Below are 72,089 nucleotides of genomic sequence, written 5' to 3'. Positions count from 1 at the left end.
GGCATAGTTCAGGGCAATGGGAGGATGTGAGTACAGTAGCTAGATTGTGTGTGAACTGGCAAAGGTGGAGTAGACAACAAGCTGGTTAGGGTGGCAGCTAGGCACAGCGCACGTGTACAGTGGTCAGTGAGTGACCATAGGGCACAATACAATTGCACAGTGGTCAGTGAGTGCACAACACAATTGCACAGTGGTCTCTGGCGACCCTTGTGTACAGCGCAATTACATTAGGCGCAGGGCACATCATACTAGGCAATGCAGAAACGCACATAGGCAAGGTGCAATTTTGGCACGGGGGACTTAAGGCTAGGCAATAAAAAAACACACATAGGCAAGGTGCAAATTTGGCATGGGGCACTTAAGGGCTAGGCAGTGCAGAAACACACATAGGCAAGGTGCCATTATGGCATGGGGCACTTAAAGGCTAGGCATTGCAAAAAACACACATAGGCAAGGTGCAATTTTGGCATAGGGCACTTAGGAGCTAGGCAATGCAAAACACACATAGGCAAGGTGCAATTTTGGCACGGGGGACTTAAGGCTAGGCAATACAAAAACACACATAGGCAAGGTGCAAATTTGGCATGGGGCACTTAAGGGCTAGGCAGTGCAGAAACACACATAGGCAAGGTGCAAATTTGGCATGGGGCACTTAAGGGCTAGGCAGTGCAGAAACACACATAGGCAAGGTGCAATTAGGGTAAGGGGCACTTAAAGGCTAGGCATTGCAAAAAACACATAGGCAAGGTGCAATTTTGGCAAGGTGCACTTAAAGGCTAGGCAGTGCAAAAACACACATAGGCAAGGTGCAATTTAGGCATGGGTCACTTAAAGGCTAGGCAAACGTGAAAGTGGCAGCAATTTCACAAAGTTCAAGTAGGCAGTAACTTCAGCAATAGTTAGATGGTTGTGATCCTGGTGGATGCTGCATATGCCTTGACAGCGTGATGGTGCATCGGGTGGTGGTGCCTCAGGGTTCCAAATGCGTGATTTGGGCAGACAATAGTCTTAGGTGGTAGAGGCAGAGTGTTATGCCATGGGTCAGTGCAGTTGGGTGCAGGAAGGGTGGCAGTAATGTTAAATGCATCACGCTTGCCAGAGCCCTTATACTGTCCAAACTGGACTACTGTAATGGTCTCTACATTGGGGCTAACAAACAGACTATCCAAAAAATCCAGGTCCTACAGAATAATGCCCTGAGAGCCGCGCTCAAGATCAATAGGAAAGAGCATATCTCCTCTATAAGAAGTGAATATAAATGGCTAACCACTCAGGACAAAATCCAACTCAAAATTGCCTCCCTTACTCACAAGTGCCTCAATAACATGGCACCACCCTACCTCATGGACAGGCTACACTTAAGAACCTCACCTAGACCAACAAGAACGGTCAATGCGAATTGCCTCTATGTCCCTCGCTTTAAACGTGCCACTATTGGAGGACATAGCTTCGCAGTCAAAGCAGCACAGCTTTGGAACTCCCTACCACATGACATAAGAGAACCCAAGCCCTTCGCGAAATTCAGGCAGAATTTGACCAAGTGGCTGAGAGCCAATGACATCTAACTAATCCGACCTGCTTTACCTGACTGTCCCTACTGGCGATCCACCTGCATGCCCCAGCTCTGATACCTCAGTCTGTATTTTACACCATTGTATATTACTGTACGTATTCCACTATTTTACACCATTGTATATTACTGTATATCACCTCCACATTGTTAAGTATTCCTGTACCCTTATCACCTCTTGTCTGGACCTAGCTCCAGCCCTGCTCATTCTTTCTTATTGTATACTGTATTATGACCATGCACATGTACCTGTACATATTTTATTTATTGTAGAATGTGCTATGATTATGTAGATGTACCTGTAACAAAGTTGAGCATATTCTTGTCTTGTGCGCCCTGATGCTCCAGGGCATGGCGCGCCCTACAAATAATAAACTAAACTAAACTAAACTAAAGCAAGGCAGGCATGAATTCACAGATCGAAGGGCAGGGTAGGCAAGATAAAGCAATTGTGACTTACCAGCATTGGGTTCCCGGAGCCCATACGGCCCCAGACCTGCTCACGACAGGCTGTGGTTCCACAGGCAGAGTGGCCGGCCGACGGCTGGGAAGGCGTGGACAGTCAGGGACAGGTCAGAGGCCTTAGTGCAGGCCTTGGTGCTGGAGGCCGGCTACGCCTCCCGGCTCGGCGATAGGCTGTATTAAGCCGTGGATGGGCCAATGGGTAGGACAGTAGCTGTGATGTGCTTCTTGCAGGATGTGGGCAGATCGAGACAAAAGCGGTCGGCCATCTTGGAATGGCGACCGAGGATCCTCGTAGTATGCAGAAATCACTTGCACAATTGTTGCGCTCGATCACGGGCGTTGAAAAACAGCTGATTGCTGTATATTGCGCGAAAGGGTGCTCATACGTGCTAGCGTAGGCACTTGCAGATAATAATCTGAAGATTGCAGGGCGAGTGGGGGAGAGCTCGGGCCCTACCTCAGATGTGGGAGAAGCTCCTGCTTCGCTCCCGTGCAACGGCACACTGCTCCAGCAGTGGGTGGGGGGGCTCCTGCTTCCTCGGTGCCTGCTGGTCAGTGATCCACAGGCAGGGACAGGTCAGAGGCCTTAGTGCAGGCCTTGGTGCTGGAGGCCGGCTACGCCTCCCGGCTCGGCGATAGGCTATATTAAGCCGTGGATGGGCCAATGGGTAGGACAGTAGCTGTGATGTGCTTCTTGCAGGATGTGGGCAGATCGAGACAAAAGCGGTCGGCCATCTTGGAATGGCGGCCGAGGATCCTCGTAGTATGCAGAAATCACGGGCACAATTGTTGCGCTCGATCACAGGCGTTGAAAAACAGCTGATTGCTGTATATTGCGCGAAAGGGTGCTCATACGTGCTAGCGTAGGCACTTGCAGATAATAATCTGCAGATTGCAGGGCGAGTGGGGGAGAGCTCGGGCCCTACCTCAGATGTGGGAGAAGCTCCTGCTTCGCTCCCGTGCGACGGCACACTGCTCCAGCAGTGGGTGGGGGGGCTCCTGCTCCCTCGGTGCCTGCTGGTCAGTGATCCACAGGCAGGGACAGGTCAGAGGCCTTAGTGCAGGCCTTGGTGCTGGAGGCCGGCTACGCCTCCCGGCTCGGCGATAGGCTGTATTAAGCTGTGGATGGGCCAATGGGTAGGACAGTAGCTGTGATGTGCTTCTTGCAAGATGTGGGCAGATCGAGACAAAAGCGGTCGGCCATCTTGGAATGGTGACCGAGAATCCTCGTAGTATGCAGAAATCACGGGCACAATTGTTGCGCTCGATCACGGGCGTTGAAAAACAGCTGAATGCTGTATATTGCGCGAAAGGGTGCTCATACGTGCTAGCGTAGGCACTTGCAGATAATAATCCGCAGATTGCAGGGCGAGTGGGGGAGAGCTCGGGCCCTACCTCAGATGTGGGAGAAGCTCCTGCTTCACTCCCGTGCGACGGCACACTGCTCCAGCAGTGGGTGGGGGGGCTCCTGCTCCCTCGGTGCCTGCATGTTCACCCACAGCTCACCACTGCGAAGCCCGGGCCGACCTACATATGGCCCCACACTCCGTTCTCCCTCGTGAGGGAGCTAGAGCCGTCAGGGGCTTCAGCCCGGCACTTGCCTGATGCTCCATGCAGGGTCATCAGTGCTGGCAGGAGTCAGACTGTGCTCCTCCCCCTCTGCTTCTCTGGTCCAGGCATACTAGTGGCCAGATAACCGTCTTCTTTGGTGCGAGTGCCCCTGCTGCTCGCCTCAGCCACCACGTCCTCTGCCGTCCTGCCTCTGCTCAACGGGTATGTCGCGAGCTCCATGCGGCCTCCAAGTCTTAGTCTCGCCTCCCCCGCCCTGTCTTTCTCGTGGGAGCCACAGTGGTCCTACACTGTCACGCACCGCAGCACTCCTCCGTTCCCAGCTCTGTTCACTGCCTTGCATCTGGGCTTTCCAGCGGTGTTCCCCCACGTCCTCACCAGTAGTTTTCAGCAAAGTTCCTGTTATGCCACTTGCTATTCTCACAGATCCTTCCGGATCGGACGGGAGCAGTCTGCAGAGGCAACCTACTCCATTGGCTGCAAGCCACACCCCCTCCCACACAAACAGTACACAGTGAGTATATTGCAATAAGCAAACTGCAACTGCAAACTGCTTATTGAACCTAAACAGATTAGAAATCCATTTTCATGTGATAGCACTGGGTCAACATTGCGAGCATAGTGAGAGTATGATCACTGTTTAATAATGATGGAAATATGCATCTTGACCAGCGAAGAAGCAAACTCATCAAATTCTTCAAGTCCATCCAACCACCACTGGCATGACAAAGCAGCAGCCCAAACAGCAAATACACAATTCCAACAATAGCAATAGCTAGTGAGATAGCTCAGCGGGTTGAGCGCTCGCTGCTGTGATCTATGTGTGATTGCAGGTCGCAAGTTTGAATTCTGGCTAGGCCATCTCAGCCTTTCATCCTTCCGAGGTCGATAAATGAGTACCAACTTCGGTTGAGATGATAAATCTATGTAAATATGTTCTCTGTAAAGTGCTTTGGTTTAAGGCTCTATATAAATAACAAATCATTATCATTAATACTCCACATAAAATAACCTTATATGTTGCAGTTGTTGATGGCATGGTAGAGGTTCAGACTTTGGATAAGTCAAAAGTCATTCAGACATGTAAAGATCAGGCTGAAATATTTCTCCTCCCACCCAAAACAAAGCAAAAGAAATATTGGGATTATTAGGAAAAATACTTAAAGCCGCATTGCAACCCTTAAAAGTGGCGCTAACGGAATTAGCGCAGACAATACCGCTCCACCGGACCATGAACCGGCACAAATACCGCAGACTGCAAAAGCAGCTGGCGCTATTACTGCCAGCCACGCGAGGGGCAAACACAGCTGCATCACAAGTCCATGTCTGGCGCAATTAGTGACGGAAAACCGGCTCCAATACCACTGAAAACACAGTGCAGTTACCTCCAGCTTGCAGTTGGAGGTAAATGAACACAGGTGCCTGAAATTAAGCCACAGGTGATCCCAATCCACCCTGGAGGGCTACATAAATCACACCCCTATGCCAAACACTGTTTCTAACTCCATGCTGCCACTAGCCAGTGTGTGTTGGGACAGGCAGCTGCTCATGCTGCGCCTGGATGTAGAGAGGCAGGACAACCAGGCCAGGGGGGTGGGGAGGAGGAGGACAGCCTGAGCAAGGCGTGCACCGATCGCCAGGGTTAGGCCCTCACCCTGGACCCTCTCCGACATCCAGTTTGGCTATAAAGTTTGAAATGGTACGGAGCACTGCATGCAGCAATTTAACATCAGCTACATTGCAAGCTTGACTGACAGAGTTAACTGTCAATGAATTGATCATTCCAGGCTATTATGCTGGATATGATTTTTGAATTCAGCATTCAGCAATCTTTTCACTTCGAATGTTGGTTGGTTATACTTATTTATAACCTATTGATTGTCTTATGTACACATTGATTCGACAATTTGATTGTGTATACATTCATATGCTAGGGGGATTGTTGGTATTTAGTTAGGGACTTACCTTACAGGTAGACCCTTCCTTCTTCTTTCTTCCCCTTCTTTTTTGAACAGCAGTACATCATAATTTGTATGCTGATTTTTACCCCTAACTGCAGTAGGGGCTACTGTGAGGCATGCACTTTAATTTCTTGTCTCTAATATGAACTGTGTATTTACATGTATTTTTATTATGCATTATGTGCTAATTTTTCTAATGTTTTTTGATATGTGACTAATAAAATATGCTATTTTTATACTTTCCTTGACCTGGTCTATCCCCTCCTTGGTGCTTACGATTTTAAATCGAGTTTATCCCTTTCTTGAGTTAGGTTTTTGTCCCGTGTGACCCATCCCTTTCTGGTCTGTTTACTTGGTTCACCATGTACCGCCTCAACTTGGAGACCATAGCAGAGCTGCTCCCCACAATACAGGATGACATAGGGAGCAGGATCAACATCTGGACAGCTGTGCCTCCACTGCTGAAGCTAGTGTCTGTCCTACAATATCTTGGAACTGGCATCTTTCAGTTCTCTGTGGCCATGATGCACGAAATGGCACAGCCCACATTCTGCACACTGTTGGGCCAGGTGCTTGAAGCCCTCATGCGGCAAGTGCAGTGCCACAACTCACTGCCTACCACCCCAGTCCAGGTCAATGCCATGAAGGCATTATGGTTCTATGCCATTGCCCAAATGCCAAATGTGATTGCTACCCTAAACTGTACCCATGTTGCGCTGGTGTCTCCCCGGGCCCAAGAAGCAGTGTACCGAAACCGCAAGCTCTACCACTCGCTGAATGTGCAGGTGACCTGCAACCCCAACCTGTACATCACCCACTGCTGTGCCCTCTGCCTGGTTAAACCCATGATGCCATGGTCCTACGGACCAGCACACTTCCAGGATACATGGAGAGGCACAGAGGACAACAGAGCTGGATAGTGGGTGTAGAGAAAAGCCAGCACATGCGCCACGAAGCACATGCCCAAATGGGGGAGAGGGATGCAAATGACTACACAAAAGATGGCATAACAAGCGAATATGAAATCTGTACTTCGCTGCCTCCCGCACATCATCACAGTACAGGCCGGAGAGCATGCACATGTCAGACTTGCCTCCATGGAGAAGCAGTTATACACATACAGTAGTAACCATATACACCAACATGACTACAGGTACCACAATGCAACATGCACTTACCAAATCAATGCTGACAAATGGCCACATTGCCTAACACAAGATCAACCCTGCCAGTACCACAGCCAGGCACCCATGTGTGGCCAGCTGACAATGCCCACCCATTGGCACCCGATGCCCTGGGAGGGCCCATGGGGAACCCAGCATGCTGCATGCATGGTGGAAATACACTGCACATGACAGCCACCATGTCTGCTGCACATGTCACTGACAGACAGCTTACGTAACATATGCTGCAAGGAAACAGGGTGCATGTGATGCACAAACAATGCATGACATGAGTGACAATGTATGCACAGACATAGAATAGACACATGCCGTGAGATGAATGTCCATGTGCATGCACATATAGTCCATTGGCCTGATATTGTGTAAGTCCACCCCCACACCTTACACTGTGTCTAATGCCTGTGCCTCCCCCCATGCAGGTGACTCCGGATACCCACAGCTGCCCTGGCTAATGACCTGTGTGCATGTTCCAAAATACTGCAGGAGACTGTCCACAACCACGCTCACAGCAAGACCCATGTGTGCATCGAGCGTACCTTTGGCCTCCTGAAGACATGTTTCCACTGCCTTGATTGTACCGGTGGAGCCAAGATGTATGCTCCAGAGAAAGTGGGTAGAATTGTGCTTGTGTGTGCCATGCTGCACAATATCTACCTGAAGAGAAATGTTCCACTACCCCCTGACATGGATTTTCCACACCCAGAGGATGAGAATGCAGTGCCTGTGGCTGAGGCAAATGCATGCATTGCCAGTGATGACATGAGGTGATGGGAGATTGGCACTCCAGGAACTGATAGACAATTTCCTTTGACACTTTTGGCTTTTGCATGGCACAAGCCATGTTCGACTTTGTGACACCACCTGAGTCAATAAACACTCACGAATGTCCTCACATTGATGACGGTCAATGGTTTTTATGTAGTGAAGTGCCCCAACAATCCCCCCTACCACCACCAACCCCCATCACACTACCCCTCCTTACACCACCAACTCCCCATCACACTATCCCCCCTCCCACCAGCAATTCCCCAGCATGGTCACTCATGGCAATAAGAGTCCTTCACAACCTTGGCCTCTTTCACCCCTGCCGGCCCGTGGTGATTTTGGACGCAGAAGGTGCTGTGACTGACACCTTAGCGTGCTCTTCTGTGACCCCTCTGTGGGTGTGGTTGAAGTTGAAGGGACGGAGCCTGTCCCCAGGCTTTATTGGCGATACACCTCCATGCTCTACCGGATGGCCTCTGCATGGAGGGCTCTCTGGGGAGTGTGGACGCTGGCAGCGTAGAGGGCTCTCCGGGGTCTGTGGCCCTTAGGCAGGCGGTTACACCGGGCTGGTGTCCCCCTGTGACTCCTTAATCGCCCAGCCAGCAGGTGTTGCCTTGGTGTCTACGGGTGTGAGTGCAGTGTGCTTTGCACTGCTCCTGGTGGCTAGTGGTGTGGCCGTTGCCTTGGCCCTGCTGTGTTGCTGTGTTACACGATGGGACATCTCCCTCTGTGTCGCCTGAGTGGGCCTTTGCGGGGGAGGGTGGTGGTGGTAGCAGACCTGGAGGGCCTGGATGCACCGCTCCTAGATGGACCTACAACCTTCTCCTCCTCTGAGGCCTCTGGTGATGCGTGAGTGCCTGTAGGGGACATAGGAAATGTCGTTGTCCCCCATGGGTGTTGGCATGCAAGACACATTTGCTATGGTACAGAATGGGACCCCGCACATATGGGCAAATGGGCATCGTTGTTCAGGAGAGAATGCATGTTAACCCAGCATCATGGGGTTGCTTGTCCAGTTGGTCTTTGGCCTGTGTGTGGGGAGGGCAGGGTGTCCATGCTGGGGCAGCTGATGTCTGGCATGCATGCTTGTGGTCCTTCATGCCCCCACATTCCCTCCCAGGGTGGCACTCACATGGAAGGGGTGGGGGTGGTGGCTTAGTCCATGGCACTGTCATAGCTCTATGGGGCACTGCTGTGTAGTCAGCAAGGCTGCACTGTGGTGCACAGTGATTGGCAGGTTGAACACATGTCAGTGTGGGGGACGAGTGCTTCCCTGTGGCATGTCTGCCATGCCAACATGGCACAGGCCACCTGGGCCCACAACATGCTCGTGTGACTGCTGCACGGTGTTGTGGCCGCTCACTTACCTCCATCCCCCTGGTATAGGGAGCGCCAGTAGGGGTGTGGCACACATGGCATTTGTTTGGGTCACTTACCACCCCTTCCTGCTGCTGTGACATTCAGGGTGCCTTTGATGCCCTGTCCCATGGCTGCTGTTGAAGGCAGCTGATTTGCCACTCAGGAACACCGCCCTGTTGGAATTGCCAGCTTCTGAGTCTGCTGACTTGTGACCCTGTCCACTGGGGCATCTTATGCAGGGCTGTCATTTGTGCATGCACTTGTGTTGGGGCGGTTGACTCACCTCCTGCCTCCTCTATCCCTTCGATGTCCAGCACCATACTGCATTTCTCCTCCTAGGCGGTGAGAACCAGTGGCTCCACAATGCCTCCTCCAGTCGCCAGGGAGTTCTGGCAGTGTTGGGACAGCAGTCCCCGCACTCTGACTCTAAGGTTGTTCCCCCACTTGCGGCGGTCCTCTCCATCGGGGGGTGCCTCTGCCACTGCTGTTGCCTTCTGGCAGATAGCATTCCAGGTGGCTGTCCTGCCCTGCCCAGTGGTCTTCCGTTGCTGACTGCCATAATGTTTCTCACAGAGGGCAATGACCTAATTTGTCAGGACCACCAGCTCCCCCTCACTAAATTTGGGTCTTTGCAGGCAATGTTCTGCCACCTTGCCTCTAATCCTCTCTTGGGACATTCTTGCTTCTTTCCAGTACCGGATGGCAGCAGGAAGTGGAGATATTTAATGGATTGTGGTTTTCAAAATGGCCACCGCAATGCTTCCCATTCTGGCGATGATGCAATTTCAAGTCAGCGTTAATAGCACCAGGATCGCCGGCGGTAGCCCTGGGTTCTCAGCAGAAACCCTTATTTTGCTGCAGTTTCTGCCGGGCACTAATAGCATTACCACCGGAGTCGGGGGCACGTTCACATCAGGTTGTGATGCCCGACCCGGCGGTAACATTATTTCTGCTCGGTGGAAATTGCGCTGGATTTCCGCCAAACTTGTGATGAGGCCCATAGTATTTAAGACATTTAAAAACTAATTTTATGGCATAAAACAGAAGAGGCTCAAGAGAATTGTGACAACCGACTACAAAATCATGAACAACCCAACTGCCATAGATGTATTTACAACAAGGCCCACTAGTGAGGCAGATTGCCACAGGAGCAGAATTTTATTGCAGTTTATTTTAAATTTACTGGTTGTTATTTTTTAAATATAAAGCAAATTTGGTTTCTCTGAGTGTGCCTGAACCACAACACCGCAAGTCATTTTTAGCTGTTGATAGTGATTTTACTCTGAAAGCTGAAGCCTTTGAGGGCCAAACTTGTATAAATGCTTGATATTTGCAAAGGCTTTATTGTTAGGATGATTTTTTTTTTTAAAAGGAAGCACATACCAAATGCAGTGTGCTGTAGGTATTTAGTGATTCAGTCATACAGCTCTCACAGACACATATGACAAGTATAGCTCTTTGGTAATTCTTATCTTCCAAAAATGCTCTTTAGTATGCAAAACAGCCAAAACCTCATTGGTTTTATTGGTGCCACTTCACATTATCTTTGGAGTTCTTTCTAATTAATACACCCATACACTCTGTTAAGCAATCACTTTGAAATTCAAATACACGGCATGCATTTTTTAAACCGTGGCATAAATGAGGGTTTTCCCCTTCAGAAAAATAAAGGTTCAAAAATATGCATCATTTTATATGCATGCCTATGCTTAAGTCAAGCACAGAGTTTCCACGGGTGGCACTAAAATGATATTCAGACGCGGTAAATAATTTCCCTACCCGGATCTACATTTAGAGGTCTGCGGCTGCTCAAAAGGTGCAAGCATGAAATAGATCATAGAGAAGTTAAGATGGTGAAGCGTAAATCTGAATGCGCAAGTGCATCAAGAAACCTTTAAAAGCATACCCAAAGCCATAGAAGGGTGAGAACAAAAACTGTGTGCCAAAGGTATACGCTGTTTTACAGCTGTAAAGGTGTCCCGTAAAGATATCCATTCAGCCATATGTACAGAAGCTGCTCAATGCTAAGCAGTCAAATGGCATCCCTGCTGGGTTTATCATGTGTCTTTGATGACATTCTGCTGCACTCTCAGTACTACCAGGTGAGCTAACTGCAAAGTATGCAACACAATGCAATAACTGTGATGCTTATAAGTAATCTTTACATTAATTATATTTTAAATACAAGGTATGACTTTTACTGTGAAACAGTACTTCAAAAGTCAGCAGGACTTCTACATCTATACCCACGCATCTCAAAATGTTCCTATGTATTGTCTAGTCCAACCAACCCTACAGAGTTAACAAACATTTTTCATTAACTTCAACGCAAGCTGGCAAGACCCATCACACCCACAATGGTAATATTGTTTAGGAACGCCTGATCCATTGCTCAATTTTACTCTTGGAGTCTTGGGTATTTTGAACAATTGCACAAACAGCAAAGATGCAAACAGTATGTACCACTTCATTTGTTATAAAAGGTACCTGCATTATGCAACTACAAGGAATGCTGTTGCTTCCTACAAATGAATGTTCAGGGTCACCCTTATCTATTACTCCACCGTGAGAATACATAGCCAATTATTCTAAGAGCCTTCTCCAACTGTCTTTATTCTACTGATGTGTTTATACCCAGGAATAGTTTACAAATTTTAATTGTGATTTTGCCATATTTTAATGGTGCTCCAGCCCAAGGGATTGGAGGTACATCAGCAGGTAACTTGCCTTATTTCCATTTTGCCCCCTGCTAACACCAAAGCTGGGACCATGAGAAGCAGGTTGTGTTCTTTTTATTCAACATTTTTATAAGATGTGCCTGTATCACTTGCATATATTTCATATGTAACCTTTACCATTTGACAAGACCGGATAAAGATATGTAGTTATGGTGCATTGATATCACAGACCAGTCTAGGTGCCTCTCATAGAGTGACAGCAGGCAATTTGTGAGAGAAACTAGATATTAGCATTGAAACCATAATTCCTCTTTCCAGCCTCCAGTTGGCAAACAGCTTATGTTCTTATCATTTCCTCTAAAATATTGTTTTCGGACTTAACCGAAAGTAGACAATTAGCCATCACAAATACCTCTAGTGCAGGCTCGGACTGGCCTATAGGGAAATAGGGCAATGCCCGAACCAATAACACGTAATGTTAGTGTGGGACAGTTTTTGTGGTCAAAGTGGGCCACATGTCTGGCCAATGTAGGCCAGTTTAATAAGTTACTTCAGCATGCTGCCAGTAGTTTTGACCAGTGTTACTGAATACATAGGGCCTCATTACGACCCAGGCGGTCCGGAAATAACGGTGGCGGTAAACCCGCCGCCACCGCTGTTTCCGGACCGCCTGAGTCCGACCCCTGCAGGCGGGAGGTGATGTTCCCGCCAGGTCTGACCTGGCGGGTTTAACACCTCCCGCATGCAGGCGGACGAGGAAAAACCGGCAGCATTACGAGATGCTGCCGGTGTTTCCATGATCCCCATTTCCATCGAGTCCCATAGGACTCAATGGGAATGGGGATTTACACCATTCCGCCTGCGTGATTCCTGGAAAACCGGGGTTGTAATGCCCCGGTAATTCCGGGAATCACAGAGGCGGAATGGTAATACGAGTCCGGCGTTAATCAGGCGGTTTTACCGCCTCGGTTAACGCCGGACTAGTAATGAGGCCCAAAGTCTTTAAAATGCACAATTTGCATCACATTTTATCAAAAAACTCTCCTTTGGGTACTACTCAAATGGTCTGTCACAAAAGGAATAAATTGCAATTTGCAACGGTGGGACGTTTTTCATTGTTGCCCGAGACAATTTTAGGCCTCACTCCAACCCTACTCTAGTGCCCTCAACTGTAGAACAAACTACCTTCTCCAAACCTTGGGCAGCAGAGATCTGAAAACAGTCCTTCAAATAACATAACATAGAAGATGACAGGCTTGAATTAATAGAAAGGAAGCAATAACTTTCTAATCCCTCCAACTGTAAAAAACGTCCTTAGAATGTTATGAAGTCAAAATGGAGCGAAGTAGCGTAGTTTGGAAAACCTGGACAGTGCTTGTTGAATGGCCGCAATCAGGTGTAGGTGCAGGGTCTGGCAGAGGTGGAGTAAGGTTGTGGGGTGCACATGCACTTTACTGCAGAAAGCCTAAATACCCCACTGCCAGAGGCCCAAACAAAGCTAATGTTAGTACGAGGAAGCTTCATCACAAATGAACAGCAAAGAAGGATGAGCTGCTTTCAGAGCTCAAAAATTCTTCAGCGGGCACAAATGACCTTGTAGAAATAATAATTTGTTATTTATATAGGGCTTTCACCAAAGCACTGTACAAAGAACATTTAGATACAATTATAACCCAACCAAAGTTGGTACTCGTTTATCGACCTTGGAAAGATGAAAGGCTGAGTTTGTCTTTGCAGGGATTCGAACCAGCAACCTGCAGATCTCACACAGATAGCTCAGCGGGATGAGTGCTCACTACTGCAATCTTACCAGCGTTAGTTCCATAGCATTCAGAGGTGGCCGCCTCACATTGTTTATTGGACTGTCTTACTAATTTACAAGAAAAGGGAGACACAAAGAGAATTCTTCATGTCATTATTGAAACAGAAATAGGAGCTGGAAAACGTATTTATTTTCAGAGCACACAGATGTGTCCATCCTTGCTATAAGTAGGTATCCAAATCTCCCCCAGAATCCTTATTTGCACCTATTTCAAAAACCATTATTCCAACTGGATAAATATTCAGGTGATTAGGCTCCTGGAAGGCTGCTGCCTTACCTGCATTTCATGTCGGGGTCTGATTGCACAGGTGCTTTTTGAGGGAAATTTAAAATATCATACAGGAACGAATTCACTACAGTGACTGAAGACACTTTTTTGGCACTTAATTTATTAGTAACACAAGAAAAACCTCTCCTGAACAGGTGCTGGATGAACTGGAGGCATTCGTTTGTGAACAGTATCAGCCCAGAACCAGTATAACTAAATGTGCACGATAGCGCTGGGCTGTGTCTGCTAAGAAACAGATGAGTTGTGAAAAATTACCACCTACAAGAATGCTTCTGTGCAATGAAGAGAGTCACCCACCAATCCATGCTCTGGAACCAAGTGAGCAATAAAAGCCAACAAATCCATCCCCTGTTGAATATGGAATGAACAGGAAGGACAGGGAAATAGCTTTCATTCTCTGTGAAATGCCATATGCTCCAGACTCCATCCTGCTAATGATAAGATGTTTGTGTGTGGAAAGAAAATGCTGTGCACTGTGTAATGGTTTAGCAATCTGCCTTGCATAGACATGTGTGAGTTTGGAGGAACAGATTAACTATGCAATAATGATTCTCATACTGTGCAGTACTTAGCAGACTTACAGTAAAGAGGATTTCAGCAAAGATTATATTGATCACAATTAGGGTTTTACTAAAGGACTATATATAATTATGTTATCAAAAGGTTAGCCATTTCAACAGTTAAGTCCTAGTATGTAATTATATTTCACAAGTTGAGAAAAGTAGCAATTGCTCAAACTTCATATTGTTAGGATTTATTTCCGGCGAAACATCCAATTAAAAGTACAAATGAAGTTTCATAACATACATGTGAATGATTTGAGACACAGTTGACATCAGTGTAAATGTTGTTACAACCTCTTATTAGGCCTGAAAATAGCATTCAAATCAGACCATAAAAATTGAAATCATCCATAACTAGCAGATGTCAAATATTGTGTTAACTTTGTTGGCAGCCATCTTGATGACATCATCATTGCTAAACACTAAGAACCATAATTGGACACCATAGAATCTATTAATCTATTGATACTTTCTGATAACATGCAACCAGTCCCAATGTCTCACTAATACTGCCTTGAACGTACAAATGCTCCCCTACTTTTTCCTTTTAACACAAACAGAAACTTCATCTATATCCAACACTTTGCCTCTGTAGTAGGCTGCATTGGAGTGATGAACTTTCAAGGGTAATGTATAGTGCCACGTCCTGTCCTCACTTTTACATCTGAGCAATAGGGGCATGTGAAGGCAGAAAAAGGGTACAAGACTCATCCAATTGAGGCATTGTCGTCATCCCTTTCAAGCATACCCTACACTGTCTCTAGTGTCACCTAGAAATTGCTCCTCTGTGCCTGACCCATGAATTTCTATTCTTTCTTTTACTCTGCATGTCTCTGCTTATTGGTGATTCATCCATGCATTTAGTGCCTAGGGTCCATTTTTTATAATTGTAGGCGGAGTGGCGGTGAGTGGCAGTCTTGCAGCAGCCAGTGTTTTTTCCAGCTCTATCCTTGAGAGGTGTGTCTCCCGCTTCACCTATTCTACAAAATCTCACTTACTCCACGGAGCGGACGCGGAGTGGCGGTGAGTGGCAGTCTTGCAGCAGCCAGTGTTTTTTCCAGCTCTATCCTTGAGAGGTGTGTCTCCCGCTTCACCTATTCTACAAAATCTCACTTACTCCGCAGAGCGGACGCGGAGTGGCGGTGAGTGGCAGTCTTGCAGCAGCCAGTGTTTTTTCCAGCTCTATCCTTGAGAGGTGTGTCTCCCGCTTCACCTATTCTACAAAATCTCACTTACTCCGCGGAGCGGACGCGGAGTGGCGGTGAGTGGCAGTCTTGCAGCAGCCAGTATTTTTTCCAGCTCTATCCTTGAGAGGTGTGTCTCCCGCTTCACCTATTCTACAAAATCTCACCTACTCCGTGGAGCGGACGCGGAGTGGCGGTGAGTGGCAGTCTTGCAGCAGCCAGTGTTTTTTCCAGCTCTATCCTTGAGAGGTGTGTCTCCCGCTTCACCTATTCTACAAAATCTCGCTTACTCCCCGGAGCGGACGCGGAGTGGCGGTGAGTGGCAGTCTTGCAGCAGCCAGTGTTTTTTCCAGCTCTATCCTTGAGAGGTGTGTCTCCCGCTTCACCTATTCTACAAACTCTCACTTACTCCGCGGAGCGGACGCGGAGTGGCGGTGAGTGGCAGTCTTGCAGCAGCCAGTGTTTTTTCCAGCTCTTTCCTTGAGAGGTGTGTCTCCCGCTTCACCTATTCTACAAAATCTCACTTACTCCGCGGAGCGGACGCGGAGTGGCGGTGAGTGGCAGTCTTGCAGTCATGCCAGGCAAGACGGGCCTGGCAGTCCCATCGGGCCTGGCAGTCCTATCACCTCCAAAGCCACAACGGTTGAACTCAGAAGATCTTACAAGCCGTTCTCTAAGAAGTAAAGTCAAGTTGCTAACTAAAACCACAACTACATCACCCACACAACACCAATTCCAAACTGGTCTCCCTTCGACTTCAATGGAAACAACAGATGATCGAGAAATCCTCGCAAACCCAAGCTCCAACATTCTAACAAATATAGGAAACAGAAACTGTGCTACTAACGCTCAAATTCCCTACCAAAAAGCTATCGAGAAAGGTTCTGGCATATTCAACAACAAACATTTACCATCTTGCAGCGAAGCTGGCTTACCTGAGGAGGAGGTCGCAGTCCCGGGAGTGGATGGTGCTGATTTTCCCCCGACCGCAGTATTGGAGCTGGCCGCTAGCAGCCCGCGGGCCGGGCCGGCACCCTCGGGGGTTTTGCCTCGCCCCGGTAGGGAGCCAGCGCCGCACGCTTCGGTGTCCACTTTGGTCGCGGCCACCTCTGGGACTCGGAGGCCCCCCGGAGGGGGGACCTCCTTGGGCCCTGCGCCGGAGCCCCCGAGGGCACTACTGGGGCTGAGCGCTTCAACCGCCGCCGCTGCTGCAGCCGCGGCTCCGCGGCCTCTCGAAGGGGAGGTGGCGTTGAGCGGGCAGGCAGCGAGTGCTGCGACGGAGTTCGAAGCAGACACGACGGGGTCCGGGGTGGACCCCAGAGAGGGCGCCCCCACGTCAACCAGTGGAAGGAAGGAGAGGTGCGGACACCTGGCGCCTCTGGGAAGCGGCGCCCATCGATGGCAGGACAGGAGTGCCTGAGTGGGTTGGGAGTCGAGAGTGACTCATCAACCTCGGCGAAAGAAAGTGAAATAACTGCAGCGCCACCTATGGTTGGCCTTTTGGTATCAGCAATCGTACATAGAGAAACTCACAGTAATTCACCAGCAAACAAGACAAATCCCGAAAATAATGTGTTGGCTTTAATAAGTCCAACTGTGCGTCAAGAAATTAAGTTACCACCGCAAGAGCCAAACAACATAATTAAAAAAAAGAGATCACGAACCAGCGACGCCACTACTAAGAAAAACTCAGTCCTAGAATTGCCGAATTACCAAGTGGAAACCACAAGATTGGTTAAATCCCTGCCTAAACAAACACATCCTACCAAAGTTCCCCGTGCGGGCCCTAAAACAACGAGAAAGCGCGGTAAAAAACCTCAACGCCCTTTGAAGCTATTATCAGACTTTTTCAGCAGGCACTCCAAAGCCATCCAAGAAAAATGTAAAGAGCTGACAGATGCAGAAATTCTCGAGGCAGCTGATGCAATTACACCACCTAGCAAATATCGTAGATTGATTCAAGCTAAACGAAGACTCTCCATCCTTCAAACAAAAGACGATACTTGGCCAGCTCCGGATATCGACCCAACAAAATGGCACTTCTCAGGCCAAGTGACTTCAAAAATACCACAAATCATGCAGGAAGAGCTGGGGTCTTCGCAGGCTCGAAACTTGGCAGTACTACCTATAACTAATCCTACGCCAGCTTTCGAAAGCATAACCCCTGCGAAACCTCCAACTTCAGTCCCCATTTTGTGTCCACAACAAACTCTTACCAATGATCAAGAAGCGCAGAGTTGCACTCAGACTTCCACACGAGAGCAAGTCGAAGTTGAGAGCTCTGTACCCCTCCCAACCATCTCGACACCATTAAAGCAAATTGGCTCGGCGGCAACAGGCTCCCCTCAACTCTTGATACATGACCAACCACTGATCAATGATTCAATATATCGACCAATCGACAGTACCAAGCGCAAAGACCAGGTACTGACGATTGTACCACAGTCACTAAGTGAGCACTTAAGCCTAATCCCACAAATTCAAGAGAAAGAAGGTGGAAGTCAACATTCTGTCAAATCTAAAAATAAGTTACAGTTTGAGAAAACTTTAGACTCTTTCTACTCAAACCTAGACAATTATACCAATCAAAGAAGATATTCTTCAGACTTCCCCCCCAGAAGATCATTAAACACCACCACACCACCTACACGACCATCAACTCCTGGGATAGTTAAATCAGCTGCTCATCGTGACAACTCTTCAACTGAGTCACATCCAAAAAAGCTCGACACTTGCACCTTGATGTCAGCACTATCGATAGCCCTCAATCCATTCATTAAACTATATGAAACAATAGGGGACACGCTGAAAGACCATACAGCCATTCAAACTTCAATGTTGAACAAAATAACTTTTTTGGAGGGTTACATCATGGCTCTAGAATCAAAGTCTTTCGTATCTAGGACCAAACCGAGCCAAGATCCGATTATGGCGCCATCCCAAAAACCGACTTCAACTACGTGCCTTATTTCCCAGGGCATTACGCAAACAAACGCAGAAAGTACTCGAAATCCTTCTTTCATTGACTTAACTGTTCCACCAACTTTTTTGATAGAAAAAAACAAGCTAACTAAAGGGGTGGAAAAAACTAACTCCCACCAACAAGAACCAGTATTAATAACACCTTCAATTTACCAATCAGACTCAACAAGCTCAAAAGCTATAGAGGCTCAAAGAGACCTTCTTACCCCACTAAAAATAAAGGGCAACGCACAGAAAACTGAGGAGGTAAACAGAGCTGAAAAAGAAACATCAAACGTTTCTCCTAGAGGAATAGAAGCATTCCTAAATAATGAAGACATGATGAACATTACTCAACATATTACTGATCAATCAACATTCTCAAACCAAAACTTGGAAGAAATACCTGATTCATCTACAACTTCTATACTTCTGACAGGGAATCCTAATAAAGAAATAAAGTCCAGAGAATCTCCATTTCTAACTTTAGAAGAACGAAGAACGCGACTGGCTAGGACTAATCATAAATCAATAGATCCTGTATTTGGAGAGTCCTTGATAGTTCTTAAAACTAACTATCCAAAACAAGAAATTGAAACACGAAAAAATGGTTCTAGCCGACAACCAACAAGACGATCTCATAGATCGCATAGTAATCCACAAACTCCGTGGCCTAAAGCGCAGCAAAAGAAATTTTCAACAAGAGCCCCCATCAAGGAAGCCCAGCGACCAACCTACAAATCAAAAACCACAAAACACCACATTAAACCTTTAATACGGTGGATATTGAAACTAGAACAGATCCCTGGAAACTATGATGAAGTAATATTAAATAGAAGATCGGTTATGGACTTATTCAACTACATCCCGAAACTACGACTAGTAAAGTCAGAAGACCTCCAAATTGTTGACCCGAGCCATCAGGGATCCAGGGCAATTTCACACCTATACATAGCGTCACAATCAACAAAAAACGCCCTGGAATCTGCCCTTGAAGAACTTTTAATAATGGGCTACGACCTTACTGAATCTTCGAGAGAAATCAAAACTTGCAATCACCAAGCAAATAAAGATTCCCAGGCATCAATAAAAGCAACTGAATACTCCCAGCCTTCACGCCAAAAACGTCGCCAATCACTAAAGAAAACGGCGACCGTTACAGTTTTGGACCAAAAACCAAACCAGACTGACTCAATCAACAAACCACAACCCAAGGGGTCAGCTAAAGATCTTGAAAAACTAAACCCAGCGTATAAGGAGCTGTCTGGTAGACGGACGCTCCCAAAAGAAGGTCAAAAACTTCAAAGGACAGTTCAGAACGAGCTCTATCCTGTGACAGCAAACCCATCTTCAAACTCATCTTTACATTCTCTTTGGTCATGGTTACCAAAGGCTTTAAAGCTAAACCAACAAAAATAGCCACCCGAGAATACGATCAACAGCAACACAATAGACTGTCTAAACTCAAACGTCCAAGACCAAATAAAATTGTGCTCGTGGAACACCCGAGGTTTCCTTCATTTAACATCAGGACCCTCAAACCTAATAAACTACGACATCATCAGTTTACAAGAGACATGGCTTCTACATCCTCCAGTACTCGAAGGCTATGAAACCCACACAGTGTTAGCCAAGAAAGGTTCTTTAGGCTGCCCAACGGCTGGTCTCCTGATCGCGATTCGTAGCGGACGAGGCCTTGTAAACTCACAAAAGCTAAAAGAAAATCATTTCATGCTGATGGTAAAGCTAAATTGGATTACTAAAAAAAGAGGATCGTCTAAAACCTTGACAAAGACACTCATAATTGTGACCATTTACTGGAACCCAGCCACTATTGAAAGTTCAAGATTTATCAACACAATAGAACAAGAGTTGGACTGGGCGCAAGTTTCACATAAGCCGGACCACGTAATTCTATGTGGCGACCTGAACATTAATAGCCAACCCTCGACAAACTCAAAGCGATATAGATCAAAAAAACCCTCAGCAGATCAGAGGCCAACAAAATGGCAAAATCTAATGAAGTATAGATCTTTTGACAACTTGGATCTAGCCTTTCCTGATCCTAATAGACTTCAAACTTGGGAAAGAGCAAATTCAACTTCCACAATTGACTATATCTTTGTATCTCGCTCCCTACTACTTCATATTAACTCCTTTAAAGTAATCAAAACAAAGGAAAGTGACCATAATCTCCTTGAAACTACTTGGTCCACAACCTCATCGATAAACAACACTATGACTTCAGATATAGAAGTCTCTATGCAAGGAACAAGACTCAGAATAACGGAAAAGGCTATAACCACTATTACAGCCCAATATAAAGACCACAACAACCAACTGCCTAGGATAGACGTGGATTATCTACCGTTATTAACCACCTTTAGAGTTCCTCAAAAAAAAAATAAGACATCAACACCAGATCAAAAACATACCTACGATAAAGTAGTAATGGAAAAAAAGAGAGAATTGAGGAGAATAAAAAGACAAGCAAAGAGATTCGAGCCCTCAGCCGCACCTGAGATCATCAAAGCGGCTATTAAAAATTACAAATCATGGTTAAAAAGTCACCGTCATAAGTTGTATCAACAAGACGCGGAAAACATTCTTACGGCCATCACCAGAAACAATGCCAGAGACTTTTGGACCCTACTCCATTCAACTGCACCAGGAGATCGGCCATGTCAAATAAACGGAATTGGCCAACTGGCCTGGGAAAACCACTTCCAAACTCTTTTTAAGAGTCCAATTACCAAATTTCCTCTGATGGAATCTAATGATACCCCCTGGATCAGCGTGGACAACATTGAGGACATTATAGCTTTAATTAAAAAGTTAAAACCATCACGTGCGCCCGGTCCTGATAGCATTACGAACTTTGACTTGAAATCCCACCCAGAGACCTGGGCTCCCCTCTTGAGCCAAATATTTAAACGCTGCACAGCCACAAAATCCATCCCGCCCTCATGGACATGTGCAAACGTGGTCCCTATCTATAAAAAAGGAGATAGGTTAGACGCAGCAAAACTATCGTCCGATCGCCCTCCTCGATCCAATAGGCAAGATGTTTGGGTCTCTGCTGTTAAAACATTTCACTACCTGGGCCAACGATGCCCCGTGTCATGACAAGCTCCAAACTGGCTTTAAAAAGAATTTGGGGACAAACGCCAACATTTTGATATTGAGTGCCCTTAAAAGCAAAATCTGGGAAGGTCGCCCACGTCTATACATTACCTTTGTCGATCTCACACAGGCTTTTGATAAAGTAGATCGAGAAAGACTGTGGAGAAAGCTTGCCTCATGGAAATGTCCATTAGACGTACTCAACCCAATCAAAGCTCTTTATTCAAACACCACCATGAGGGTCCGCCTAAATAAGCAAGGCACATTAACAGAAGCAATAGCAACTAACAGAGGTGTTAAACAGGGTTGTCCATTGGCTCCGGCTTTGTTTTGGTCCCATTTAGGCGACTTCCAAGAAACTGAAACAAAGATTCGAGCTTTCCCTCCTAAACTCGGAGGAGAACAAATTAGTCGCCTACTTTTCGCAGATGACCTAATCTTGCTGGACAACACCCCTATTGGTCTTCAACGCCAACTAGCAAATCTTAAACTTTACATGATGTCAAATAACTTGGAAATTAACGAATCCAAAACAAAAATGATGATAATAGAGAAATTCCCTAAAAAGAAATCCACACCGAACTTGAAACTAGACACAACTACCATCGAGAAAGTCACTAACTTTAAATACTTGGGAGTTATTGTAGACAGCTCGTACAAGGAAAAAGCAATGCAAGAGCACCTACGAGCAAAAACTATCAAGCTAGCCACACAAGGAAAGGCAATTGATATCAAATATGGCAGATTCTCAATCAGACCTGCAAGAGATTTTTATAAAGGGAAAGTTATTCCATCTTTGACATATGGCGCCGAAGCAATGCCGAATCTTCCAGACGACTTATGGCCAAAACTAGAAGCAAATTTCTGGCGCCCAATCTTGGGCCTCCCGAAAACAACTCTGATATCAGTAATCGGACGTGAACTAACCCTCTCCTCGTTAAAATCAATTGTGGATTGTAATAGTGTCATGCTCTATCGGAAATGCAGACAGAAAGATACGCCCCACGCCTATCAGTTGATAAGTGAAGAAATCCGACTGGGAACTTTTCATATGCTCACTCGATGGGAAACTAAAGTTTTGAACATCTTAGACTCAGTTGCCTGCAATACAGAAGATCTCATTGCCAATCCAGTTCGAGTTATCAGGAAAATCAAAGAACTTGACTGGATCAACACCAACGACCTTGCTTCCAAGTACAAACTCAGCAGCCACCTCCCTCCTTTCTCTAAGAAACTTGACTACATCCAACCATTCCTGAAACTATTTCCAAATAGAGCGGCCCGAAATTACTTCTTAAAAATTAGACTGAATCTCCTGGAAACTAACGAAATACTGGCGATTAGACAACAATCCTTGTCAAGCTGCTGCCGTCTCTGCAAGTCCACTAGGGACACGGAAACTATACGCCACCTACTTTTGAACTGTCCATCGACGACAGAAATTCGTGATAGATACTTGACAGATATTTTTACAAACTTTACTCCTCAAAAGGAAGAAACGTGTTGGAACAAACTGCTTGATGGAGATAAACAGGCATGGCAGTTGGCCACCATAAACATTATGAAATACATCCTCAACGTGCTTATTCCAACACAGATTGAATGAAAAAGATTGAATGAAAAAGTTTCACTGGTTCTACACCTTGTCTGGCAAAGCAATACAGAATAGCGAGATCTTTAAGAGTCAGCAATGACTTTATCTCTTCTCCACCTTCTTACTTTTGTATCCTCTTCAACTGCTTTTCGACATTTTGTTAAAAAATCTAAGATGATTATATACAAATAAAAAAAATAATAATAATTGTAGGATACAAAGTTTGTAGGTGGAAACCACAACTGGATGAGCTACAGACTATGCATGGATAACTTGTACTGCCAAAATAGTCCCAAACAGACATGTGTGAGGTGGTAACCCGCCCTTATTTTTTCTTGCTGGTTTCCCCACTTCATATGCACCCAACATTTCTTGTCTCTCCACACTACTACTTTATATTGTTTAATCACATTCTGGCCATCCTCTCCCTGTCTTTGTGCTCTTGAAGACCTCACCTTCCATCGTGTACTTCGCTGCAGGATTGAAGCCTGCCCGGAGCAACCCTACAAAGATGAAGCATGGTATCTTTGCAACATTTCATTATCATCTGCACACTAAAGTCAAGGGACTTGAGTTTAAAAGGGTGCGTGTAGAATTTTGCCCCTTGTAAGAGATGGATGAACAATTTACTTGAATACCTACCTTGAGTGCTGACCCTAACAGTGAATTACTGCTATTACTTCTACCACGTCTACTCTACAACTACCACCACAACTACACTTCTGCCATAACTTCTATCAATACACTTCTACTACTTCTACTTCCAAAACAACTACTAGTACTACCCTTCTTCAAATACTAATACTACACTGTAGTACTCTGGTACTCTTCTATTGCTACTGTTTCTCTACTACTACAACTCTACTACGCGGACAGCACCAAAACTAGAATTACAACTACAACTAATACCCTACCACTCTACTACTACTGCACTCCTCCTACTACACTGTTTACTACTACTATGATTGCTATTCCACTTCTTCTAATACTTCTCCACTACTAACACTGTGACCTCTATTACTATTGCTCTACTAAAACGCCTAATGCTACTACTCTATTTGTACACTGTGACTACCACCCTTCTACTACTATTGCTCCCACTACTCTACCTCTAACCACTATTGTTTCTGAAACATCTATATGAACCCAACAATAAACTCTCACAATATAGCACCAGTAAATAACTCTGGGCCCTCCCTTCCATGAAGTGCCAGAACACTAAGGGGAAAATGCAAAGTCATCCCCCAAGATTGGGTGAATTGCAGAAGCGTGCATGGTTACTATATATGAGTGGCCCACACCTGTCCATCGAGCAGTGGTTACACTAACCCATTCATTTTGTAAGAGGCCTCTAAGGGACTGGCCCAAACCGAGCTGCGAAGAATAGTATGGTTTGCTGTGCACTATAATTCATTTCTCCTCAGTTCCTTGACTCTCTTGTTAATCTGCACAGCAGTTAATAACATATGGAGTTCTTGCTGACGATTAGCCTAAGCTTTGCTTGGCTCCTCGAGTGGAAAGAAACACAAGCCATTGAATGGGGCTTAATACTTTATTTGAATCTTTACAATAATAATAAAGACATACTGTCCTGATTACTTCAAGCTTGTATAGAACCCAGGGCTGTGCACCTTCCCACACTTGTTCTGAGGTCTTGCTCTGCAATTGCAGTCCGTGAGGGTCTCCGAGGGCGGAACAGGAGCCCCAAACAGCTTTCCCCCTTTGTCTTTGGCAGTGACACCTTTAATTCAATAGCATATGGATACAACAAGACATTAAAAACATAAAACACACGGGCAGAAAAAACAAAGTGCTATAGTAACCGATCTGATGCGGCATATTTAAAGAAATACGAAAATGAAAATGTGCTGATTTTGTTTTACTGGATCTTTGGTTTATCACATGTTTACGTGCAATCCTTTTCATTTTTGTAAAGTATTCCATTTCCAATGTTTGTGAAAGAAATTTAATATAAAAGTACATTAAAAACCTTAATCGATTGTGATCGCAGTTTATTATTGTAAAGAGAAAAATCATGGCCTCCTCAGCTGTTCATACTGTTACCTAAATGCGACTAATGACATAACATTATAATCAGTTAAAGGCTGGGTGTTCTCTAGGCAAACTGTATTGTGAAGAACTCACCTATCCCTCACCCCAGAGATGTTCATATTCCAGAGCTGGCCACTTAAGAGGAGGCGTGTCGCCAGATTTTAGGAAATGACTTGCTTAATTTAAGCTCCGAGCTCGAATCTATTAACCCATCCCCTTTGAGATGGAACTAAAGTAAAATATAAAAAACAATAAATAATGCATCTATATTTCAGAAATTCTTTGGAACGTTCCAACTTGTTCGACAAATACACCCATGACTAAGCAGTTGCTACACTGCCATTGGCCTTTCTAGGACAGTGAGAACCTGGCACTCCCAAGCCTAGGCCTAGAAGAATAGCGTAGCTCTCATCTGTAGCAACCAGCAGCTATGAGTTACAATGTTGTTTGAGGTCAAGCAGTTTAGGAGCCTCCACCCTTACTCCCATTTGGCAGTAGGGCTCTAATTCCCACTGTTGCATTGTGTTGTTTTAACTCCTCAGTCTCCTGGGACTGATCCACAGTAGTGTAGTTCCACGGTAAAAAGGTGCAGCTTTTTTCCCATTGTCGGGCTAGCAATGACCAGACGACTAGCTGTTCCACTCATTGGGCCTCATTACGACCCTGGCATTAACCTAACGCCGGCAACTTACCGAATCTGCCATGGTGAAATGGGGAATTACCACCCCATTCCAAGGTTGGCGGGGCGGTAATTCCCCATTTACCATTGGCCCTTCCCCATTCCCATTTTTGCCCCATAGGGCTCAATGGGAATGGGGAAGGCGGTAATTACAGTACCGCAAATTGCGGTACCGTAATTACCTTCAAGGTCCCTTTGCGGGTCTCTACTTTAACGGCTTGTACAGACCAGCCGTTAAGGTCGGGAGCCGCAAAGGGACTTCGTAGTAAGGCGTTAAGGGGTTAACGGCGCTGCAGCCTTTTACGGCGCCATTAACCCCTTAACACCTGGGTCGTAATGATGCCCATTGTCCTGCTCACCTCTTGTGGTTGTGTTATAGAGAACCCACACCTGTTCCATTGCTATATGTGAATTGCACGTGGTTAATTATTTGGGTGTTACATTTAGGGGTGACCTACACATTATTATGGCAAACCTCAAAGATATGGGGGTTAAATATTTGCATTTTCAATAGTGGTAGCTTCGATGTTGGTCACCAGGGAGGATGTGGAGGAAACACACATCTTCACTTTAGGAAAAGTCACACTCCGGGGGATGGGTAAGTCCAGATGTGGGTCCCAAGCCTTCTGTGCCTACAGACCCAAGCTGTACCTCACTGATAACGCACACTGACAATTAGACATATCTGGGGTTGCTTGCAGGCCCATGCAGAAGCAATGCAACCTAGCAGTTTAGGCCGGAGTGCCCCTTTTGGGGTGGGACCAAGCCTGATGTGTATATGGTTTCCCCCCTTTTGTAATGGCACATCAAGCTAAAAACAAAGGTGTGGGTGGTTGCCCAGAGCAATGTGAGTGGCTATGAATGATTAAAAACCTTCAATCTATCACTCTTCAGTTTTGCTAAAGTCACTCTAAGTGGGAAGGGTGTGCCCAGATGTGGGTCCTAAGCTTGCTGTGCTTACAACCCAAAGGTAGTTCTCATTGATCATGCCCAGTAAGGCCTAAACATGTGTGGGTTGATTTTTGTCTTGGGCAGCAGGGATGTGTCCTAGCAGTTTGGACTAGACTTCCTCGTGAGGCATATAAGTCAATGGCTTTGCTTATGTCAGATGTTTCTTTCTAGACAATACTGTCCAAAGTCTATTGCTTATATATAAAAAAGAAAAAAGGTGCCTCACATGCACCATGTTGCTGGCTTTATTCACCATTGTATGTTTTAAAAGTCATTTTATTTTCCATGTTGCAATTGTCACTTTAAACAGCATGTCATAACATTTCTTTGCAATTACACTCCTATCAAAGGCATATCTTTAATATATGTGTATGTTTCTACATGCAAAGCTGATTTGCTTGTCATTCCAAATTGGGCTGTTGTTTTTTATTACAATAAAGGTTACCGGATACTTTCTGTTAACTGAAAGTATTTATCTCAGGCATTGTCAGCTACTTTGGACATATATTCTGATTATAGAATGGCTGCTAACAACGCACATTTCCTCGCACGTGTCATTTTTAAGATGTTGTGCTCAGGCTGCAGTTCACATATTGATTTTTAAAAGTAAAGTTTTGCTTTGCATCTATTCTGTCGCATAGATTTCCCTACAATCCAAATGCATCATCCAGTACTGCTAATGTCTCTCTAGTGTCTAGGATGCTGATTTGGCTTCTAGCAGGCTCTGGGCACTTTGTAGTGATGTGGTTTACAATAGAGTTGGTGCACAAGTGGTACAGGTGATTAAGTGTATGTTCATCTAATTCTTCAGGCTCCTGAAGGGGTGCACAAGGTTGTGAAGCCTTGATGCAGGAGAGTCATCCTAGGAAGAGACTGACCTACCAGGAATGGTAGATGTTTGGATCTGTAGAAATGTCTCTTACCATGTGATGGGAAAGCATGCTGTGAGCTACAATGGCTTAGTGGTGCAAGCCAATCCATAGATTGATGTGAACATTGCCGAATAGGAGTTTATGACAAGAGGAGAGATTAATGTGCATCAGTATATCTTTATTGGAGATAATACCTGTAGAAGTATAGGAGTTGATCTTTAAAGTAAACTTTCCTAGTAAAATGGCACTTGCTTGAGGTAACAATGCAACTTTTAATTACCTGCAAATTCATTGTTCATTACTCCATTCATGAAATAGATTGAACCATCACAAATGGCTCCTTACATGGTATTGCTTCTACACCCATCACTAATTGGACCATCAAGGACAATTGGAAAGAGATGAGAGTTTTCTAGATACAATCAATTTGTAAAGTGCATTGCAACCTTAGGAAAAAGAAAGTGGAGGTCAGGAAAGAAAACAAGGTTTTGGCTGGGGTTGGGGCGGTACTCTAGCAGTGTGAGAAGCAAAAGGAGTGGTAACTACAAAGGTTAGCGATGTAGGTGGTTGTGGCAAGTGGGTTGGAAATTGTTTGGGTACAGGAGGTGATAATGGGCAGATTACTAGTTGCAGCATGGCGTCCAAGGAATGTCTGGCTTGCCACAAATTCATCCTATGCCTACCCATGTAAGCTGTGCCATCCTGACAAATATCTTGTTTCAGTGATGCTCGGAATAACCCCCATTTCAGTTATTTATTTTAGTCTGATTTAGAGCTGTGCATTTTCCTAACACTGGTGTGTCCTACCTAATCTCTTTCCATTATTTTAGCAACCAGGATAATGTACAATTCATGAATGTTCAGAAATGTTTATATGACTAATTTATATTAAATAAAATTGAGTGTGTGGGAGTAAATTCAGTCCAAGTATCCTATGTAAATCTCACTCTACTCCCAATTTTCAGTTTATGATTATTTCATAACTTGGCCTCTAGATGAATTCAAGGATCTGTATTCAGTAATGAGTGTATTTTTGATGTTACAAAGCATTACTTTCTAAAATGGGGGGATTAGTTTTATCAATAAAATAATTATCTGAGGATTCACAACCCACCAAATCCCCTATATTGTGTATCTCAATATGAACCTACAGCTGTAATTTACACGAGTTGGAAAAACAGTAGACTAGCTAGGATAATTGGGTGGACAATGGATAGGTTTCAATATCAGGATATTAAAAACGATTGCAGAAGGTTTGCACATATAGATTGGGAATATATAGGGATCACAGAGAAGTTGTGAATACAACTAGGAAGAATATGATACAATCTGGTAATCAGATGGAGAGGAAGAAGAATTGTACTATGAAAGTGGAATTAGCGATCAGCAAAATGAAGAGCAATAAGGGCCCTGGTCTTGACAGGGTCCCAATTGATTTATATAAGGATGAGATAAAGATCTGTCCCCCCCTTTCTCTGCCGATTGTTTAACACAGTAATAGACTCTGAAGTCGCACCAAAATCGTGGCAGGATGCAGAAATTGTCCCGATATTTAGGAAGGACGATAGAGGGAATCCAGAAAACTACCGCCCAATCTCGCTCTTGGATGGGGCGAGAAAGGTTTTTGTAAAAACAATTCTATAGCATCTCCAAAATTGGTCTGATTCAAATAACATCTTGGACCATCTACAGGCTGGGTTCCAGCCAGGAAGAAGTACGGTGGATCAAGGCTTCCGCCTACATCTTATATTATCTAAATGTTTGACTCTTAGGAGATGCAATTTTTGTGGATCTCCAAGCAGCCTTTGAAGGGGTCCCTAGAAATCTATTGTGGGAGGCCCTTAGGCGAAAACAAATACTGCACCATTTGCTGGATGCCATACAAATCCTGTATTTTAACAATGGGGCAGTTGTCAGATGGGGAACGGGAGGCGAGGTGACCAGTCCAATAGCTGTGGAAATGGCAGTGCACTAGAGCTGTGTCCTGGCGCCGCTCCTTTTTTTTGCATCTATATGGATGAGGTGATTGAGAACTTGGTGGCATCTTAATAAGATCCTCCAAGAATGGGAACAGAGAGGCTACTGTGCCTGTTCTTTGCAGATGTCGTGGTCTTGATGGCATTACATCTACCCTGGACAGGTTGTTTGCTAAAAGCAAGCAGCACCAGTTGGTTATAAATAAAAAGAAGACCAAAACAATGGTCTTTGGAGCAAAATATACTAGACAAACTAAACTGAATATTAGGATAGATGGACAAACTCTGCAGCAGGTACCTGTTCTATGATTATTTGGGGATCCACTTTATGGAAAATGGTGAATGACGTGCCCATATTACAAAAGCTGCTCTAATCTATGAGAGGAATGAGGAAAAGTGGCAGCATTAGAAGGTTTGCTGCACGTCATGGCGGTGGGGGCAGTGTCTCCTGCCCTGGAGATTTACAAAACCCAAGCCTTGGCGTCTGCCCTATATGTCTAGTATCGGGGTATACACCGTACTCCCATGTGAATAGAATTTCAGGGGTTAATTGGCAATGATGGGCTTAATGTGTTCGTAAATGTTAGAGGTGCAGGGAAGAAAAAGCGACCCTGGCACATTGGTCATACATTTTGGAAATTATTTTGTTTAGCCTCCTAGTAAAAAGAACAGAGTGGCAGTAATACATTACATCAGAAACATGTGAAGGCTCTGGATAAAATACAGTCAGTTTTGCAGTTACAGTACTAGTCTGTTAGTGGTTGTACTTGTTTCTCTATTTGTAAGGTTAGGTTGCTGCCTTGCTGTGGGCTCTTTCCATCTGGAGTTCAGAACTTTCAAATAGTCTTCCTCACTCATCCAATTCGGTAGAGCCTCACAGGGAGATGGGACTACCCCCACTGGAAATTTGGCTGGTGGCATAAATACCAACCAGAGACCCCTCCCCCGCATTCCCAAGATCCATTTAGATCACATGTTGCCCCTTGCCAATGCACTATCCATCGCTTCTAATACCACAGCCAAACACAGACATCAGCTGATATGACAACATTAGTCAGGTTTTTCATGGTTAGAATAGTTTGTACAATCTAGTCATGTTCTAATACCACTACATTAGCACAAGCTAATGCAAATAAACACTACAGCCAGCCAATAGTAACTACATTCTGTGGCCTACCACCCATTTAAGTGACTCACGTGTACCCAAGTTGGGTGCCCCTGAACCTTTACAGCTGAGTTATAGTTGAGTTGAGTAGGATGAGGTAAGGCCCCTTCCACCTGGGGCTAGAGCAGTCTTTCTTTGGTGGACCTTTATAAGGGCACTGTCACCGGGCTGTAAGGAATGACCTGGAGAGTCTGATTCGCTGGACAGGGGAGCATGAGCCAGATTATAAATGAGGCTGACAGAAGACATTTATGTCTTGTCATATTCCAACAATCATTAGTTAATTGCAAATGATCTGGTACAGTTTGCACTGGTGGTTCTACAGGTAATCTCATAGATCTCCCATAAAGTACTTCATATGGACTTGACCACATTTTCTTGGCAGGTGTACTTCACATGGTAAACAGAACTAGTGGGAGAGCTTCTGTCCACTTTAACTATGTTTCCTTACACAACTTAGCCAATTTATTTTTCAAAACCCTGTTTCATTCTCTCTACTGTCCCTGCTGACTTGGGGTGTTGAGGCTAATGCAAATTATGCTGTAGGTTCAGAGTGGACAGCAGCGTTTCAATAAACTTATTGACAAAATGAGTTCCCTGATCACTGTTAATACATACGGGTATTCCAAATCTAGGCACAAGTTCTCAAATCAATATTCAGTCACTGCATCTGCCTTCCTACAAGGGTAAGCTTCTACCCATAATGTTGGGGTAGGTGTTTTAGATCCCAACACAGAAAATAGTTTTACACTACATAAACTGTGCTAGGCAATGGTGTGGCTGGGTTAAATGTGATGTGGCAACTACATATGTGTTCAATGTAGTTAGAAGAATTGAAATGATTGTTGCTTTGTGTTTTAGTTGGACACATTTTAGAGTCACATTAGGCAGCAACACAAGTAGCAGTGGCATGGATACAGTGTACTGTACAATGTACAGTTTGTAGCGCTGAAAAGTATGGAGTGAGGAGTGTATGCATGCAAGAGAGGAGTTGATTGAAGGGGAAACTAACATGTAGCAATTCAACAATGGTTGAGCCTGCAGTATAATTTAGGGCATTGGGAATTAGGGGGTTCATTGTGGGTACATGAAGACATCACAGAATCCAGGGTTTATCTACTTGGAGTTTTAGTAGGCCGCAGAGTTTCCTGGATTCTCATGGATTTTTGCCTGTTTTGGAGAGCTGGAGGACCTAGGTCACAGAAAGGGGTAGAAAGTGAACTACATATGGGAAGCTGTGATAACATCACAAAGGGCTGAAGGCGAGAACGGAATGGAAAGCCATTTTGTTCAATTTTTATGGCCGGATTGGGTTCTTAGATGCGAATTGTAATTTCCGTGGGAGCACATGGCTTGTTTTTTGATGACCAGAAAGGTCCGGTCACCTGAAGGGTTACATTGAGAGCTGATGGGTTATGGGCTTTCAGGGAAATAAATAAAATGTATGCCGGGGGCTGTATGACTTGAGATGGAAAATAGGAGTACGTGAAAGAATGCAGGGAAAATGGTATGGGATGCTTGGAGCATCTGTGAGGATGAGGCTTTTTTACTGCTGCTTCAAAGGCAAGCATACTTATTTCTCTCCCTCCCCATGCCTCAAAGTGTTTATGGAAAGCCTTGCACAATCACCATTTGGATTAACGTGTTTCTGTCACATGATCTGAATAATAAAGTCTGGCGGTAATCAAGCGCAATGTCTGCTGAGTAGAAATAGCGTTACTGCTGGGAATTAGTGCCACATCGCAACCTGGCATGAATGCATGCCCCACTCTGGCGGTAACGCTATTAGCGCCCAGTGGAAGTTACACCAAAATAAGGGCTACCACCGAAACTTCGCTACCAATAGCGCTACCGCTGCCATCCCTGGCTCTATTAACGCCAGTGGAAATTGCTTCACTGCCGTAACAGGAAGCATTGCAGTGGTCATTTTGAAAAACACAATCCATCAAATATCTCCACTTCCTGCAGTCATCCAGACTTGGAAACAAGCCAGAATGTCTCAGTAGAGGATTAGGGGCAAGGTGGTGGAACATTGACTATGAAAACCAAGGTTTAGTGAGGGGGAGCGGGTGGCCCTGACTGATGAGGTTGTTGCTCACACTGATGAGCTATTTATCCTTCACCAAAGGAAAACAGCACAGCGCAGGACAGCCATCTGGCATGCAATCAGCCTGAAAGTGACAGCTGTCTCCAGCGTCCCCCGTGATGGGGAAGACTGTTGCAAACCAATGACCTCAGGGTCAGGGTGCGTGGGCTGCTGTCGCAACACCGCTGGCAGTCCCTTGACACAGAAGGAGGAACTGTGGAGTCACTGGTCCTCACCCCCTGGGAGGAAAAGTGCAGCACAGTGCTAGATATGGAGGGAATCACGGGAGTCAGAGGTGTGGAGGCAGGTGCCAGCAGCCAGGAGGCAGAAGGTGAGTCAACCCCCCAGCTCAAATGCATGCACAAATGACGGTCTAGCATAAGATGCCCCAGTGGACATGGACACATGTCAGCAGACTTAGTAGGTGGGCATGCCAACAAGGTGGAGTGGGGGTGGCACAGCAGCCACTCCCTACAGCAGCCATGGCACAGGGAATCGCTGTGCATTGCAGTAGTGGGACAGGGTGGCAAGTGACCTATCCAAGTGCCATGCACACATCACTCCTGCTGGTGCACCCTGTGACAGCGGGACTGTGGTGTGTGAGAAACAACGACACTGTGCAGCAGTCACACCAGAGTGTTGTAGGCCCAGTTGGCTAACCCCATATTGGGAGGGGCTGTGGGGTAATAAAGGACCACATGCATGCATGCCAAACTCAGCTGCCCCAGCATGGACAACCTCCCCCCCAACCAGGCCAAAGACCAACTGGCCATGTGTCACACACTCATTACTGCTGCCATCCCCATGATGCTGGACCCAAATACAATCTCCCCTGACCAACCATGCCCATCTGCCCAAATGTGTGGGGTCCCACTCTGTACCATAACAAATGTGCATTGCATACCAACATGCATGAAGGTACCACACCTGCCAACATTTCCTATGTCTCCTACAGGCACTCAAGCATCGCCAGAGGCATCTGAGGAGGATGAAGCGGCAGGCCCATCTGGGAGCGGCACATCTAGGGCCTCAAGGTCTGCCACCGCCACCCCACAAAGGTGCAGTAGGCCCACACCAAGACGGATGTCGCGCCGTGAGACAATGCATCGCAGCAACCCCACAGTTCATCAGAACCACTGTATGGCCCACTGCACCCACTAGCGCAGTTGGATGATCTGACAAAGAGGCCGCAACTCCAGGCCAGGCGAATGTGGAAACACAAGGGGACACCAGCCTGGTGTTGTGACATGCAGAAGGGCCACAGACCCAGACCCCAGTGCGCCCTCACTGCAGCCAGCGTAGCCCAACACCTGAGCACCCTCACCGCCGGCTGTGCTGTCCAACACCTGGCAGCCACATCCCTGCGAGTCGGTGCCCTGCTTTTACATTTTTCTTCACAAGAAGATCCAGTACTGACTAGGACCTATGCCTACCCTACCATTCAAGTAAACTAAGAATGTTACACGGTACCATACTCCACACAGGATAACTTGGGTTATGATGAACCAAGAAGGCTGGTAATAATACAAGTCCCTGAATATGGACTACTGACCGAAATGCATTGGACATGGACATTATTTGCTACAGGCCTAGCTTTAAATTATTTCAAGAATAAAAGCTATTAGTTGTAAAAATTCCAACACAATTGGATGAATATTTTTTGACATATACATCAGAACTGCTAGAACAATACACCAAGAACCAAGTGGATTTCCACACAGATACCTCATCCAGACTAACACTAGGGCAACACCTGGGAGCCGTTATTGCCAGCAGTGTGCTCACACACCTGAGGTGGGTGTGGACACCCCATCCTATGGCTCTCCTGATGACAGCCCCGGCACACTGCACAGCCCCCTCCCCATACGGCACACACCAACTAGCAGCACAATGCTTCAGAGGCTTGATGAGACAAAGGGAGATGGAGGCGATTGACCACATGCACTGCGAACACTTGCAGGCCATACGGGACAGCATCCAAGGGGCCACCTGCAGGATTGTGTTGGCCATCGCAAAGAACCGGGTCGAGATAACTGCCAGTATGGGCATCCTGACACTTTACGCCCAGAGGATCAGGGAGGTGACTGAAGGTGTCTGCACTGGCAGAGGCCATCCTCCAGAGCAACGAGTTGACACGCCAACAGATGCAGGGCCCAGGTTCCATCTGTTCCACCTCTACTACTCCCACAGAGGAGTCACAGCAGGGCGCACTGAGGCGCCAGGTACAGCGCCTTCAGGGCCCAAGATCACCGGGTGCTGGCAGGGGGAACAGGGTGCGACGGTTGTAATGGACTCTGAGACACTATTTGCTATGAGTGCCCATGCGGGGGAGTTGGTGGGGATAAGCAGGGTGGATAGTGTGCTGGAAAGTTGGTGAGGGGAGGCAGGAGGGGGATAGTTAGGGCAATTCATTACATTAAAACCGTTAAACTTCATCAATCCAAAGACTTTCCTGATTGTGTCATTGCCGTGTTTATTGATGAAGGAGAGTGTCACACAGTCGTGGATGGTTTGTGCCATGTCAAAGTGTCAAGAGAAATGTTCTATCAGTTCTCTGCGAGTCAATCTCCCATCCCTCACATCATCTCTGGCAATGCGTGCATTTGCCTCTGCCACAGGCACTGCATCATCATCCTCTTGGGGTGGCATGTCCACATCAGATGGTAGCGGGACACTCCTCTTCAGGCAGATAATGTGCAGCATGGCACACATAAGCACAATTTTACCAATTTCTGTGGAGTGTACATCAGGACTCCAGCGGTACGGTAGAGGCAGTGGAAACGTGCCTCCAGGAGGCCGAAGGTACGCTCGATGCACACACGGGGCTTGCTGTGAGAGTGGTTGTAGGCATTATCCTGCATGGTTTGTGGATCATGCACAGGGATCATTAGCCAGGGCAGCTGGTGGTATCTGGAGTCACCTGCATGGGGGGGGGCACAGGCATTAGTCACAATGTCAGGGCCATGGATAGCTTGCGCATGCAAATGGGCCTTCTTTTCATGTCATGTGTTGATTCTATGTCTGTGCATGCTGTTTCACTCGTGTCATGCATTGTTTCTGCTTCACATGCACCCTGTTCCCTTGCAGCATATGTTACATGAGGTGTATGTCGGTGACATGTGCAGCTGACATGGTGGCTGTCATGTGGCAGTGTATTTCCAATGTGCATGTGACATACTGGGTTTCCCATGGGCCCTTCCTGAGCATCTGGGTCCGCCGGCTCGCCATTGTGGGCTGGCCGTAGATGCGTGCGTGGCTGTGGTACTGGAAGGGTTGTCCTTGTGCTCTTGTGTGAGGTGATTCAGCCATTTGTTAACATTGTTTTGGTAAGTGCATGTTGCATTGTGGTCTCTGTAGTCATGTTGGTGTTTATAGTTGCTACTGTAGGTGTACATCATCTTCTTCATGCAGGTAAGTCCGACATGTGCATGCTCTCTCGCCTGTACTGTGACGTTGGTGCTGGAGGTGGTCAAGAACGGAATTCACATTTGTTTGTCATGCCATCCCTTGTGTAGTTATTTGCATACCCCTCCACCCCATTTGGGCATGTGCTTCACAGCGCATTTGTTCTGGCTTTTCTACTCATCGACTATACAGGTCTGTTGTCATGTGTGACTCTCCATGTATCCTGGCAGTGTGCTGTTCCGTGGGACCATGGCATTGTGGGTGGAACCAGGGTAGCGGGCAAAGCAGTGGGTGATGTACAGGTTGGGGTTGCAGGTCACCCGCACATGTCATGTCATGTCGGTGTATATGGTTACTACTGTATGTGTACAACTGCTTCTCCATGGAGGCAAGTCTGACATGTGCATGCTCTCCGGCTTGTAGTGTGATGATTTGCGGGAGGCAGCGAAGTACAGATTTCATATTCGCTTGTTATGCCATCTTTTGTGTAGTCATTTGCATCCCTCTCCCCCATTTGGGCATGTGCTTAGTGGCGCGTGCGCTGGCTTTTCTCCTCACCCTCTATCTAGCTCTGTTGTCCTCTGTGCCTCTCCATGTATCCTGGCAGTGTGCTGTTCCGTAGGACCATGACATTGTGGGTGGAACCAGGGTAGCGGGCAAAGCAGTGGGTGATGTACAGGTTGGGGTTGCAGTTTTGAGGCGGTACAGAGTGACCAACTGGCTGTCAGTGAGGGTCCAGGGTGGGGGCCTAACCCTGGGGATCGGTGCATGGCTTGCCTGGGCTCTTCTCCTCATCCCCCCCCCAAAACCCTCCTGTGCTCCCTGTGCCCCTGGCCTGGTTGTCCTGCCTCTCTAGTTCCAGCACAGCTGCCTGCCGGCAGTATGGTGTTGGAAACAGTGTTTGCAGCTTAAAGCTGGAGGTATCTGCGCCGTGTTTTCAGTGGTATTACCGCTGATTTACAAGCTAATACCGCTGATAATGGATTTGTGATGCAGATGTATTTGCACCTCATGTGGCCAGCTGTAATAGCGCCGGCTGTAATAGCGCCAGCTGATTTTACAGTCAGCGGTAGTTGTGCCAGCTCATGATCAGAGAGCGGTATTGGCGCTGCTAATTCTGTTACCTACACTTATAAGCGTTACCACCAGACTTGTGATGAGACCCTATGAAAGAAGATTACCTGTCAAAGGAGTTTTAGAACTAGGGAGATTACATTACTTTGTATTAGAGTTAGTCAATGGAGGGTTGGAGGATGATTATGTACATTGTCTGAACTGGGTATATAAACTGTAACTTTGTTGTCATTCGGAGAGAATCAGGTTTGTTTTCAACTCCAAGGAACAGATTAGCCCATCCCAATTGTTAGCATGCAATACACTTGCTTTCCCGGCAAAGTGCATTTGTTTCATCGCGGAAAGCTGTTCTTTTGTATTGGAATATTTCAGTTACTTCCTTACATCCTGAAAAAAACATCTACTCTTTCTGAAGAATCCTACAGATCCCTCATTGAATCTCTGCCTAAAGTCTCCTCCCAGGTGGCCAGGGAAAGGCAGACCCTTGCTTATTCTGACCTTGGGGGGGGTGTACTGCAGGAGGATCACTTTGGAGGAGACAAGGCCAAGGGTGGTGAGGAGATCCCATGGGATGAGACGCATTATGTGTCCTTTGAAAGAGAACACCTATCAATATTGCCAAAGCAGGTAATGGCTTATTGCCATTACAATGTATCTGAACCACATATGAATTATGTGGCTCTGGGCACAAATATCATGAAATCTGAGAAAACCTTCATAACAGAAAGCTCTTTCAAGATATCTCAAGCTAAAAAGCCTCCTTACTCCCAAAGGTATGATGTAAAAGGATATGGCAATATTACCTTAAGTCAACTGTTTTCCTCTGTAACAACTAATTCTACCGCTTCATCTTTTAATAGTTCTAATGGAAATAAATCTTCCCTTGAAATTAAGATGGTGCTTAAAAGAACTAACTTGGTTGGGGACTAAGAGTCCCGTAATCCCATGAGTACTGGGGCGAGGAAGAGGACTGAAGAGGCATGCTGTTATAGTAGTCAGGCAATTAAGCCTAGCAGCCCACACCTGAAGGAACCTGGGAGGTATAAAAGGCCCCCTCGGGTGCAGGCAATGAGAAGGAGCTGGAACTCTGACTGGAGCGTGCACTGTGTAGCAGAGGCAGAAAGAAGAAGACACAGTGTTGGCAATATATGCAGAAATGGGAGAACCAGGGGGATGCCAGAATGTTGATACAGCAGATCCTACTTGATTCTTCTGTGAGGGTCCTGTTCCCCCAAAATCTGAGTTACAGAGGATGCACAGTGGAAGGTGTGCAGTAAGGCTGCCTTTCCCCATGTAAGCCTGATTGTGAAGATTGCCATGCCAGAGGTTTTGTTGTAGACCAAGGCGAGAAGCTGCAGGCAAGCCGTGGGTCTCAGGAGTGAGAGGGGCTCCTTTGTCGAGCGGCCGGACTGGAGACACCTTCAACAAGGAAGGGTGTGGGTCTCCATGAAGCCAGAAGCAGTAGAAGTTGTAGCCAAATCCGTGGGAGCTGTACAACCTGCAGAAAAAGGATTACAAATCTGGTGAGTCAAACCTGGCATTCTGATTCCTTGTGCAAGCACTGCTGGCAACTGTATCCAGTCTTATCTTCACTTGAAAGAAACAATGGAACAATGAGAAAGTACCACTCGTGTTCTATCGATAATTTTGCTCTTAACTAACCTAAATGTTGTAAACTATATAAAGAAGAGGTTCTGCGTGTCTAATTTCACTTTCCAATGAAAGAGTGACCATTTACATCTTTATTCACATGAACGTTAAATGCATAGTAAGGTAGTGTAGCATTTAAACTTTGTATCTACAACTGAAGCGAGAGCAAGCATTCCCCAAGCCAAACGTATTCCCCTATTAAGTTATGTTATGTTACGTGGCATGTATATAGCGCTCTATATTTAATTGATATGACCTCAAAGCACTGGTAGATTGAACGCCCTCGGGAACCGTAGTTCTGGTCAGTAGAGAGAGATAGTGTTGTAGGGTGCATGGGTGCACCAGATATGTGTGCAGCTGATGTAATTGCCGGATGGTAGCTGCATCCTATCGTTAGGTGTGATGCTGAAGATATCAGTTGGATGTGTGCAGTCTAGTGGGTGGACACCCAGACTGGGTTCTGGCTGCATTAGGCCTGACGGACGCATATGTGAGCAACTAGGCCGGAATGTGTTCGGCTAGATGCGTTTTATTAGGGTGATGAGGTGTTGATGGGGTCGTATTTGTATGTGAACAGCTAGGCCGAATTAATCAGGGGTATAGCTGTGTTCTAGTTGAATGATGGTGTATAGTAGAGAGTAAGCGTAGTGATGTGATATGATGGTTATTTTTTAAAGTGCTCGAGACCAGCCATGTGAACAGGATGGCAGGGAAAAGGGCGACACACAGACACATAGAGACATGGGGGTGGGCTTACAGTGACAGGAGAGGGAGATACGGATGTCAAGCAACAGCATGTGAAGCCGGAAAACAGGGTGCACAGTGATACATGTGTGGGGCATGTTAACATTTACATTCGCATTTCTATCCCGATGCGATTCAGGTTAATGTTCACAGCTCCACCCAAGTGTGGGACATGCCAGCATCTGCATTTCTATCTAGAAGCTACTCAGGGTAACGTTCACAATCCTGTCAGGGTCTGGCGCAGGCCAATGTTCACAATTCTAGCTAAGTGCGGAAAATGCATTGCTAACATTCAGAATCCCGTCTGGGTATGGCGCAGGGCAATGTTCACAAATCTACTGAGGGCGGTGTTGCTAACATTCACAATCCTATTTAGAAGTGATGCAGGATACTGTTTACAAATCTAACTAAGTGTGGCATTGCTAACATTCGCAGTCTGGTATGGGTCTGGGGCAGGCCAGTGTTCACGATTCTAACTAAGTGCGGAAGTGTGGCATTACAAACATTCACAATCCTGTCGGGGTATGACGCAGGCCAATGTTCACAAGTCTACAAAGTGTGGCATTGCTAACATTCATAATCCTATCCATAGGCGACGCAGGCCACTGTTTAATAATCTAACTAGGTGTGGCATTGCTAACATTCACAATCTTATATGGTCTGGGCAGACTGATGTTCACAATTCTTACAAACTGCGGTAATGCTAACATTCACAATCTACTATGGCCTGAAAGCAGCTTCTCTTAAAGCCAGAAAACCATCTAATTAAGACTGTGAGCCTACAGACAATATAACGTTACCTAAGATACAAGTGTGCAAGCATTACCTGGAGCCAAGAGAGTGACACCAAGGCTTCTGGGTAATTATTTTGGCTAACAGTTGGCAGAGTGATGAAGGCAAAATTGGGGAAGGGGAACTTGCTGTTGATTAATAACATTTGAAGTTGAGACAGACAAGAGAGGCAAAGAGTCTGCCCCTTTTGAAGAGGTATTCAGAGGAAGAGTGCCTTGCCTGCTGGAAGGTCTTGAAGTGCCTTAAACTAAATCTTGTCAGAACTAAAAACTGTTTTGAATTACAAAGTTCTGAAGCTGTGATAATATTTCAAAGTACTGAAGTTATGGTGGTCTATTTAAGTGTCAGTAAATGAAACATTTCAGATGCCCAATTGAAGTGGAAGTACTATGAGACAATGGAGAGTGTTCTCATGGTAAATCTGAGCAGAAGTGAAGGTGTTGAATTAGAAGCAGCAGCACTGTGAAATCATCCTGACAAATATACCTATTGTGAATCCTAATCATTTGGCTAATGGCATACTAACTGTTAACCAAGAACTGTGTTTCACTGACAGTTGTAGAAGTTGTATTTCTTTTGAACTGTGCAAGCTTCCTGGATTACTGAAAGTGGTGATAAAGCATTGTGGTTGGGAATACCATTGGTGCTGTTCTGAGAAAGTGGAAAGTCCATATTTTACCAAGGGAAAGAGACTTGCTATTGTTGGAACTTTGGTTGACATTGAAACATCAAGACCTGATTTGAGACTATTCTATTTAAAGGATTTCCTTGTTTCTTATTTGTTTTTTTGAACATTGGAGTAGACTTCACATTGAATGCTGGGGAAGAGAACTCACCCAGGTTATTGAGGGGTTACCACAAAACAGTGAATGTTGTTGATGCTATTTGAATTGACATATATTTTTCATTGTATTTAATGTTTAGTGTGAGGGCCAGACATTTTGTGTTAGAGTGTTTCCCTTTAGTCCTGGTTAGGCAGGGAAATCCTCAGCACAGTAGGTATAGCGAGGCATATAATATCATTAACACTTTCATAAAACGGCATGTTTTGAACAATCATCAAACAGTTGCCCACCTCACATTGCTGACCCCTCCTATATGGTGTTAGAGGTGGGATCAAAGTGGGAGAGGAAGGTAGCTTAGCTTCCTTTTCCATCAAAGGAACCGCAGGAATAAGAGAAGTCCCTTGTAACCAGTTGCCCCTTAAGATGAATGTCGGAATATCTGTGAGTAAGAAGAATAACATTACCTCTTCCAGCATAGGGTCCAGACCTACACCTTTTATAACAGAAGACAGAATTAAAACAGTTAAATGTCCTACCAGTGTGCTTGAACCCCCTAGAAAGAAAGTGTGAACCCATTCTTTAGCCCCATTATGGGTTGTGGTTTGTTTTTCAACCCCTGACCAACCAACTCATTCTTCCCACTAGAAAACATGTGGAATTTAACACTGATAGCCTCTTCTTTCCCTGGTTTTATCAAGTACGAAGTACAGACACAATCTTAATTTCTGTAGACCAAATGGTGGAAGATCCATCACGGATCAAGCCTCTTAGTAATGAGACGAAGAAGAAGTGCTCAGAATTAAAGAAGTGGTATGAGCGGTCTAGTTGTTTTAATGTAGAACACCTGAGCTGGACCTTTAAAAACATAGAGGGCTTTCAGGTGCGAGAGAAGCAGAAGCTGATGGCGTTGTGGCGGCAGCCAAGTGCTGTGTAGTGGATGGGGCAGAAGTCGGGACAACACGGCCATGCAGAGAACGTGCAGTGGGAAGAAGCACCCGACACGCCGTGATCTACTCCGGTGTTGCATTCACACTGTAGAGTGCGAGAGCTCCATTGAAGTTCGATGCGCACGGCAGCCGATCGAGGAGTGCTGCCAGAAGAAGAAGAGGTCCCAAAGAGAGGAGGAGCAACACAGTGAGTCAAAAGGAGATGCCAAGGCATACCAGTAAGTTGGCCTGAATTAGGTGACTCTGGGGTGCTCCGAAGGAGACCACTAGGTGTTGAGAACTATTTTCAATACCGAACAATTGAATTAAGGTGAACTGGGTGCAACTCTCCCAATGTGGGATTCCAAATAGGGAGCATTGTAACCCGCATTGCCAAAGTCAGAGAAGATTGATATAAGAAACAAAATGGGCATAACTTTTCTGGACAGGGATATCAATTAGGAGATTGATATAACCCATATTGTCAAGTCAGCAGAAGCGTAATACCAAGGCAAATTGGGGACACTCTCCCAGAAAGAGATGTCTAGTGGGAGACAATTGTAATATGCATTGCCAGCAGCCAATAGGTTGTACCACCTGAAAACAAAGGCTGCATAAGAAAAGACCTTGTATGAGAGACCAAGGGGGTGTGAACCATAACCTGCATTGCGAAAAGACAAGCAAGATAACAATTATCCTTTTGTGAAATATTATTCTGGGAAAAGATTTAACCCTTTTTGATGAAAGTTAAAAGAATATCAAGAGAAGCAGTTGTTGGTTCAAATCTCCTCATTTATGGTTCTAGTGTGGAGAGTTTGGAAGAAGCGTTACCATAGAATACATTACCACAGAGTACACGTTGTAGTAGTAGGTGTTTTATCTTGGCAGGCGAGTAAACCAGGAAAGGGAACAATTGTAGTTAGTCGTGGCAGGAGAGTGGACCAGAAGGGAGAAGTTCATTTGAAGTACTGTGGTTTTGGTAAAAGTTTGTGTTGGAAAAGAAATGTTGCCTCCATCACTGTGTCTTGATGAACTGTTGCATTTCAGAAAGTGATTCTTGAAACCATCCTGACAAATTTGTTTCTTTTGAAGAAGAAGTATGAGGTGCTAACAAGTGCTTGGCCTGTTCAGAAAAGAACACTTACATTTGATTTGTCAATTTATTTTTGGAGGGGAACAATTTTGTTATATCATGCAGGAGGTATTTGGGAGGAAAACACTTTTGTTTTTCCAACCAGTAGGTTGTGAAAACATTAACAATTGCTTTGATTTGTGAGCATACCTTTGGAAGAAAGTCAATCTCTTTGCCAAGTGAAAGGGCTTTGATTGTGCATAATCCTTTGGAAGAGAGACTGTCACTTTTCTAAGTGAAAGGAGACATTGGAAGGAAAAGACTTTGTATGCTACATTGAATGGAACTTTGTCACTATACAGAACTTTCTTGAAACTGAACTTTGTTCTAAATATTCCTGAATTGATCCAGGGGAAGGGATTACTGGTTTCACATTTTGAGTTCAACATAATATTTTGTTTTGTGGGATTTAAGAAAGCCAAACAAACCTTGCATTATTTTATTGTGTATATAAGTATGAGAGTCAGATACTTTTTGGACATTTTTCTTTAACCTTAGTTTTTTAGGCAGGGGCATCCTTGTTAGGATAGGGAAAGATAGGCGATTGCCTCACCCGTTTTTATTTAATAAAAATGGCAACTTGTGAACAAACTATACATGGTCTCGGGAGGATGGTGCAGTGGCAACGTGCTTGCCCTAGAAGCAAAATGACAAAGAGCAACACAGGTTCAATCCACGGGTCTGCGCTTAGAAACCTCTGAGTATTAAGCGCTTTATAAATAAGCTATCACATCATGTGTGTCTTTCTCATATTTCTGACCCCTCTTAATGGTTTGTGCTGGCAAGATGTATTCATCATTGCCCTCTATCATGGCCTCCAGTTTAGCAGTTTGATCAGCAAAATCATTTCCACAACTAATAGGGTCATCCAGTGCCTGGTGGGCGGCACGCTTGATGATAGCAATCTGCTCAGGTAGCATTATGGCATCTAAAAGTTCTAATACATATTGCTGTTTTTTATGGGTGTACCAGTTGAAGTCATGAAACCTCCCTGCTTCCAGAGTTGACCAAAGTCGTTTGCTATGCCATATGAATATCATGAATTGGCGTAAACGTTAACAAATTGCTGAGCTACTTATCGTCAGGCTCATGCAAGGGCCACTAATACGGCCACCTCTGCAGATGTTACATTTGCGGAGTGCGCACACCGTGTTCCCCGAGACTACCTGCCCATTCTGATTTCTAAAACATGACCCATCGATGAAATACTAGAGATCTGGGTCTGGCAGTGCTACATCGGAGAGGTCAGTGTAGGGCATGACCAGGCGATCTGTCACCAACACACAGTCGTGTGGGGTGGAATTGTGTGGCTCTCGCTCCTACGGAGTGGGTAACAATGATGCAGGATTCAGAACTGAGCATCTAGTCAAAGTAATGTTCGAGGATTTTATTAAAAGTATCTCATATTTGCTTGCTCTCTAGACTGACGTGTGCTGAGTCTTTGTCTTCAATAACAATGATACCGCTGCATGTGAAATGGCCACCTCTACCGGTGAAAACAATACAATATTCTCACTTTGTTCTGCTACCAGAGCTTCAGCAGCTACTGATCGCAGACAGGAGAGCTGCAGCAGGTACTGGTTGCAGACATGCAGCAACCCTGCCACCACTTGATCCAACCCTTTACTGTAGTACGCTACAGGTCTATGATGGATCCCATGCTTCTGGGTAAGGACAGCCAGAGCAAACCTGTTTCTCTCACGACAGTACAAGGTAAATCCTTTCTTGTAGTCCTGCAAGCCCAATGTGGGTGCCTTCGCTAATGTTTTTATCCTCATTAATGCCTCTTCTGCTTCTGGTGTCCACTGCAATGGTTCGATAGTGTTCAATGGGGTATAATCCTGAAGTGGTTTAACTATTTATACAAATCCATTAATCCATTGCCAGCAGTAGCCTACTTCCCCTAGGAAAGCTCTCATTTGTGTTATGTACTGTGGTTTGAGTATATTATAATCTGTCTCTTTCCGAGAAGCAGTTATCAGCTGACATCCCTTCGTAATGTCATGTCCCAAGTAATCCTACGCTGCATAAATGTAGCTTCTTTTTCGAGGCATTATGTCCTTTCTCTGCTAATGCTATTAACAGGACATTTGTATCTTCTTTAAAATCCTCGTATGAAGGAGAGGCAATTAACAAATCATCAATGTATTGCATCAACACTGACTTACTGTCATGATCTCTGCTTCCAAAAGGTCAGGGTTTTCCCAACTCCCTTGGAAGCAGATCCATAACCCAGGTTCCGAGTGCCAACCAGTCCCAATTGGGACCTTTTGGACCCAGTCCTGGTGCCAGTGGCACCAGGCTCATAAATATGCCCAGTCCCAGCGCTGGAAGCGCCGGGCTCATAATGCTTGGGTGGACTTACCTTCAGCAGACCATGCTGCTTACTTGCCTGCCAGTTGAGCCTCTGATCCTCTTCTGTTTGGAACTACTTTTCCTGTTGGGTGGGGCTGGAGCCACTCCCTAGATTCAGAACACTGGAACTCTTCTGGAAGGCAGGAACTCTTTTCTTACCAGGAACTCTTTTCTTACTTGGGCGTGGCTGTGGAAGGAGACACCTAAGCACTACAGGAGGCTATTTAAACCACACCCGGTGGATGAATCTTGCTTTGCGTTATTCTGCAACCTCTGCAGCAGAACGCTCATCGTGTCTTCTGTATCCGTTCCTGGGCCTAAGGAAAAAGGCTTACCATCCTGAATCCAGTCTTCAGCAACACCTATAAAGACAAGAAAGAACAGGTTAGCATTCCGGCATCTGAAAGGCAAAGGCTTACCATCCTGAATCCAGTCTTCAGCAACACCTATAAAGACAAGAAAGAACAGGTTAGCATTCCTACATCTGAAAGGCAAAGGCTTACCTACTCTTCGTGCGCTCCGGAGGTCTTCGGCGCTGCATCCCGCATCTGAAAGACAAAACAAGGTGCGTTTAAAGACATTGGGGAACTTTAATACTCACGTGCCATTACTCCTTTCCACATCTAATCCAGTGGGTATTCCGGCACCCTGCAGCCGCTCCGAACTCGTACCTGCAAAATAAAAAGACAGTTAGAGCGCATAGTGAAGCAGGCAACAAGCGCTTACTTACGTGCTTCCAGGCGCTTCTATTCATCACACGGGCTCCATCTTCAACTCACTTCAGCCCGTCATCCGCCATCGCCGGAACCCTGCAAAACAAGAGACATCATTACTAAAGACTTTAAAGACATTTGAATGACTCGAAACTTACCGTTCGTGCAGTAAACGACGGACAGCAGTCCTCTGAAGTCAAGAGGCCTGCGCTACCTATCCAGTGAAGAAACTGGTTACAGCACCCTGCCCTGAGGCAGATGGAGAGCTCGGCATTCACTTACCTAAGGTGAGAGCGTTAACCTTTGGGGGTCTACAGGAGAGGAGAAGAGGAAAGAGATAGGGACACCCCAATAACCCCAGTTCATTAACCCCATATTTTCTATCTGCAGACATCTTACTCTACACGTCAGGCATACAGTGCACAGAGGTCCAGCCCAAAGAGCCAACCGGGTGCTACACATCACCTTTGAAGATACGGTAGTCGCCCAGTCAAGACCGGCGCCTCTGCGAGAATCAGGTGAGCGTTACAGAACGCAAAGCCTACCGCAAAACTCTCGCCCAGGCGCTATGGAAACCTCGGATACTGACCCCCTAGCCTGGTTACTTGGGGAACTAAGGGCAGAAGTGCATGCAGCTCGTCAGGAAACGAATGCTCTAAGAAGGGAACTAATTATTTCCAAGGAGAGAACAGACAATCTTGCTAGACAAGTGCTACAGTCACAAGCCGGACAGACCCCGTTACCCGCATCAGGGGCAAATCTTCCTTCAACATCCTCTATGAATCCAGTGCAGATCAACCTACCTGGGAATGTACCTCTGGCTCCGCCCGAACGATTTTCTGGTGACCCAAAGAGGTTTGCAGTATTTATCAATCAGTGCCGGTTGCACTTCTTATGCCGGCCAGCAGCCTTTCCAACTGATCAAGCAAAAGTAGCTTTTGTACTTTCGTACCTTAGTGGCAATGCGGCAGACTGGTCGATCCCTCTAGTTAATCAAGATGATCCGGTTCTCCATGATTTTCAAGCCTTTCAGCTTAGTATGAAAAAACTGTTCGCAAGACATTCACAGGGGCAGGCCTTGGACAATGAGCTTCTTTCGTTGCGACAGGGTAATCAAGACCTTTTGGCTTATATTGCATCTTTCAATAGACTAATAGTGGAAACTCAATGGCCTGGGGACAAAAGGATTACGCTGTTTTATAGAGGTCTACGTGGAGAGCTCAAAGACGTTTTAGCCCAAGTAGTGAATCCCCCACAAGACTGTTCGGATTATATAGACTTGGTCATTCAAATAGATCACAGGCTGCAGAACAGGAAGGCCGATCGTTCCAAGTTTGATGTTCGAGTATTTTCCAAACCGCCAACTCCTTCCAAAGGAGTAGACTCCGGGGAAACCATGCAAATAGGGGGTCTGAAAGGTCCTCTAACACAAAGGGAGCGCGAAAGGAGGAAACAGTTGCAATTATGCCTATATTGCGGAAACTCAGGGCACTTTCTTCGAGACTGTCCGGTGAAACCTGCCAAGAAGGATAGTAGGAGCTGCAGTTACCAAAGTTACAAACTCTGAGCAGGGAAATGACCTCGCCCGACAAGAATAGAGGTCCTCTTGCCGAGCGTGAAAACCAGTTCCGTGACCTCGCATTTCGTGATACCTATGGTCCTCATTAGCCCTGATAATCCGGATCGATTACATGCAATTGAAGCTTACGTCGACAGCGGTGCCATCGGCAATTATGTGGATCATGAAATGGTTTTGAGGATGAATCTAACTCTTTGTCCCAAGGCTGTAAAGGACGTCATTACTACGGTGGATGGTACGGAGATAGCCTCCGGGCCAGTAACGCATACCACTCAAGAGGTGACGCTAGTAAGTCAAGATGGACACCATGAGAAGATCGTGTTCGATGTGATCAAGGCCCCTCAGTTTCAGATTATTCTAGGAATACCTTGGTTAGAGAAACACAATCCTCTGATCGATTGGCGAGCAAGAACGGTCCAGTTTCCAGAATGTGTCTCTACTTGTCACCCTCCACCTGGTGTTGCACTGGCCGCAATTTCTTCAGAGACTCCCCAGTTACCTCCCGAATACCTAGAATACCAAGATGTTTTCCGGAAGGATCAGGCTAACTCTCTACCTCCTCATAGGTCTTATGACTGCCAGATAGACCTGATACCTGGATCTACTCCTCCTTGTAGTAGAATTTATGCCCTCACCGAGCCTGAGAACCTTCACCTTCGACAATACCTGGATCAATACCTGGCAAATGGGTTTATTCGTCCTTCCAAGTCCCCTGCTTCTTCAGCTTTGTTCTTCGTTCCAAAAAAGGAAGGAGACCTTAGAACTTGTATCGATTATCGCTCCCTGAACCAGATCACCGTTAAGAATAGATATCCATTACCTTTGATCCCTGAACTCCTGGACCAAGTCAGAAAAGCATGCATATATACAAAGCTGGATCTTAGAGGAGCTTACCACTTGGTACGAGCAAAAGAGGGAGATGAATGGAAGACGGCCTTCCGCACCAAGTATGGGCTATTTGAATATCAGGTCATGCCCTTCAGACTTTGCAATGCCCCGGCCGCCTTTCAATATTTTATGAACGATGTCCTCAGAGAGCTCATAGATGTATGTGTTGTTGTTTACATTGACGACATCCTCGTTTATTCTTCATCGGAATCTGAACATCGGAAACACGTGAAAATGGTCCTCGAAAGATTGCGTCAACACAAACTTTTCGCTAAATTGGAAAAATGTGTTTTCAACGTGACTGAAGTTGAATTCTTGGGATTCATATTATCACCTGGCGGAGTGCGTATGGATTCAAAGAAGGTCGATGCAGTTCTCAAATGGCCATCACCATCCTCCGTAAAAGGTGTGCAAAGCATGTTAGGCTTCGCTAACTTTTACCGCAGGTTTATCCCCGAATTCTCTCGAATAGTCCAGCCCATCACTGCCTTGTTAAAGAAAAACAAACGTTTTGAATGGTCTACCGAGGCGGAACAAGCTTTCCAGGATTTGAAGACTAAATTTATCTCTGCACCAATCTTAAAACACCCTCGCCCCGAACTCCCCTACATCGTGGAAACTGATGCTTCAAGCCTTGCCATGGGGGCAGTTCTATCACAAAAGGACCCGGTAACCAATCAGTTGCATCCCGTGGCATTTTGGTCCCGCAAATTCTCGCCTCCTGAAATCAATTACACGATTACTGACAAGGAACTTCTGGCTATCAAGTCTGCCTTTAAGGCTTGGCGGCATTATCTGCTGGGGGCCCGACACACCGTTACTGTGATTACGGATCACCGAAACCTGCAATATTTGAAGACCGCAAAAGCCCAATCCTCTAGACAACTCCGTTGGGCATTATTCTTTGCCGAGTTTGACTTCATAATTACCTATCGACCTGGTACAAAGAACGGTAAAGCCGATGCCCTTTCTCGGATGGGAGTGGAAGAACACTTGGTCAACCCTAAACCTGTACCAATCATTCCCGAACAAAGAATTCTGGGTGTAATCGCCACAGAATCCATAGAGGAAGTTAAGGATAAAGCCAGGCAACTTGTAACTCCAGCAGACATACAGAATTGGCATCTGCAGGGAAAGGACTTTGCAGTAAAGGACAACTTATTGTATTTCCAAGAACGATTATACCTACCCAGCACAGATTTACAGAAAAAAGTAATCTCTTGTTATCACGACTCTTTAATGGAAGGTCATCCCGGTATAGCCAAGACCTCAGAAAAGATCAAGCGCTACTTCTGGTGGCCATCTTGGAAAAAAGATATCAGAGACTTTATAATGTCCTGTGGAGTATGCGCCCAAAACAAGAGTCAAAAGGAAAGACCAGCAGGCCTCTTACGCCCTATTGACATCCCACCTCGCCCTTGGCATACGCTTTCTATGGACTTCATCACCGATCTACCTCCATGCTCCGGATACAATACGATTCTAGTAATCGTGGACTTATTCTCCAAGATGGCGCATTTCATTCCGCTCAAAGGCTTGCCAACAGCAGCAACTCTGGCCCGAGAATTTCTCGAAAACATCGTCCGACTGCACGGTTTTCCTTCGGTTCTAATTTCGGATCGAGGTAGTCAATTTATTTCTCATTTTTGGCGAAGTTGCTGTCGGTCGGCTCAAATTGATGTGAGACTATCGACCAGTCACCACCCTCAGACCGACGGACAAACCGAGAGGACCAATCAAACTCTGGAACAGTATTTACGCTGCATGCTGCAACAAACTGAAAAAACTTAGAAAGACATCCTTTGGATAGCCGAGTATGCCTACAATAACTCTGTCCATTCGGGAACTGGGAAAACCCCGTTTTTTCTTTTGTACGGCAGTCACCCTCGAACCTCGGAGTTGGATCCCCTCCAAGATCTTGAAACACCAGCAGTAGACTACCTGCATTCTACAATCACCCAAGCCTTTAAGGAAGCTGTTTCTCACCTTCAAAGGGCTAAAGAACAATACAAGAAAGGAGCAGATCAACATCGGAAGGAAGCCCCTCACTATCAAGTAGGGGATCAAGTCTGGTTATCCACCAAATATCTATCTCTAAAAGGGCCACGCACATTCAACCCAAGATACCTTGGTCCCTATTCCATCACTACCATAGTAAACCCAGTAGCGGTCAAGTTGGACTTGCCCCCGCACATGAAGATACATCCGGTCTTCCACGTCTCTCTATTAAAACCCGTGCAACCTCAAACCCGACTAACCAAATCTCCAAAACCTATCCTAGTGGATGGAGAACTCGAGTTTGAAGTCAAAAGCATTCTGGACTCCAAGATCTCCAAATCTAAACTATTCTACCTAATTGACTGGAAAGGCTACGGCCCCCAAGAGAGATCCTGGGAACCTGCTGAATATGTCCACGCTCCTCGCCTAATCAAAAGATTTCACCGAACATTTCCTGACAAGCCAAAACCCCCGGAGAAGCCCGGTTTGGGAGGGGCCTTGAGGGGGGGTACTGTCATGATCTCTGCTTCCAAAAGGTCAGGGTTTTCCCAACTCCCTTGGAAGCAGATCCATAACCCAGGTTCCGAGTGCCAACCAGTCCCAATTGGGACCTTTTGGACCCAGTCCTGGCGCCAGTGGCACCAGGCTCATAAATATGCCCAGCCCCAGCGCTGGAAGCGCCGGGCTCATAATGCTTGGGTGGACTTACCTTCAGCAGACCATGCTGCTTACTTGCCTGCCAGTTGAGCCTCTGATCCTCTTCTGTTTGGAACTACTTTTCCTGTTGGGTGGGGCTGGAGCCACTCCCTAGATTCAGAACACTGGAACTCTTCTGGAAGGCAGGAACTCTTTTCTTACCAGGAACTCTTTTCTTACTTGGGCGTGGCTGTGGAAGGAGACACCTAAGCACTACAGGAGGCTATTTAAACCACACCCGGTGGATGAATCTTGCTTTGCGTTATTCTGCAACCTCTGCAGCAGAACGCTCATCGTGTCTTCTGCATCCGGTCTTGGGCCTAAGGAAAAAGGCTTACCATCCTGAATCCAGTCTTCAGCAACACCTATAAAGACAAGAAAGAACAGGTTAGCATTCCGGCATCTGAAAGGCAAAGGCTTACCATCCTGAATCCAGTCTTCAGCAACACCTATAAAGACAAGAAAGAACAGGTTAGCATTCCGGCATCTGAAAGGCAAAGGCTTACCTACTCTTCGTGCGCTCCGGAGGTCTTCGGCGCTGCATCCCGCATCTGAAAGACAAAACAAGGTGCGTTTAAAGACATTGGGGAACTTTAATACTCACGTGCCATTACTCCTTTCCACATCTAATCCAGTGGGTATTCCGGCACCCTGCAGCCGCTCCGAACTCGTACCTGCAAAATAAAAAGACAGTTAGAGCGCATAGTGAAGCAGGCAACAAGCGCTTACTTACGTGCTTCCAGGCGCTTCTATTCATCACACGGGCTCCATCTTCAACTCACTTCAGCCCGTCATCCGCCATCGCCGGAACCCTGCAAAACAAGAGACATCATTACTAAAGACTTTAAAGACATTTGAATGACTCGAAACTTACCGTTCGTGCAGTAATCGACGGACAGCAGTCCTCTGAAGTCAAGAGGCCTGCGCTACCTATCCAGTGAAGAAACTGGTTACAGCACCCTGCCCTGAGGCAGATGGAGAGCTCGGCATTCACTTACCTAAGGTGAGAGCGTTAACCTTTGGGGGTCTACAGGAGAGGAGAAGAGGAAAGAGATAGGGACACCCCAATAACCCCAGTTCATTAACCCCATATTTTCTATCTGCAGACATCTTACTCTACACGTCAGGCATACAGTGCACAGAGGTCCAGCCCAAAGAGCCAACCGGGTGCTACACATCACCTTTGAAGATACGGTAGTCGCCCAGTCAAGACCGGCGCCTCTGCGAGAATCAGGTGAGCGTTACACTTCCCAGGTAATTTGATATCCAGATCTTTGTTTGATTGCTGTGAGAAGAGGTTTGGTGGCTCTGTTTACTCCTGGGGAAAACAGATCCATGTGTTCTGGTCCTCACATGTGAGAATGTGAACAGATACTGACTGTCCTTATTTCTATGAAGAGAGAAGAAAGGAGGACACAAGTCCACCACACTAAAATATGTGGCTTCAGGTGGAATTCAAGACAGTATGGTCGCTGATTTGGCAGCACGGGTAAGAAAGTTATCAGCATGGCATTGACAGCACGTAGGTCCTAAACAATACGGTATACCTTTGTCCCTGGCTTCTACACTGAAATAAATAGGAGTATTGCAATGCTTCCGGTCGGTAATACTATTCCCTGACTCAGAAATGATTCAATGACTGGATTAATCCCTGCCTCTGCTTCAGGCTTCAGGGGCTAATGGGGTATACAAGGTAATCTTTTAAACAGATATTCTCTTATCTATACTACTTTGGCAGTATGTATATATCCTACCTCATTATCACATTCTATACCGGGGTGACTCACAGGCACCCCGGTATAGAATCAGTCAATTCCTGTATATCCTCCGACCATTGCTCCTCTGTCTTTGCCACTCTTCCCCCCCATCTGAACCTGGCATTGCACATAGGGTCCCTCCTGTTGACGGGAATCATCAGTGCTTCCAGAGTCCCTTCCCCTTCTGGTTGTCAGAATACATTCAGACCTCACTTGCCATTACGGGTCCCTGGGGATGAAAGGATTAGTGTTTGGATTTAGGAACTGGGGCATCGGCCCTGTGGGAGCGCTCTGTCTCTGGACCTGTTCTCCCTGTTGTGGCACTTGGACATTGTTCGTCATTGTGCCGCCCTGCTGATGTTGCTTTTGTGGTCTAAGTGGGCACTCATTTTTCTAATTGCTCTCCTTTTTACAATAATTGCAAGTTAAAGGATACTAGGATCCTGCTGATTATTCCAATTTCACTGCACATGCTAACCTTGTGCTCCCCATGCTTTTTGTTGATCAAACTGTCCCCACTTTCTCAGTGGTGGTTGTTGTCCCCCATATCCTCCCTGCTGTGTCTGATATATCGGCAGACCCATCCGACCCCCGCCTCTGTCCCTACCTCTGAGTGACCCCCATTTTGGACCATATTCCCTGAGTAGTATATCGACGGTTGGAGCTGTCCCTCCACTTGCCCCTGAAGACTCTGCATTTGCAACATCATTAGTTTATTGTCAAACGTTTCCTGTCTCTGCTCCTGGCAGGCGTCTCAATGATTCGCCACTACAACCAGCACCACTAATGGATTAGTCTGCTAGCCTATACACACGTTCTTAAGCTGTATCTGTACCTTCGGGAGCAAACCTGTAAACAAGTTTACTATAGCTTCCTGTGCCATCTCCTCGGCTTTTGTAATACCAGAATACTGGGAGAACACCACCTTCAGTCTATATAAGTAATCGGTGGGAGATTGTTACACTCACCTGGTCTCTGCGGAGGCGTTGGGGCATGGTCGCAGCCCTCCCAGGGATTAAACTGCTCTTGTCTGTTCCTCCCTCTGTGTCTGTGTGGGGAACTGCGGTGATGAGCAGTGCGGTTCCTGCTAAATGATGATGATGAGCTCTCCGTCCTGCTGCTTCTGGCAGGGGCGCTTGTTGAAGGGTACCGAGTTCCTTCACTGGTCCCTTGTCGTGCAAGTCCAGGCCAGCTGCGACTAGTCCACTTCTCTTGTGGGTGTTTCCCTCTTTTCCACTTTCCTGCTTGCCTTCCGACTGTTGTTATTGTATTTATAAAGTTTGTTCTGTGTCCTTTGTATGTAATGTCTCTTTTCTCTTATCTCTCCTCTTGCAGGTGGTTCAGCGGCACCGGCGGTAGCTGCGGTAGAAGAAGTGGAGCCGGCGGTACGGAGGAGCAGGGCTGAGATGGTCCGACCAAGTAGCCTTTAATGGTGCCCTAGGGTGCGCGTTGGGTTTCAAATGCGCCACGACCCTGGGTTGGGTGTTTTCGGGATTTCTAACCTTGTCTTGTCTTATTTTCTCGTTTCAGGACTTCGGCTTCATGGGACAGAGAGCGCAGGTGCTGTGGCGTCGATTCGGGATCTGCCAAGAAGATGGAGCCTTGCCGTCAGATGCAGGCCAGGGTCCAGGTAAGGATGCTGTTGTTGCAGGATCACGAGGTAAGGAGCTGGTCCAGGTGGCGGTGAGCGTCATGTTGCACAGAGGTGCAAAGTAACGCGAAGCATTTGCTTGAGGGATCGGTGGGTTGAAATAAAGTGTAAACTGTAGTAAAATAAAAGCACTCCTGCACTGAAATAAAGTGTTCCTGCTCACATCTCTATATGAGCCTGGCGCCAAAGGCGCCAGGAGTGAGTCCAGCCAGGGCCCCTATGTTTGAGACCCAAAGGGACATAAATGAGTCAAGTGTCCCATTGCCCCTGTCACTAGATGGTGCTGTTTTTGTGTTCTGGGGCCCCCGGCCATGACAGCACTCCCCCTCAAGGCCCCTCTCAAGGGGGGGGTCCCCGCCTGGCCCTGGTTTAGTGGGGTTATCGCGGTGGAACTGCCTGATTAATCGTGGAGCATGGACATGTTCACTGGGCTCCCAGGTCCGATCTTGGGGTCCATAACCTTTCCAGTCTATAAGGTAGTATAGCTTGGACCGGACCATCTTAGAGTCTAGGATCCTTTTGACTTCCTATTCTCCTTCAACTATTTCAGGATCCGGCGGAGTATCGATCCGTGTATCTGGTCTCAATGGTTTCAGGAGGGAGACATGAAACACCCGGTAGATCCGCATGTGGGCCGGTAATTCTAATTTCATGGCCGCGGGGTTGATCATGGCTTTGATGGAATAGGGTCCTAGGTATCTGGGACGAAACATTTGTCGCCCCTTCAGAGAAATGTTTTTGGAAGCTAACCAAACCTTGGCCCGACCTGATAATTTGGAGCCTCCTTTCGGTGTCGGTCTGCAAACTGTTTCTGCTTTTCTTTGGCTCTGGTCAAATGTTCTGCTGCCTGCTTAAGGACTCGAGTGATGGTTTCATGTAAGGTCGTTACCGCTGCCATCTCCAGTGCTTCAAGCAAATCAAAGACAGATGTTCGTGGGTATCAACCATATACTGTGTAAAATGGCATTTGTCCTGTACTGGTGTGGATGGAATCGTATGCATATTCGGCCAACCAACGTATGTCCTTCCAGGTATCTTTGGTTTGTTGTAACATGCACCTTAAGTACTGCTCTACAGTTTGATTGGTCCGTTCGGTCTGGCCATCGGTTTGGGGATGACTTGTGGACAATCGAAGGTCAATTTTGGTGATTCTGCAACATCTTCTCCAGAAAGCTGAGACAAACTGAGTTCTGAGGTCTGATATCAATATTGATGGGAATCTGTGTAGGTGGACAATTTATTCCAAAAAGACGGTGGCCAGAGTAGAGGCCATCGGGACCCCTTTTAGAGGAATTAAATGGGCCATCTTAGAGAACAGATCCATGATGACCAGGATGGTGTTGTATCTGTTGCACGGGGGAAGATCAGTAATAAATCCATAGACAGCATATGCCAGGGTGCTGGGGGCACCATCAAAGGACGTAGAAGGCCTGCAGGACTTTGTTCTTAAGACTTGTGCTGAGCGCAAACACCACAGGTCTCGATGAACTGGGCAATATCTTTTCCCCAAGTGGGCCGCCAGTAATTTTTCTTTATCTTAGCTTGAGTTTTAGCCATTCCTGGATGTCGTTCTTTTAAAGAGTCATGGTAGTTTTCTATAATTTGGGTTTTGCAGGTCTTTATCAGGAACGTAAAGTCTCCCTTGAAAGTGCGGTAGATTGTTCACGATAGTGTATTGGTCTCCTCTTGACAGCCATTCTTGCTGTTCTGATTGGTTCATCGAGTGTTGAAGGTCAATTTTTAGGTTGTCCAAAGTGGCAGTTGCTTCAATCATGTTCGGGATTCGTTCTTCAGAGATGATCGCCATGGGGTCTGGTGTGGTGAATGCCTTTTCGTCTTCACTCATTCGTGATAGGGTGTCCGCTTTTCCATTGCGTACTCCGGGTCTGTAGGTAATGACAAAGTCATATTCTTCAAAAAAGAGAGCCCAGCGGAGTTGACGTGATGATTGTGCTTTTGCGGTTTTCGGATATTGTTGGATACGATGGTCCGTAATGATGGTGACTATCTGCCTGGCTCCAAGAAGGTAATGCCTCCATGCCTTGAATGACGGTTTTATTGCTAATAGTTCTTTATCTGTCATAGCATAGTTCAATTTGGGAGGAGAGACGTTACGAGACCAGAAAGCCACGGGATGTAATTGTCCTGTTTCGGGATCTCGCTGAGACAAAACCACTCCCATTGCTATGTTGGAAGCATCGGTTTCGACGACATATGGCAATTCGGGTTGGGGATGCCGTAAAATGGGTGCTGATGTGAATGCTCGTTTTAGGGTCTGGAAGGCATCTTCTGCGGTCCACTGTAATCATTTGTTCTTTCGCAGCAGGGAGGTGATGGGGTGAACAATTTGGGAGAATCCTGGGATGAACCGACTATGAAAATTGGCGAACCCAAGCACACTTTGTACACCTTTCGTGGAAATTGGTGAGTGCCATTGGAGGATGGTATCTACTTTGTGCATGTCCATGTGTACCCCTCGCGGTGTGTGTATAAATAAACCTGAGGAATTCAACCTCAGTCACGTGAAAGAAGCATTTCTCAAACTTGCCGTACAGCCGATATTGTCGAAGTCTTTCTAAAACAGCCGGACATGTCTGACATGATCCTCCTTGATGTTTGAGTAAATGAGGATGTCGTCGATATAAATGAGTGCGCACACGTTCAATAGCTCAAGCAGCACGTCGTTCATAAAATATTGGAACGCTGCGGGGGCATTATCATCATAAAAGTTTATTCGGAAACAAATTATCCATAAACCATTAAAAGAATAAAAATGCATACATTACAAAAGTCAATTCAACGTATTAAAAAAATATCTAGAGTATACATTTACAAACAATACATACAGATTTAAAATGTGCATGTGTGTAAATCAGGTAATATCCACAATGAGCAGCCAAACAATTCATACGATTAAAATTTCAGAGCTCAATCAAATTCTGCGCCACGGTTTTGGATCTCCGATACCAGGCCCGTCTCAAATAATCCACCATACCCCAGGCCACAGCAAATAACATAAGGCAGGCTTAGCCTGAAACATGCCGGCCCATCTGAGTAGTGGCAAAAGTGTTCTCCGTCTTAAATCTATATAATGTGGGCAGAACTATACAAAGTGTAGGAGATCCTCCGCCGGCCACTGACAAAAGGGGCAAGCTGTAGGTTGCACACTATCTGTCCAGCTTTTAGTTCGTGCCCCTAACCATAAGCAATCAAACCGTGCTTGAGTCAAAGCCCAGCGGTCTACAGGATTATCACTATGGAGTAGATATGGCTGAATAGCATCTGTTGTTGCATACACAATATGCCTTCTGTTTGCACCAATGCTTAAGGCAGCAGACTCCCTATTTGCCACCAAGATGGTTTTGAACAGTTGCTTTTGTGCCCTGACCATACATGGGGTCAAAATATTTGGTGGGCAAACTAGATTGGCGCTGTTTAACTGTCTGATGCATTTCTGAATATACCTGAGCCATGGGATTTTCTTTACTGCTGAGCTGCTTAGGAGGGCTTTTAAAATCTTATGTGAGAGAATTGCTTTCTGATTTGCCCATAATGCCAACCAATGCGAGACCGGAGTCAATAACCACTCATCAGCAATATGGGGGCATCCTAGTTCCAAATGTGTCCCATAGTTTGAGGCAGACTGCGGAAATCCAAGAAGTTTTTTAAGGAAGGCATTCTCCACGTTTTCAATTTTTTGGATCCTTTCCATGCCCCACAGTGCAACCCCGTAGTTAGTAGCAGTTTTTGTTTGAGCCCTGTATACTTCTAAGATAAGTTTAATTGGGCGCCCCACACAGTTATGTTGAAAGCGTGACAGACCTCCAAGCGCCTGCCTCATCCTCAGACACTGCTTATCAACATGGCCCAACCCTCGCCAATTCTCTGTAAAGCAAATTCCCAGGTAATCAAAACTAGTGACCCTCGGATTGGGTTTACCTCCACTCCATGTCTTGCACATTTTAAGGTGTCTAACTCCCGAGCTCTTACATGCCATGACTGTAGATTTTTTTGAATTAACAGAAAGCCCATGTGAAACCATAAAGTTAAAGTGGGTGTAAACATCCACCAGACTTTGTAGGGCTCTATGGGTGCGAGCGATTAGAACCATGTCATCGGCATAGCCTAGGACTGGGAGGGGGACACCACCCACCGTGATATAGTCAGTGTAGGATTTGACCAAGGCTTGGTAGACACCATTTACATAGAGAGCAAACATTACCGGGGCCACAACACAGCCCTGACGAACACCCAAAACGGTTTCAAAGAAAGCTGTGCACTGTCCCTGTTCCCCAAATCTGACACAGGCTGATGTCTTTTCGTGAATTAGCTGGAGGACCTTGACCAGATCATCCGGGCATCCCATGTCCCTGAGCACCGCCCAGAGCATAGCCCTATCTACTTTATCAAATGCAGTGCTCAGGTCCATAAATGCTAAATACAGGGACTCACCCCTCACATATATAGAGGTAGCTCCCACCAAATACAAATTCAAAGCCTGGTCCCTAGTTCCCAGCCCCAGGCGAAAACCATATTGGGTCTCTGTAAGGACCCCAGAGTCAGAGATCCATTGTTCCAACCTTGCCAAGACCGCCCGACCAAAGATTTTAAAAGAAGTATCGAGCAAGGAAATGGGTCTATAAGAAAGAGGACTACCGGGATCACCCTTCTTAAAGATAGGGAAAATGATTGCCTGCCTCCATGTTGACGGGTAAAGACCAAGCTCCAGAAATGCATTGAAGCACTTAGTCAAGATTAGAGCCCACAGGGCCACCTCATTGCAGAAAATATCTGCTGGGATAGCATCAGGTCCAGGGGCACGATTAGGAAGTTGCTTATTAATAGCCACCTCTACCTCTTCTCTAGTTAATCGGAGTTGACATCCTGTAGGTCCACTATAAGGAGTTAGAGGGCATTTATTCGCGCTAATATTGGGGCATTATATAGCCCGAAGGGCATAACCTGATTTTCTTAAAGGCCATATTTTGTGTGAAAGGCTGTCTTCCACTCATCCCCCTTTTTGACACTTACCATATGGTAGGTCCCTCGTAAACCCAATTTGGTTTAAATTTGCATGTTTTTTACTTGATCCAGAGGTTCTGGAATGAGTGGCAACGGGTACCGGTTTTTTACCATTATCTGATTGAGGGCTCTGTAGTCAATGCAAGTTCTCAGGTCTCCCTCCTTCGTAGGCACAAAAATAAGGCAGAGGAAGCAGGTGATTTTGACGGGAGAATGAAGCCGTTGGCTAAATACTGATCCAAGTATGTTTTTAAATGTTGGTTTTCTTGCTCCGTTAGGGCATAAATCCACTGCAAGGAATCTGGGCTCTGGGTACAAGATCAATTTGGCAGTCGTACGTTCTGTGCGGGGGTAAGGTATTCGCTTGCTCCTTTTGAAATACAGCTTGGTAATCCAGGTATTCAGAGGGTAAAGAACTGGTGAGACCTAATACGATTCCTTTCTTTGAACTTGGTTTAGTGTGATCTTTCACTAAGCATTCTTTGTTGAAACAGGTGTTAGCACAGTCTGGGGGAAAAGTCAGAACTCTTTTACACCCGTCGATCTTGGGATTATAGGTTTCCAGCCAAGGCATCCCTAATATCATTTGGAACTGAGAAGCGCCAATGAGATTGAAGGTGATGTCCTCTTGGTGACCTCCCTGACACAGAAGCGTAACTTTTTTGGTATAATTTGTCACTGGGCCAGATGATAACTGAGATCCATCAACCGCTGTCCGATCTCTGCTTCTGTCGGAGAGGAATACTTATCCGGATAGCCAAATCTTGGTCAATGTAATTCCCCACAGCTCCACTGTCAATATATGCTTCTAAAGCATATATTTTTGATGGGTGTTTGTGGTCTATCAAGAGCACCGGGGTGACTAGGTGTGAGGTTTGTATTGGTTCCTTTTCACCGCTCGACAAGTGGACCCCCATGCTTGCCGGGCATTGGTGTTTCCCGAGTCCAGTTCTTCTTCTTCACTCTTGTCAGTTACTCCAGCTGTTCTCCTTGGTGGTTTCAACGGACATTCTCGGAGAAAGTGTCCTGCTTTGCCACAATACAAGCAGAGCTGTTGCTGTCTTCTTTTTTCTCTTTCTGCCTTGGTGAGAGGCCTCCACAAGCCCCCGATCTGCATTGGTTCCGACCGTTCATATGGCTTGGCCTGATTTTCATGGGGTCGCACATAGACCGACCGCCCTTCAGCTCTGGCTCTATCCATTTTCTGATTCTGCAATCTATGATAGAGTTGAACTGTTAGGTCAATATATTCAGCACACCACTCTGGGGGCTTTACTACTTGGTCTAGAACGTCCTTAAGCTCCCCTTGTAATCCACAGTGAAAGAGTGTTCTTTTTCCCTCTAGCCAATTTGTTTGGACTATAAGACGGTTGAAGGAGGCGATGTAGGTTAACAAATCTTGGTTACTGTACCGGAGTGACAACAATTTGTTGTCCAGAGCCTGACCTTGGGCATGCCGTGCAAATAGTTTCTCCATTTCACGCTGAAAACCCCCAAAGTGCCGAAGCAAGGGGTCATCTTGAGTTACCAAGGGTATAGATCAGTCCGCTGCACTTCCTCCCAAATATGAAAGTACAAATGCCACCCTTGATTGATCATTGGGGAAGGCCCCAGGTCTGCACAGGAAATGAAGGTGACATTGATTCATGAATACAGTGTACTTATTTGAATCACCAGTGAAGCGTTCGGGCGGAGCTGAGGGAACCGCCCCTGAAAGAACCATCTGTATGGGCGTTGGCGTTGACTGTGGTGGCGGAATAGGGTGGGCCAGCCCCGGTAATGGGGCTTGGCCAGCCTGTGCTTGGAGCATCTGCCTTGCTAAATCATCCGTGCTTTCTCGATTCACAATGAGGTCCCTCCTTAAGGCATTGGTTTCCTGTCTTGAGGCATGAACTTCAGTCCGTAACTCTCCCAGTAACTGAGCCAACTGGTCCATTTCTGAAGTTTCCATAACACCCAGGCAGAGATTTGTGGGAGGCTTTGCGTTCTGTTACGCTCACCTGGTCTCTGCTGAGGCATTGGGGCACGGTCACAGGCCTCCCAGGGATGAAACTCCTCTTGTCTGTTCCTCCCTCTGTGTCTATGTGGGAAACTGTGGTAATGAGCAGTGTGGTTCCTGCTAAATGATGATGATGATGAGCTATCCGTCCTGCTGCTTCTGGCAGCGGCGTTTGTTGAAGGGAACCGAGTTCCTTCACTGGTCCCTTGTCGTGGAAGTCCAGGCCAGCTGTGACTAGTCCACTTCTCTTGTGGGTAAGTGTTTCCCTTGTTTCCACGTGCCCGCTTGTCTTCCAACTGTTGCAATTGTATTTGTGAAGTTCGTTCTCTGTCCTTTCCCCTTGCAGGTGGTGTAGCGGTGCCAGCGGTAGCTGCAGTAGCAGAAGCAGAGCCAGCGGTATGGAGGAGCGAGGCTGAGATGGTCCGACAGCTGGTAAGTAGCCTTTAATGGTGCCCTAGGGTACGCGTTGGGACCCTGGGGTGGGTGTTTTCGGGAGTTCTAACGTTGTCTTGTCTTCTTTTCTCATTTCAGGACTTCGGCTTTGTGGGACAGAGAGCGCAGGTGCTGCGGCGTCGATTCAAGAACTGCCAAGAAGATGGAGCGTTGCCGTGAGATGCGAGCCAGGGTCCAGGTAAAGATGCTGTTGTTGCAGGATCACGAGGTAAGTAGCTGGTCCAGGCGGCAGTGAGCGTCACGTTGCACAAAGGTGCAAAGTAACATGAAGCGTTTGCTTGAGGGATCGGTGGGTTTATATAGTCTTGTTCCCGGCCACGCCCAGTAGCTCTGGCCTGCCTTCAGCCACGCCCTGTCACACCCAATGAGTCAGCACCCGAAGACCAGGCCTAAGGAGTCATGCCCAATGAGTCAGTACATGGGGATGTTCTCTGGAATAAAGACTTCCAGCACCTGGAAAGTTCTTGTAAAATAAAAGCACTCCAGCACTGAAGTAAAATAAAAGCACTCCTGCACTGAAATAAAGTGTTCCTTCTCACATCTCTATATGAGCCTGGTGCCAAAGGCGCCATGACTGAGTCCAGCCAGGGCCTCTGTGTTTATGAGTCCCAAAGGGACATAAGTGAGTTAAGTGACCCATTGCCCCCGTCACTAGATGGTGCGGTTTGTGTGTTCTGGGGCCCGTGGGCATGACAGAGATTCACCCTTATTTTGTTTACAATTTGACATTTCCGCCCAATCAGTCCTCCTAGGTCACATCTCTGCACCCGCCGTCACTATCCACTCCCTCGCCTGCACCTGGGCATTCCCTGTGTCTAGGTCGGTGGCTGGTCATGCCGCCCCTTTCTATTAATCGCTGTCTTACCTCTGCTGGCATCACTATTCTCATAAGTTGGTTCATATCAGCCAACAACAGGTTATAACGCAACATTACAGTTTGCAGTTCCTCCACAAATCATTGTGGCTCTTCACTTATGTTTAGGAACTCTTTAGCTAATGCCCCTGGTCCCGGGCACATGGACAGTAACCAGTGACTGTTGTTGTTCTCCATTCTCATGACCAGATGGCTCTTGTCTGAGGTGAGCCTAGAAGGCATTTGAGTCCATTCCGTATATTGTCTGTCCCCTCATTATCAAGGATTGTTCATTAGTGGCCCCCTGGATGTATGTGTTCCCACAGATCCTAATCCACTCGGGGTACATCAGCACCTGATGGGGCAGCTGCACTACCAGTGCCCCCTGTTGTGCTTCTTCTGGTCCTTCCCCTGCAAGTTGCATCCTCTACTGCCTTTTCTGTCTGATCGGCCCTTTTCCACCATCTGAGGGCACAATCGTACTCCTTCCATTGCTCTCCTACCCCTCAAAATTGTATTTGTCCCCTTATTCGGTCATTAATATCCCTCGGTCCTTTTACTTTCCTGTTGCAGCTCCTAGCTCTGGCCTCTTATAGCCACGTGGCAAACACTCCCCACTGTACTGCTGGTATCATAGTCCCTTTCTTCTCCAGCGCCCTTCGAAGGGTGCTCAGCCTGCCCACATTGCATGTTCTCTCAATTGTGTCTGTCTGTTGCATTGTGTCAAATAATGCCATGAATCCAAATACTCACAAGACGAACTGTTAAACTGCCTAAACATATAATGAGTGGGCAACCCCTTTGGGGGGTTCCTCAGCCTGCTTTGATTGCTGTTTGTCCCTTTTCCAGTACATTCAATCGTCACTTGCCCCGTTACCCAGGCGCCCTTGTCCCACACGTTCTTTTGACGTGATGCCTTTGCGGTACTGAAAGGGAAACAAGAGGGTTCAAAACAACCAAAGACACTGCAGAGGCGTCCTGGCAACGGTAAGGGTTCTCACCATACACTCATCCACCTGTCCCTATTTACTTGTGGTCTCTAGACTGCCCCTCCCAACCTGTTCCTTTATTCCGTATTGGGCTTTGTATCGGGCTTATTCCTTAACCTTGAGATTTTGTTTTTGTTTTTTTTTTTTTTACTTTTGGAACGCTTCACGAATTTGCGTGTCATCCTTGCGCAGGGGCCATGCTAATCTTTTCTGTATCGTTCCAATTTTAGTATATGTGATGCCGAAGCGAGCACAACCTTGAGATTTTGTTAAGTTAATCTCTAGATAAAAGACAGACAGGACTAAAGGAATCAAAGCAAAAAGCTACCGCCCAGCTCAAAATCTCCATCCCATTTCAGCATATCCCCTAAACACATCCCATCTGGCGTTGTCCATTCCCTGGTCCCAAACGGGACCCTTGTTTCTCCGTGCGACCTCGCATGCGCTCTCACCAGCCCCCAATTTCCTCCTCCGGGTGCCCCGTATGGAGACTTTCAAGTAGGTCTCCTTCCTTATCGTTTTGAGCGCTCGTGGGAGTGTCCGGATGGAGGCTTTCAGGGTCCGGCAGTCTGTACAGTTGCGCAACAGATCTGAATCACGGCACTATCCATGAATGTAAAAATCAAAGGACTCAGGAGTCGTATTGAGAATGAACAAAGAAAGTTGTACTTTAACACTAGTTTGCAAATCATATAAACAAATAGCACCCTAACAGCCCACCACCCAAAACTAACCCAACCCACCTCCAAGTTGTCTTCCCTTTATATTCCCCCATAGTCTGGCCCCTTCATAATACATGTCACATTTCCAGTTATCCTTCCCCGCCCCCAATACAGAACAATAATGTTCATTGTATTCATCTACAGTCCGTCTTCTGTTACCATGTCGTCTCCTGCCATCACTGGTCCGAGGCTTCTGGGTCAGTCGCTAGATTCTGACAATATCTTTTGTAGTCCTTCTCAGGTGAGGATTGTGGGGCCAACGCCCTCTGACACACATCTGGTCGAGAATAATGTCCCATTGTCTACATTGGTTTGAGGCAATGGCGATCCAAAATGGATGCTCAGTTGGCCTTCATGCAGTGCACCCAAGAGCCCTGCAAAGTGTTGTTTCAGCAGTCCTCCAGCACATGTCTGTTTTCAAGGAGCTCTCCGGCAAGCTCCACCTATAGCCAATAGTGGTGATTTCCCTATCCATTGTCCTCAATAATAAAAATAAAAAAAATCTCTCTGGCAAATATATATAATTAGAAAACACTATGGATATCCTATGCTATCCCAGACTCCTCTCATGTCTGCACGTGGCGGTGACCCATTTCTGGAGTGGGCATTGGGAAGCAATGCTTACAACATTCCTATCCACATGAACTGCTCCTATGATGCTGGGTAAGCCTTGCCTCGTGGCCTGCCTCCTGCAAGTGGTACACCATCTCTTAGGTGCCACCCAGACAGAAGTCAGCCTAGGCATATTCCATCCCTTATATGTGTAGCCCAATGCCCATAGATGATTAGCCAACTGCACGCTACAAAGTTTGCGTGGGGCTTTCTTGGAGACACATCGCTGACACATAATGGAAGCGCTATGGAACTTCATTCTGTCTTACATGTTGATACACTGTATACCAGTAGTGCTTAGTTAGATCCTAAGATTGAAGTGTTTGCTAAAGAGAGAGTGGGGCTATGTTCTATAACCTTCAGCAACTAGTGCTGAGATCAACACAGAGCTCATGACAGCAGCGCCAGAGGCACAATCTGTCTGAGGCTGCCTGCAGAGGTCAGGGGACCTACTAGAAGCATACAGGATCGGTCTATGGACTGCTTACATGACCTCTGACCTCAAAACCACTAACCTTGAAAGGTCTTTCCACCAAAAGGGGCTTCAACTGGGCCGAGAGCAACACATAGCTCATAACAACAGCACCAGAAGCACTCATTCCCTTTCCCTGAGGGTGCCTGCAATGGTGGCCTTGCTCCCCCGCTGGTTCCTGCTGCTATTCTGAGCATGGCATCTGCCATCCAGCCCGCTCCCCTCGGTCACCGGTGCCACAATCAAGCGACAAACAGGGAAGCCCAGCCAGGACTCCATCTACTAGCCGTTCTGCAGCGTAGCCATAGGATGATGGTCCTGTCTCCATTTCCCACCATTATATCCTCCTCCCCACTTCCAGTACTTGGCTTCCTGCCCAGCAAAGGACAAACAGCAAAGGGCCAACCTCCAGCCTTTCCTCCAGCCTCTTTGCCTCTTTGCTTTTGAGCTATTGCTTTGCTGTGTCCTGCTACTTGCTTGGGAGTACCAACTATGTCTTCGCTCAGCCCAGACATCACAATGCAACTTAACTTTCTTCCCATCCATATCATCTCTTTTGCTCAACGTTTCCCCTCTTCTCGCTCACCTACTCTCTCTATTCACAAAACCTCCAACCCTAACTCTCATTAATCTTCCTCTTCTCACATCTGCCCCCAGCGCCTCTCTACTTCTCAGACTCAACATTAGTATGCATCTACATATCACTCTCTTTATAGAAACTAGATTTCTCCTTCGTATTCTGCAACCCATGATGCCCTTCACAGCCCTACCTACACTTTCAACCCCTCTCCCCCAACTGTTAGGGGTGGTGGTGTAGGACTGTTTGCATCTTCTAAGCTTCCTGCATCTCCTACTCCCCTATCGCCTGCTATTTCTCCCTCTTTCTAATACACTTGGTCCACAATTACTAATCCCTTTGGCATTCATATTATATCTCTCAATCAGGCACCTGGTCCCGCTGGTCAATTTATTGACCACCTCTCTAACTAATTAACTCCCTTTCTCCCCAACATCACCCCATTGTCACTGGTGACTTTAACCTCCCCACTCTCACCACTCGACTGACTTTAGCTGTCTTCTCCTTCACCACTCGCTCTCTTCTGTCCACTCTGCCCACCTATTCAAATGGTAACTTTCCCCACCATCATCTGTTCTTATATCCATATATTCTCACCCATTGGTCACTGGTCCTCCACTCTGTAAATCAATGTTAACATTTTTTGCAAGTATGTTTGTGCCAAAATGCATTGTTTTTCCTGTAATTTTCATTAAATGGATAAATAAATAAATAAATAAATAAATAGTGGAATACTTTCTGGGCAGACTTTCACATTGTCATTCTTAAGGTGTAGTGAAATATATGATATGATAGGTTATTTATAACGCACTTAACACCCAGAAGTTTCTAAGCGAGGACCAGCGATCAAACCTGTGTTGCTCTGTGTCGTCTTGCTTCCAAGGCGAGCACGTTGCCCGTGGGCTATCCTCCCTGGAGCCATCCTATGCAGCATATTAGGGCCTGTGCTTCAAGCAGGTGCATTTGGATTCATGACAGGCCTTAACCAGGGAAAGAGCACTGAAGCATTAGGAGTGTAACCTCTGCTACATCAGGGGGGACACATTTCTAAGGAGGGGGGACACCAAGAGGGCTTGCTCCCAACAAAAGCAACCATTCCTGAAAGTCAACATACACCTCTGACATGCAGGGAAGCACTTCGACTGCACACCTTTCCCAAATGGAAAGCTGAAAGGCAGCGCTTTCCATGTAATTTTCCACAGTGTAAAAAAAAAAGAAATCCGATTCCACCGGGGCTCAATTGTGGCTTTTACAAATCATGATTCCCTTTCTAAGAAACCACAAGAAAGCGGCCATGTCCTCCCCTGAAGGTGGGAATCGTGTAGAATCAGAAGAAGACGTGTCAGACACAGCAGGGCCCTCTGATAGGCAGTTTATAGGGGAGGCATGACAGCGCGGAGCTCCGACATGTATGAAAAGATTAATAGGAAGCACACATAATCACAGGCGTCAAGCAAAGGGTCGGCTTAGTGCGCACACAGGAACCTGTTCGGAATATCCATCAATCACCCCAAGAGACCCTCAAGACCCAGAGGTAAGCTTAGCCGGTGTGCTTTAATTTAGCATTTGCCAGAAGTGGGAAAGGCTTTGACGAGAGCTTGGCAAGTGAGAAGGTTTACTGTGCAGGGAACTGGAGTGCGCCCCTCTCCTCTTTTTTCAACACATTTGCAAGTTTTCTGAAGGGTGGAATCTTCAGAAATCTTATAGGGTGCTGCACCGGGGTAATATATGCCCAACTTTGGAGTGCCTCACTGTAGGCTACTCCCCCCCTTTCCCCATTTATGGGATTGGGTGTGAGTCTGTTCCTTGCAAACCTGATGACTACAGCTACCAGAAGTCCTTGCAGCAGAATTATCACTAAGTGTTAACACCTGCACTTGCTGTGAGCTGCAAGTTAAGACAGCCTCCCTGATGACGTGTATTGGCACAGAAACCGGTCGGAGGAGAACACCTGTGGCTGAGAAGGTTTACTGTGCAGGGAACTGGAGTGCGCCCCTCTCCTCTTTTTTCAACACATTTGCAAGTTTTCTGAAGGGTGGAATCTTCAGAAATCTTATAGGGTGCTGCACCGGGGTAATATATGCCCAACTTTGGAGTGCCTCACTGTAGGCTACTCCCCCCCTTTCCCCATTTATGGGATTGGGTGTGAGTCTGTTCCTTGCAAACCTGATGACTACAGCTACCAGAAGTCCTTGCAGCAGAATTATCACTAAGTGTTAACACCTGCACTTGCTGTGAGCTGCAAGTTAAGACAGCCTCCCTGATGACGTGTATTGGCACAGAAACCGGTCGGAGGAGAACACCTGTGGCTGGGAAGGTTTACTGTGCAGGGAACTGGAGTGCGCCCCTCTCCTCTTTTTTCAACACATTTGCAAGTTTTCTGAAGGGTGGAATCTTCAGAAATCTTATAGGGTGCTGCACCGGGGTAATATATGCCCAACTTTGGAGTGCCTCACTGTAGGCTACTCCCCCCCTTTCCCCATTTATGGGATTGGGTGTGAGTCTGTTCCTTGCAAACCTGATGACTACAGCTACCAGAAGTCCTTGCAGCAGAATTATCACTAAGTGTTAACACCTGCACTTGCTGTGAGCTGCAAGTTAAGACAGCCTCCCTGATGACGTGTATTGGCACAGAAACCGGTCGGAGGAGAACACCTGTGGCTGAGAAGGTTTACTGTGCAGGGAACTGGAGTGCGCCCCTCTCCTCTTTTTTCAACACATTTGCAAGTTTTCTGAAGGGTGGAATCTTCAGAAATCTTATAGGGTGCTGCACCGGGGTAATATATGCCCAACTTTGGAGTGCCTCACTGTAGGCTACTCCCCCCCCTTTCCCCATTTATGGGATTGGGTGTGAGTCTGTTCCTTGCAAACCTGATGACTACAGCTACCAGAAGTCCTTGCAGCAGAATTATCACTAAGTGTTAACACCTGCACTTGCTGTGAGCTGCAAGTTAAGACAGCCTCCCTGATGACGTGTATTGGCACAGAAACCGGTCGGAGGAGAACACCTGTGGCTGAGAAGGTTTACTGTGCAGGGAACTGGAGTGCGCCCCTCTCCTCTTTTTTCAACACATTTGCAAGTTTTCTGAAGGGTGGAATCTTCAGAAATCTTATAGGGTGCTGCACCGGGGTAATATATGCCCAACTTTGGAGTGCCTCACTGTAGGCTACTCCCCCCCTTTCCCCATTTATGGGATTGGGTGTGAGTCTGTTCCTTGCAAACCTGATGACTACAGCTACCAGAAGTCCTTGCAGCAGAATTATCACTAAGTGTTAACACCTGCACTTGCTGTGAGCTGCAAGTTAAGACAGCCTCCCTGATGACGTGTATTGGCACAGAAACCGGTCGGAGGAGAACACCTGTGGCTGAGAAGGTTTACTGTGCAGGGAACTGGAGTGCGCCCCTCTCCTCTTTTTTCAACACATTTGCAAGTTTTCTGAAGGGTGGAATCTTCAGAAATCTTATAGGGTGCTGCACCGGGGTAATATATGCCCAACTTTGGAGTGCCTCACTGTAGGCTACTCCCCCCCTTTCCCCATTTATGGGATTGGGTGTGAGTCTGTTCCTTGCAAACCTGATGACTACAGCTACCAGAAGTCCTTGCAGCAGAATTATCACTAAGTGTTAACACCTGCACTTGCTGTGAGCTGCAAGTTAAGACAGCCTCCCTGATGACGTGTATTGGCACAGAAACCGGTCGGAGGAGAACACCTGTGGCTGAGAAGGTTTAGTGTGCAGGGAACTGGAGTGCGCCCCTCTCCTCTTTTTTCAACACATTTGCAAGTTTTCTGAAGGGTGGAATCTTCAGAAATCTTATAGGGTGCTGCACCGGGGTAATATATGCCCAACTTTGGAGTGCCTCACTGTAGGCTACTCCCCCCCCTTTCCCCATTTATGGGATTGGGTGTGAGTCTGTTCCTTGCAAACCTGATGACTACAGCTACCAGAAGTCCTTGCAGCAGAATTATCACTAAGTGTTAACACCTGCACTTGCTGTGAGCTGCAAGTTAAGACAGCCTCCCTGATGACGTGTATTGGCACAGAAACCGGTCGGAGGAGAACACCTGTGGCTGAGAAGGTTTACTGTGCAGGGAACTGGAGTGCGCCCCTCTCCTCTTTTTTCAACACATTTGCAAGTTTTCTGAAGGGTGGAATCTTCAGAAATCTTATAGGGTGCTGCACCGGGGTAATATATGCCCAACTTTGGAGTGCCTCACTGTAGGCTACTCCCCCCCCTTTCCCCATTTATGGGATTGGGTGTGAGTCTGTTCCTTGCAAACCTGATGACTACAGCTACCAGAAGTCCTTGCAGCAGAATTATCACTAAGTGTTAACACCTGCACTTGCTGTGAGCTGCAAGTTAAGACAGCCTCCCTGATGACGTGTATTGGCACAGAAACCGGTCGGAGGAGAACACCTGTGGCTGAGAAGGTTTACTGTGCAGGGAACTGGAGTGCGCCCCTCTCCTCTTTTTTCAACACATTTGCAAGTTTTCTGAAGGGTGGAATCTTCAGAAATCTTATAGGGTGCTGCACCGGGGTAATATATGCCCAACTTTGGAGTGCCTCACTGTAGGCTACTCCCCCCCCTTTCCCCATTTATGGGATTGGGTGTGAGTCTGTTCCTTGCAAACCTGATGACTACAGCTACCAGAAGTCCTTGCAGCAGAATTATCACTAAGTGTTAACACCTGCACTTGCTGTGAGCTGCAAGTTAAGACAGCCTCCCTGATGACGTGTATTGGCACAGAAACCGGTCGGAGGAGAACACCTGTGGCTGAGAAGGTTTACTGTGCAGGGAACTGGAGTGCGCCCCTCTCCTCTTTTTTCAACACATTTGCAAGTTTTCTGAAGGGTGGAATCTTCAGAAATCTTATAGGGTGCTGCACCGGGGTAATATATGCCCAACTTTGGAGTGCCTCACTGTAGGCTACTCCCCCCCTTTCCCCATTTATGGGATTGGGTGTGAGTCTGTTCCTTGCAAACCTGATGACTACAGCTACCAGAAGTCCTTGCAGCAGAATTATCACTAAGTGTTAACACCTGCACTTGCTGTGAGCTGCAAGTTAAGACAGCCTCCCTGATGACGTGTATTGGCACAGAAACCGGTCGGAGGAGAACACCTGTGGCTGAGAAGGTTTACTGTGCAGGGAACTGGAGTGCGCCCCTCTCCTCTTTTTTCAACACATTTGCAAGTTTTCTGAAGGGTGGAATCTTCAGAAATCTTATAGGGTGCTGCACCGGGGTAATATATGCCCAACTTTGGAGTGCCTCACTGTAGGCTACTCCCCCCCCTTTCCCCATTTATGGGATTGGGTGTGAGTCTGTTCCTTGCAAACCTGATGACTACAGCTACCAGAAGTCCTTGCAGCAGAAT

General features: G+C 46.4%; 1 non-coding gene across 1 annotated transcript; it reads right to left on the bottom strand.

Moving 5' to 3' along the window:
- Window positions 1-64,476: 64,476 nt before the first annotated feature.
- LOC138448201 (U6 spliceosomal RNA) lies at window positions 64,477-64,583 on the bottom strand. The gene has a single exon (XR_011260046.1). It is a non-coding gene; the product is annotated as a U6 spliceosomal RNA (small nuclear RNA).
- Between the last annotated feature and the right edge of the window lie 7,506 nt (window positions 64,584-72,089).

Source organism: Ambystoma mexicanum, chromosome 3q, assembly GCF_040938575.1.
Source record: "Ambystoma mexicanum isolate Mex_15411 chromosome 3q, UKY_AmexF1_1, whole genome shotgun sequence".
NCBI classification, from domain to species: Eukaryota; Metazoa; Chordata; class Amphibia; order Caudata; family Ambystomatidae; genus Ambystoma; species Ambystoma mexicanum.
This window is presented reverse-complemented; position numbering and strand designations above follow the sequence as displayed.